This window comes from Seriola aureovittata, chromosome 23, assembly GCF_021018895.1.
Source record: "Seriola aureovittata isolate HTS-2021-v1 ecotype China chromosome 23, ASM2101889v1, whole genome shotgun sequence".
Taxonomy (NCBI): Eukaryota; Metazoa; Chordata; class Actinopteri; order Carangiformes; family Carangidae; genus Seriola; species Seriola aureovittata.
Genome location: NC_079386.1, coordinates 5,714,509 through 5,786,597, shown reverse-complemented (window position 1 = coordinate 5,786,597; position 72,089 = coordinate 5,714,509). Strand labels below are relative to the sequence as shown.

Below are 72,089 nucleotides of genomic sequence, written 5' to 3'. Positions count from 1 at the left end.
GATACTTTGATACTTTCTGCTTATAGCAACCACACAAAAGTTTTAACTTCTCTCCAAGTTTTCAACTGAAGAAGGCAGACTGTGATATGAGTGACAATAATAGCATGAAAGCCTGATTAAAAACATTTGATGTTCATGTTATTTCCACTTCACAGACATGACAAGGGAAAACTATTCAGCTTGACGCAAATGGTAGTCATGGGGATGAGTGGGATAGACTCAATCTCAACATTTTATGTTCCTGATTCAGTTATATGAAAAGCTATCTAGGCAGCAGACAGAGACGACTCCACAGAGCTCAGTGATGGGAACCGAATTAAAGTTTCTGAATATTTCTCACACATTGTCTGTGGTCAACTTCAGCCTGATGAAGTAATAGAAAGAGGAGATAATGGAAAGGGGAGAACCAGGACACAAAGGAAAACATCCACAGTGGTTTTTTCCACTGATAGGTTCATATTGTTATTATAAGTGTCGGACAACATTATGGATATGATGCCTTCACATATAGACCATTTTTGTTAAAGAATAAGATCTTTGTTTTAACCAGAAACAGCTGATTTAATCGCTCTGTTCAAAGCCTCAGAGCATGGGAGTTACCAGTCGACCGCTGCCTCAATCAGTTGGTTTGTTTGTGTCATCGTGTTTTCACTCCAGGAAAGGATCTGAACCATTCTTCCACCACTGAAAGTCACACAATAACAAATCAAGACAAATCAAGACTAAATATCAGCTGGGAATAATGTCATTATCCTGGTTATTAAATATGTTGATCTAAATAATAACATCATTGGAAGAGTGCAAGCAAGCACACTAGTCTAATATAACTTGCACACTAAAGAGGAGAGCAGCTGATTAACTACACAGCCAGGAAGCTGCGATCACTGTCAAAGAAACTACAAACTTATTAATACATGTAGTCAACAAGAAATGGATTTGTGTTTGAAACAATGAACGCTCCCTCCTGGATAAATTGTAATTGAATGGAGAAAGGAGCGGCTTTAAGCCAGTGAGTGTGTAAGGTGATCTACGTTTGATTTAATACTCCCTCTGTCATTTAATCATGTAAAACACACAAACGTGGTGGTGATTTGTTGGCTGTCACTTTGTTCCATTTCTAATGTGAGCCAGACTGTCAGCTAAATGGATCAGGCCACTTGGACGTTCCAGCTCAGTTTTAAGCAATTAATCTTACGCTGTCTTTGTGCTTTTGCCTTGTTGGATTTACAGGACAGAAACCAAATGGTTACAGTTTGTCTCCTTTGGAAAACTTCTAGCTGCTGCCCAGAACAAAACCACTTTTCGTCAGTGTTTTCTCACTTTGACAAACTGTTTTCCACTTAGAAATGCACTGTGGTGAAACCTGGCACTCAACACAGTGTATACTGTTCAGGTTTTTATTCTCACCTGTTCCTCCATTAATTGTCCACACAATCCTTTTCTCATCTGGTTCCTCATCTAAAGAATAAAGAGGAAGAAGTGAGATGAAATACAAATAGCAGTGAAGATTACACCTCCACAATTCAAGCTCACAATTATAAAAGACTGTGGGACTACCTCACGTCATTGTCTCATATTCCTTAGATTTCTTCTTGTACCTGATGATTCCATGTTGACAAGAATACTTTACAGTATGCATGCTGTACTTAGGCCGCTGTACTCCTTAGGACTGGTTACTTGGTTGGTTACTAACGCTGCTACTGCTAGGTAAATCTGAAGCATCTTCACAGTATTGATGCAGATTTTGGCCCTTTACAAATTTTTTGTTTGAGCATGGCGTGACATTTCAATATTATAGAATTGTTAAATGTAAATGTTTTTCTCAATTTCTTCGAGTTTCTGAGCGACACTTTTTACACTTCATTTGCTCCATTTACTTCATTTCATGCTTAATTGTTAGTCCTCTCACACAAGCATTTCCAGTTAGTTCCACTGCAAACCAAGGCGCAAGACAAGTCGCAGTAACTTCAAAAGTGAATGAGAACAAACCAACAATAGGGAGCGACAGACAGACACACAGAGGAGGAAATGCAAACACACATTTGACAAGTAAAACTGTCACAAGCCTTCTGGGATTGAGCCTTTTGGCAAATAAAGGTAGGAGGAAAAGATAAACAAGTCAAGCTGAACGGAGGAATGTTCAAGCAGGTCTACGCAATCACACACACACACACACACACACACACACACACACACACACACACACACACACACACACACGCACGCACACGAACGCATTCATACACAACCATGTGTCTGCTGATGCACCTGCACACATGTTCATAAGGAGAGACGCAACAACAAAGCAGATGGTGCACTAAGGAGACCAAAATACTCCACAAACCCAGGTGATAGCATGATTGATTTATAGATAGATTGGTGGTTGTGTCTCAGCTGTTAGCGCCATCTCATCTCAGTGCATGGACTGCAATGCACAAACACAGCTGGGAGCAGGCGGAGGGGAACAGGTGATCAGAGCGAGAACAGTGCAGAGATAAATATCAACTCACAGTGATAAGAGGTGGAAGGCATGAAAAGCAATGAATTTGAGGGAAGAGGAACCGACAGGAAAAAAAATGAGGGAGCAATTAGAGGTGGGGATATGGAACAGAGGAAAAGAAGGATGTAATAAGGGGTGTTACGGGATGAGTAAGATGAATGCATCCAGTGAAAATGGATGGCTATGTGTGCATGCGTGGATGTTTGAACAGAGCCACGCTGTGTCCTGGTTGAATGTTTGCACATGAAACTGGAAGGCCCTTGTTGCACTGGGAACAGCTTATTTGACTCCTTCAGAAAAATAGTACCTCATGTGTCAGGAGGGCAGCACATATCTGTCTGGTCCCTCCTCAGGCTAACAGAGGAGCAGCAGTGACACAGACCACAGCACACAGGAAACTGGTAATTCCACTTTGGAAAAATCATTAAATTGCAAAAAAGAAAATTGCACTAGCGCTCTCTCTCTCTCTCTCTCTCTCTCTCTCCATCACTTGCCCTCTCCTACTCAAGCACACTGCATGATTATCTCTTTCCTTTCTGATTGGGTCCACTCAGAAAACCTGATGCATCTGCAGCTTTTCTGGAAATGTTTTTTTTTTTTTTTTTTAATCAAGGGCTAGACAAAGTTACTTGTAATCTCAAACACACACTATTTCTTTCTAATAATTCACATCCATTATTTCCAAAAAAGTAGAAAAAGGTGAATATTTTGAAAGGTATGAAAATGCTGAATCCACCTGATGATGTGAGAACAATAATCCAGAGCTAAAAGATTGATTCAGCAATCACACCAAATAAAAGAGAGAACATCAGTGTGCTTCACTGAAGCAAGAACACTTACAGTATTAGCCTGTATTGCATTGTAAGTAGTACATTCTGAAGACACTCAATTACATTAACATGTTACAGGTACATGGTAATTCCTCAGAAGGCTAGAGCCCAAAAACTACTAGAGATAATTCATCTCGCTAGAATAAGCACCTCTATGTGGTGATTTCTCATTTTGATTATTGACCTTAGTAACAAATTACAGCCCTATTCAGATTGTAGAATATTGTCCAACCCCAGCACAGCTTATTTAACCAGTATTATACAGTATTATCGGCACGTGTGCTGTCTAATTGTGTGATCTGAGCCACACACAAGAAGAAATGGCTGACATTACAACGGCTGCAAAGCCACTACACATCTTCTCGGTTGACTAACACCGTGACACAGAAAACAGCAACAGCAAATGACAGTGGAGGGCACTGGTGATGACTACATGCTACCAAAAAGTAGGAGGATGTCAATAAAATAAATCGAGGGAATGAAAAGATGGTGGAAAAAATCGGGATAATGTTTTAACAAGGCAGGATGATATAGTGATCCGTAGGTGTGAGCTAGTTTATGGAGTCACTGTATAGAAATTCACACAGACATAAGGTTTGGCACAGGTTCATGTTCATAGACGGACAGAATCTGATTGTGCAGCATATGTTTATACATGCACTCGTCTACGTTTGTGCTTGTGCATCAAGGTGAGTGTGGCACCACTGTGGACAGAAGAGTGCAGTGGAAAAGGCGAGCAAACACGATGAGAACACATACATCAGAGTCAGAAAACACCATCAACAGCATCCAGCTACAAAGTGTGGGCTACAACAAACCAATCTGATAGCAGCTCAAAGAATCTCTACCAAACAAACTGAGACAAGAGGGAACAGAGAGATTAGAGCTGCTGTCCCAAAGGTGAACCAGTCAGGATGAATGAAAATGAAAAAAGGCACATGAAAGAGCAAGAGCAAGAGTACGGCACACAAACAAACACTGTTTTTTTTTTTTTTTTCCTCAGTGGGCTCACGCATTTATGAGGGTGTGTGAGTGTGTGTGTTTGTGTGCATCTGTATATGGACAGATGAGTATGTGAGTGAATATTTGGCCATAGCAAAATATGTAGTGTCCCAACAGGAAAGCACTGTGTGCCAACACTGTGCTGGTTGAGGAGTCTGGGCAAAGGCATGCAGGGGAAACACTGGCTAGGAGCAAAATAAGAAGGACTAAATGAAAGAAGGAGGAAGGAGAGAGAAATGTTTAGGTGCATAAAAGGAGAGTGTTTGGGTGATGGAGAATGAGAGCAGTGGAAAAAGGATGAGGGAAATAAGTGCAAGAATGATAGGAAGAGTAGAAGAGGAAGAGAGATGGGGGGGGATTTGGCCCTCCTCTGTGGGTCCTGGTATCTCCAGTGAGCAGCACTGGGCCTCAGCAGACCACAGAGACAGACAGGGGGGTAGATGGGAAGGAAAAAACACAGGAGGTAGTGGATGACAAATTTCTTGAGCTGGCTGGCTGGCTGTCAGGCACCTGCCTCTGACTCACCAACCTCCTGCTTCTCTCCTGCTCTCTGTCCAGTGGGGGAGGACTGAGTTTGGGCCGGAAGAGAAGCTGTTAAGGAAGAAAGGAGTTGGGAGAAAGCAATGGGGTTTCCAGGTAATGATGTGTGAGGGCTAAACAGAGACACGGTTTTAGAGAGGAAGAGATTGGGAGGGGGCAGATAGCTCTGATGGGCAACAGGACACAGCTGTACAAGAGATGCCTCCCCTCAACACACTCTCCACCTGATTGTCTGATGCTGACGCTGTGCGTGTGTGTGTGTGTCCAAAGTACTACAGATACTTCACTTCCAATTTCAGTCGATATGCCACTTTTATCACAGTCTGTCTCTCTGTCTGCCTCTCTCCACCTTTCCCTAAATCTCTCAATCTTTTCACAAGAGCTCCTAGGTCTTCTCTCTCTCTCTCTCAAATGTCACTCTATGTTCCCCAAAGTAATATTCACTCACAATAAAAAACAGCATGAACACATCTCCATCTCCAATTCTGTTCTCCTCTCCAACACACTGGGGCTCTGACCTCTTTCCTTTATGCGCTGGGTCAAGACTTTGAACAATTCTTTTTTGTTTTTTTTTTCGTTTTAATGTAGTCGTCCTGAAAGGACAGAAAGAGCAGTGTATTCATTTTCCACCCCAACACTGCAGTGTGTATCCAATTCTCTAGCGCTGGGGTGCACAAATTTCCCGAGAAACAGGTGAGCGCCAGACAAAACTTCACCCAAGTTGAGAACTAACTTGCTGCAAGTTTTGTTTTCCAGCAGTGAGTGTTACAGCAGTCATCTGTCATCCAAATACACACACATAGCGCGCGCGCGCGCGCACACACACACACACACACACACACACACACAGTGACATACTGTATATATATATATATATATATATATATATATATATATATATATATATATATATATATATATGTATATATATATATATATATATATATATATATTATGTATATATGTATATATATATATATATGTATATGTATATATATATATATCACTATATATCGTGTGTGTGTGTGTGTGTGTGTGTGTGTGTGTGTGTGAGACACTATCCGGCGAAACTACAACCTTAAATTAATCCATCTTTAAAGCAGTATTTATAGATATAGACACTTGGCTCAGCGCAACAAGCTGTAATCATAACACTGGCATATTATCATATCACCTCATAAAGTTGTTATGCTGAACTAGCATCCATTGTGTCCAATATTCAAACTCTTATGTCTGTTTTGGTCTCCACAAACTGCTGAGAGAAATATCTGGCTCTTAATCCTGCTACATGCTCCACTGTGATCACCACATATGTGATAACTCTGTAGGTTTATCAGAGAAAAAAAGCTGGCTGCAGCTGCTGTATTTTGATGGAAACCTATTCATAGGTGAGCAGTTATTACTTGTGTGTATTGCTTATAACTGTGGTCATATTCGTACCATTTTATTGATATCTGGACCGGTTTATTTAATGTCTCTCACATGGGCTTTCAACCTGTATGAGACACCATAGTACCCCAGGTATTTCACACATATACAATTCTATTGAAATTGCCATCACCTCTAAACCTTCTCAGCAGACATAGAGGCATCTACATGAAAAGGTAATGAAACGAACATGAACAGCATTTCTTATTTGTGTGTGGCAGTGTGTGTGCATTGAATGGTAAACTTAAACAGTGTAAAAAAAAAAAGCCTATTGGCGCCACAATTTTTTGTGCTGGATCAAATCAATGAACCGGTAGCCCTATTTTCTTTATTTTTTTGCTGCTCGGATTCTGAATGGATGTTAATAGCAATAATAGCATTGACAACAAAAGCCTTTTGGCTCTAGTGCCAAAAACAAACTGTTATCCCAGTGTGCATAGTGAAACAAAGAAAATTAGGCTCTGCAGACAATGATTTTAGATGCACTGATTACACAGTGAAAGGCTGTGACAAATGTGTGCAATAAAAGCTGGATCAATGTGTCTGAACATAAGGTCCCTGCCACAAATTCTTTTATTTTCTCATGTAAATTTTACTCTAATTTTCACTACTACTAATCATTGCTTTATGAAAGAAATATGAGGAAGGAGAGCTTGAGTAAAGTTGAGTTTATACATGTGAATGGGGCACAACCGTCAGAAGAACCAGTCTGTGCAGTTAGATTACACGTAAAAGGAACATCACTGTGTGTTTCTAGTGTCTGTACCTCTGCATGCAGATCTCATGAGGGAAGAAAGCGTTCAGTCAGTTCACTCACCGGTGGAGAGATAATTTCCTGCACACAGCTTTCCAAGACTCATTGTCATGGAGTTCAGAGGATACTTCCATTGTCCCGCTGGGGACCTAGGCCAAGATGAGATGGTAAAAACAACAGTGCATGGTGAAAACATGTCAACAGGAGGGAGAGCGCAGAGATTAAAAAAAAAAACAAGCAGTCTAAAAAGAGATGAGGACATTGTAATTGTCGACATAATGATACAAATGCTCATTACTGGCAGATCATATCACACGTCTTTCTTGTTTATCAGCTTTAAGGTTTGCATGACAAAAAATAAAATGCATTATAATTATAATTTCACAGTAGCTTTTCAATGAACATCTGTTCCATTTTATCAAAAGGTGGCAGGGGGTGTGCATCCTCCCCCTTCAAGTGAAAAATAAATTAGGGCATGGTAACAATGTGCAAAACAAAAGCAACGCACACTGACAGAGAAAAAAGTCAAAGGTGCTGCGACATTTACACAAACGCTTGTTATGATGCGATCATATCACTGACAACTGGCTTGTTTCTTAGTTACCAGGGTTTGAATGACAAAAAATGTAATATGCTGTAATTTAACAGCAGGTATCTGAGGGACATCTGCTCTGCTTTGTCTGGAAGTTGCACCAAGTGGGGATCATTAGTGACAAAAACATGAGTTCACGATACAAGAAAATAAATAAATAAATAAAAGTTTCAATAGAACAGAGGGCAGAGCAGCCAGATAGAAAAAAACATTAAGGCTTAGTCAGATTTCTCACTCTGATACTAAAGTTCAAATGTTTAAAGACATTTCAGGAACAGATGCTTTACTTTGCTGCCACTTTGGCAGGTTCCTCTACCTGTTCATAGTTTTGTTCTTGTTTTTTTAATATATGCTGTTGTTGCAGGGGAATATTGCAAGCAAGGACATCACATGATACCTGCAGTATAGAGATGATATGATGACAATTGTCAAATAATGGAAATATGACCAGGTGCAAGTTTCATTTCTCATTATTTAAAAAGGGCCTACATTTTACACTTTTTCAGTGTTTTATTTGAAGTGTTGATCCATAAGAAGATACAGTATATTTGTGGTTTTAAGAACCAAAAAGCATATCTGTGTAGTTTTACATCTCCTCTCTCAGGCTTCTCTCTGGAGCTCTAGTAACAGCAGGTAAATCAGCCAATCAGAAGAGAGGAGGCGCTGCGTCTCTCTTCTGATTGGCTGATTTACCTGCTGTTCTGACAGACTGTTTTCTGAGTGCTTGAATAAAAATATAGCAGGTTTCAGGTAAACACTCAGGGAAACCAAATCCTGCATGGTTGGATGGTGGATCCAGGTGGACAGGGCTTGGGGCTGGGCAGAGAGCGGTGACTGCTTTGTTGTGACATCACAAAGTTTCTCTGTGGACTGAGCACTTTGATACTTTCACAGTATTAACATAGAACCTAGACCTGCTTTATAATCAAACAACACGTGAACATCTACCTTTATACAATATGGGACCTTTAATATGTTAGTTTCAAAAACGTTTTGGTCCTCAATGTGTGATTTCATCGGCCTTTTCTGCTTCTAGCTGCATCAAGTGAAATCCTAGAAAAGGGTTTAAGGGCCAATCTTTGTCAAGGCTTGTCTTGATATTGCAGTCAAGCAGTTTTAGCATGTTTCTCATGTTTCCAGAAGCAAACTGCTAACACAGAACAAAATGACAGATCTGATGCAGTGATTTTAAAAACAGCGCATCTGTGTGTGCACGTGTGCAGGTGTGTGTGTGTGTGTGTGTGTGTGCACACATGCACATGTGGGTGGGACAGGATCGGGAATACAAGGTATCTTAGCAGAGACAGAGGCAGGAGAGAGGAAAAGAGAGAGACAGATAATGAGAACCAGGGGGAGGTGATGCTGGCATGGGGAGAGGAAGATAGAGACCAGAAATAGACATGCAAAGAGCAAGGTGTTGAGTCAGAAAATGAAAGAAGCGATGGCAGTCATGGAAAGAGGAGGGAGAGAGAGAGAGAGAGGTAGGGAGAAAGTGAGAGGAGGAGTGAAAATGCATGAGAAAGATGGAGTGACAGAGGAAGAAGGAACAGAAGACAATCTGAAATGGAATGTGAAAAAAAAGAGATGTTGAGGAGGAAAGAAAGCAGAAGAGGGAGATAGAATACGGGATAAATTTGTTAGAGAATAAAAGCAAGGAAGAGTTACTAACAGCAATATGTAGAGAGAGAGAAAGACAGAGAGAGAAGGAGAAAGAGATGCAAATAGACATGTGAGGTTGAGTCACACTGGGAACCTAGAACAAGCTGAAAGCATACAGAATTACAGCAGGAACCACAGGGAGCATCACACACACACACACACACACACACACACACACACACACACACACACACACACACACACACACACACACACACACACACACACACACACACACACACACACACACACACACACACACACACACACACACACACACACACACACACACACACACACACACACACACACACACACACACACACACACACTCACACACACACACACACACACACACACACACACACACACACACACACACACACACACACACACACACACACACACACACACACACACACACACACACACACACACACACACACACACACAAAATCCTTTTGAATATGTGATGCAGCGATGCACTTTCCAAGTGTGGAATGAGAAAGCAAGGGCAAAGAGTACTTATAAAAGGCTCAAAGATAAAAAGGAAGGAATACGAAGAGACAAAGATGGAGGTGGAGGTTAAGCAGGTGAAACACAACATGCATAGGGAGATGAGCACTTAGCTTGGCATGCATACTAGATGTATACAAACACACACTTTTAGAAGGAGGTTAATCTTTCCTTACTTATCTCTCTCCGACTCCACATCCACCCCCCGCCCCCCACTTCCCACCTACCCCCGTTCTGAACCCTATTCCCTGTTCACATCAGCAGGAGTTGGTACAAAAGTGACACAGAGAGAGTGAAAATAGAAACAGAGGAGGTAAAGGAGCAGACGCTGATGATGGCCTTGGTGGGATTAGGAGGTAGACCATAGTGTGTGTGTGTTTATGCCGTAGAGGAGCATCAACCAGTCCCGGCAGCCAGCTGGGGCAACATCAAACGGCATAGTTCAGTCTGACACGCCATCACAAACATATTGTCACTAGAAAGCATCAGTAAGCAGCGACAATTAGCACTGCCTTCTCACTCTGTAGCAGGATGTTTCTGCTCTGTCCACAGGAGGGTGAGTGTGTGTGTGTGAATGACAACTGCCAGTTAATACAGTAATGGGTGTGTGACTGTGAGAAAGTGAGAAAAAGAGGGGAGAGATATTTGAACTAAATGAGCCCTGGCTAGCTTGGTGCTTCAATATACCTGTGTGTTTTTGTGTATAGATTCAAGCCCAGTGCACAAGCATATGTGTATTCACTAAATGTGTTTCTATGTGTGTGACTGCAGAGGATCGGTATAGTGTGTCTGCCTGTACAATATCTCTCGGGCCAATTAAAACACCGCAAGGCGTCACCGTCTTCCAGTCGAGTGCATCTGTGTGTGACTTGATTGTCTCTGGGCCCACAGAGACACATCAGGATAAAGCTGGATCAACATATGTGACGATCACACCAGTGAAGAAGAATGTGGAGTGTGAGGAGACAAGGGAGCGAAAGGAGAGAAAGCATTAAAGAGAGGCAGTGAGAATGGAAACATGTGCCCAGTGCAGCCAGAAAGTACAGTATTAGTAGCATTTTTCATTGGCTTTGTAACAAAACAATCACTAGGAGTTTATGAAGGACCCACTGGCTCCTTCATATACAGTCCTACAGGACAATGTAGCAGGACAGAGATCCTAAACACACTGACAAGACATCTGAGGAGTTTCTAGGGCCAAACAGTGAAATATTCTTGCATGGCACTGTCAGACACCTGACCTCAGTCCAGCTGAGCATGTGTTTTACCTGCTAAAGTCACTGAGGGCAAAACAACACTGAAATAAGAAAGAAGCGAAGATGAGACTCAGGCCGGGGAGAGGGAAAATACCAATCCTCTGCTTTTGTTTGTCGGTCATAGGCCATGTTCAGACCTGGTATTAACATCCATCTCAGGTGACCCGAGCCAAAGTGACAGCTCTAAGTTCATGTGTGAACACACCCAAGATGCATTGAGGATGCATTTGAGATCAGATCACTCAGACCACATTTAGAGGTGGTCTAGACCACATGTGGACACATTCTATTAGGAGTCCTGGGCCACACTGAAGGACCGCCTACTCTACTGACGTCCTCTACCACAGTCTAATTAGTCTCACTACAACTTCCTATTGGACTGAAAATACTTTTCAATTGGCCAAAACCTTATCTTATTGCTGTGCACAGTACATGATTTGCTCAGACCCTCCGTGGCGTTTCTATCCCTCTCTCTTACACGCACACACACACGCACGCACCAGACCCGTCTGTCGGACTGACTAAAAACAACAACACATACATATTTATCTGCACATGAAGTGGGGAGGTGTGATCACTCCATGCGCATGTGGAGAGGCAAGTTAACGCCATGTGTGAACTGACGTACGCGGATCTGCCCACTTGTGATTGGATCACCTGAGACGCTTGTTAATGCAGGTCTGAAGAGGGCCTTAGATTTAAGAGAGTCTTTGACTGCAAATGATTTGCAACTAAATATCAAATGTGTTTGTGTTTACATACATTTTGTCCCCTAAAATTGGAGAGCGAAAGGACTACCATGCCTACATGGTTAAGGCGATGGGGATGAAAACATCTTTACATTAAAGCTTATCGAGAGTGTTTCATTTCAAATAACAAATTCCACAGAAAATCAACAAAATAATGTGTCACTGTCTGAATGCTTTGGCTGCTCTGTAACATCTCTTCCTTTGATTTTTCTAATTTAGTAATAAGATGAAGAGCAGATGTCTAACGCCTCTACTGCCACAGCAGCTCCAGAAAATATTCTGCACCAGGAAATAGAATAAAAGGAAGCATGCTTCTTTAGCAGATGATCACTGAACAGAAAATCTTCCTCTCCCACAGAAAGTGAGATGTTAGAGAGACACTGGTGAAAGTTGTGTATATATTTACTCCTTTGTAAGGGTTCAATTGAAGGAAAAGTGTAAAAAACCTTTCCTCTGACTGCAGAAGTGTATACTACGACACTTGGAGTTCAGTCACTCACTGTGTGTCAGGGTGCACCACTTTCTCGTCTGTCTCTCTCACTTAGACTTTTCGTGGACTCCATGTCAACAAGATGATTCGCGCTGGTGCTTTAATCCTCCGCACTTAGCCCACCCCATCCGTTTAAAACATTCACAAATACACACACACACACAGTGCTAGCCTCCCTTGAAGCGTAAAGGGTGGCAGAAAGCAAAGGAGCTCTTAAAACTGATTAGAGGGGGGAAGGCCCACTGCAGATGATGAGATACACTCAATTAAACAGGATAGGGTTCTACTGTGCCCAAGGGAGCCCTGCTAAACCAGTAGGAAGAGAAAACCATGAGAGAGAAAAAAGATTTGTGATGACTGTAGGATATATGTGAGGATACATGTGTATGTGTGTGTGAAATAAGCGTCAGAGTTGACAGATACATCTGGATATTTGGCAGGCTGTGTATAATGTGTGTATGATGTGTGTGTGTGTGTGTGCGTGCTAGATGAGCTACAGCCCCCCAGAGACAGTGGATGCGATCATATGTTTATGACGCATCCTGATAGGTGTGATAAATGCTCCAACACGTCTGTGTCAAAGCGAAGGGTGATAATGTGTAATTTCTTGGAAGGGCCCCTCAGGGACAGACGCTGTGATATTCATAGTAAATGAGAAATAGATGGACAGTATAAAAGAGGAAGAAATATACAGAAGATCATAGGGGGAATTGGGAATACAAGCAGATAAAAACAAACAGACTATTAATCAAACAGACGGACACTTACTCTGAGCTAATGACAGCAAGTTGCAATCCAGAGCCAATATGCACAGCAGAGTGGATGCAAATCAATACTGAATGTGTATGTAATCATTGTTGTAGTATTTCAGACTATTAAAGTTAAAACTGTTTAATGATTTATACTAGTGGATATTTAGGTGCTAAGGGTGAGTGGTCGTTTAAACATCTGCCTCCGGGAAACTATTTACAACCACTGATAAAGATCACCCTATGGCCATGTGTAGGGGGTAGCCGGAGGTAACAGAGGTAGATTAGTGGTAATTTATATGTATGCATTAACTGTCTTCCTTTGAGCGTGCTGAGCTTTAGGTGACATTTGAGGTCGGAGTCAGATGGGAAGGAGGAAGTCAGCAGAGCCAATCAGAAGACGACAAAACGCCCATGCACATTTCTTTGTTTGTACTTGTATAAATACACTGGATCAGGGAAAGTTAGGTTGTCAGACTGTGGACTGACCAACACTTGTTATTGGTTAGGAAAAGGCACATCTGATCCAGAATTCTGTAATTGTTCATTGCTTGCTGAAAAGATTCACTAAACAATTTGAACTAAATTCTTTGGTGTGGACATTCACTGGTCTTTTGAGTATTTTGAACACTGCACTCACCCTGTGGGGGTGAGAGTTTTTTTCTCTAAACAGCAAAAGCTCCTTCATCATGTTATCATGTGTATTGTCTCATGAAGACCCTGAAATCAGCAAAATACTTTAACACAAAACTACCACAAATAAAAGAAAATAAAGTGTCTGAGTATTTTACTGGAGGAGCTGAACTGAGAGGCCTTTTATGGAAATAAGTAGGTTTGGCAAAAAAATGTTACTATAGCCACCAAACATTTTCATCTGTGTTTTTGGATTGTCAAGTCACCATGGCTGCCACTGGAAATTAAATTGAACTAAAATTTATCTATGTTTGGCTCTCAGCAAAAACAAGCACAAAGTATTTCCGGCCCTTTATTGCTCAATGCAGTGAGCAACAAAACAAAGGGCATAATTGGAGCATTAGGTATTTAAAACTGTTAACCATTTTATCTAAGACTCTTTTACTAATGTCTATATTTTGTTCACTTATATATTCTGCATCACCTTCAAATACATATAATCTAAATAACTGACAACTTGCCCTTATTTGTTAGGTGTGCAAGTATGGACTAACCATACTCCATAGACTATTAATAAAGATGGATGTAGCCTCTGTGACGTCACCCACAGGTTTCTGAATAGTGGTTCTGAAGCTCCGCCTAACTCCTGACTAATCTAAAAAGTCAGTTTGTGCCAATCACACGCTCACTCATCCGTCACTCAAAGCGGCACACCGCTAGTTATGCAGAACTTTAAGCCTTAATGAAACGTAAACGAGTGAGTTATATAAAAATTCACCCCCCATATAGTTGTCACGAGGGGGGAAATTAGCTATAGAGACTAAAACAGTTTTTTGTACCAGGCTGTAAACATGTTTATTTCTGCTGTAAAATTGGGCATTTTAACATGGGAGTCTGGGGATTGACTCACTTTTGGAGCCAGCCTCAAGTGGTCGTTCCAGGAACTGCAGTTTTTGGCACTTATATGTTGGCTTCATTTTTTCAGCCCTGGATGTTGCTGCTTAATCCTAACACTTATTAAGGAACCCTCATATTGTGTATATGACATAAACCTATTGTTCACAACCTTCCCAGGAGGAAGGACTGGTAAAAAAAAAGAAGCATAACAAACTAAAGAGCTTTTTTTTTTTTTTTTATCAATTATCAATAACAAACTAAAGACACAGAATTGAGCTGGTGAAATCAACCAGAACTAAACAACAGTGAATACTAAACTAACATTTGATATATACTGAGACCTTTAAACACCTCACTAAGATGCTTATGATGCTTACTATGCTGGACTTGTAAGAAGGCAATTGTTTGCTGACATAAGTCATAGATCTTGATTTGATGATTGAGTCCCTAATTTGAGCTTTTCTGCCGTCGAGTGCTCAAGAGTCCCCGCGCTTCAACAGAGCTAAAATAGACTCTCTTTTGTTTGACATTCTGTTCAGGAAGATGATTCATTCAGTTCAACCAAGCTGATGGAAATGGTTGGCAGGTTTAGTGTCATTTCAGAAAGTTGCATGAAAGCCAAGCATAGACGTAGAATAGTGGAAGTGGCACACTGCAGGTAAATAGATCAGGTTTTCATACACATTTTCCAAAAGATCCCAGGTGTTAAGTTTATTCTTTAGCCCTGGGAGCCAGTCTGTTTAAAATCTATTACAGTTTATGTCCTGTGGAGACCCACCAGCAATAGACCCACAAACTATTTCTGGTGTGGAAGAAAGAGGTCAGCTCCCAGTGAAGCTGACAAGATAGGTCACACATCGTCTTTTCCAAGAACTTGTTGTTCATCCCCAGGCAGAAATCTTGGCTTTTCAATTGCATTTTCTGGTGACTGATAATTATTTGGCCGCCACACTGCACTTCAGAATGATGTTTCCTATTTGTTTTTACTTTTAAAATTTTCTGATGTACTGTACCATGAAACAGTGAACTGGAGACAAAAGAAAAGAAGGTGACCAAACTCACACCTTGACTCAGTGACTTTTGAAAGGTTGAAACACAATTCACTGAGGTATAATCTTCTTTTCTGGTGACTTTTGTGATGCTAAAAATACTAGAGGTCTATATTACAGGCAAGAGAAAAATGAAGACTGTGTGAAAAACGAACAACAAAAAACAGGACGACAGAGACAGACAGGCAGCTGCGTTACAGTGAACCAGACAAATAAGACAGGAGAAGTTGAACCACACAGCAAGGAGGCGTTCAGCCACTCCCCGAGCCTCCACACACACAGAGCAACGACATCTCCAGTAGCCTATTCTGATCAAGGTGGAAATGAGTAGCCAGTGGAGCCTGTCAGAGCAGATGGCTGAGAATCCATTAGCTAATAGTGGAGGAGCCTCCCAGCCAAACTAATGACGCCCTCATTACTACGCCGCACGCGCTCCCGCCCAGCCAATGGACTCTGGCTGGGCCTTTGTCTGAGCTTGGATGCACAAACGCAAACACACACACACCCGCGCACGCACGCTCACATACATGCATGAGCTTGCATCTGCACATATATATACAGACATGATTGCACACACGAAATCCTGTGTGTCCTCTTACACTCACGCTTCCTCTTACAAGGAGTGCATGCTAACACAAACGCACACAAGTAAGTGAATGGTTGCAGGGGAGGACTAATTTTGGTGAGGGAGAGAAAAAGACTAAAATGTGTGGACTGAGACCATCCCATCCATCTCTCCATCCTTCTGCACACGACTGCCACCTCAGAATATGGTATCTGCTTTTCACAGCACGGAGAGATGAGGAACGAAGCAGAGATGAAAAAATGCAATATCACAGCTGCATCAATAATTTAGCCTGTGTGTGCTCTGCATGTGATCATGCACAGCTACTCATTCATCTGTCTGTTATCACCTGTGTTTATAAACACACTCACATGCACATGCTCATGGGCATGCAGACACAACCCACTGCAAAGAGAGGCAAAGAGACAAGAGCAAAAGTTAGAAAGCAGATGGACAGAGATAGTGCTGGTGTCTAAATATTTCCATTTTCAGCAATAGTAAGAAGTGTTTATGTATATTTTAGTGCTACTATGAATATTAAGTAGAGTTGACAGCTCTAAGGACAATCTCTAGGGGCAAATGAACTACAGCTGAACCTGGCATCTACCTACTCAGAAGCTTCTGACGAGGAAAGAACACTGGCACACAGTCACACCACGGCAAAACACCAGTTCTCTGCAGGAATACTGATTTCAACTGCTGACCTAGATCAACTTACCCTGCCATAAAGGGTGTCTCCACAGCAGGGAACAGGTCCTGGGTGATCCCATTGAACAGTGGCAGGTCAGTAGGAGTCTGCTTGGCAATGTTCATGTCCTTCATGGTTCTGAGGACAGAAAGGCGAGGGCAGAGTCAAACATAATTTCACTCCCCGTTGTTTGATCAGTACTTGGTTCATTTGTAAGACCAGGAGAGTGGTTAGTGCAGCTACTGTAAGTTTAAAGGTGCTAGTTCACCTGTATTTGCATTTGGTAGTGTAGACAGACAGGGCACTAAAAGAGATATGACAGCACGGCTTGGATTCACGTTCCAGCTAAAGCAGTCGCCGCAACTGCCTGCTATTCCAATGCAAGTTTGTCCTGGACCACTCAGCCATCAGGGTAACCCCACAGAGAGAAAGTTGACAGCAGCTTGCATGACTAATAATACTTTGAAATGCAGGCTGATAGGCTTTTAAAGAATGGCAACATTTCGGGGTAAAAACTGAGAAATGTGACAACCGGTGTCTGTTATCAGTGAACGGCTTACATTGCCCCCGAAAACCTGAAGAAAAGATTTTATGATCAGGTACAAAATGAGCAGGTCTTTTTAAGTTTACTCTTTCAAGTCTTATCCCCTCTTTGTTACATTTTTGATCAGAGACAGATCCCCTGTGGGGTGTTAGACACACATTTTCCTGGTGTTAAGCCTTCATCTACCGTCACTGTCTCATCAACTCTCTGCACGAGCACGACTGTGTGCATGTGTATACGAGTATGTGCGTGTGTGAAGGTAGGCCACTTTCCTAACAGAGCCTGGAGGACAAGCAGAAGCAGAGAGATGGGACTGTGGTGCTGTTGTAAAGAGTCTCACTGGCAAGAGATGAGAATATACGGTCACGTAAGAGGTGATTAGAGATGCATTCTGCTGGTACCAACTGCCTGCCAGACCTTTCCTCTGCCTGTGAGATAGAGGCATACAATCTGAATGACATGGTTAGCTCAGGCAGTTTGGTGGAGCCAAAATAAAAGCTGGGTAATGGACAACTGCAATGAACCATAATTAACTGTTGTTGACTCTTGTCCAACTGATTTTGAATGTTTTTGGGGCATTTATTGTATTTTTAGGAGACGTTTCCTTTATATTTGGTTAGCTACCGCACAGAGCACCCCGGGCTCATTTGCATGCTATGAAAATACATTATCCCCAGTCTTTCAACTGACACGAGAAGCCAAACCTTTCCAGTGACATGGGATAGATTTTGCGGATGAGGAAGTATGAAGTTGTGGGGCTGTGCTCCAAGCCATCTGGTCCTTGTGTAACTGGAGGGAAGGCTGTGTCCTCAGCAGTAGGTCAAGTGCATTCTCAGTTGCTACTGGGCTCTGCCAAGGCTGTGTCTTGTCACCATTTCCGTTTGTGATTTTAACGCACAGCAGAGCAGCGCAGAGTGTCCAGTTTGTGACCTCGGTGCTGCATCTATAGGCCTCCTCCTGCCGGCCAAAAATGAACAAACTCCTCTTTTCTAAAGGTTTTTTTTCTTTAATAAAATCTAATACATATCCAGTTTAAAGTGGTATGTACTGCTGTATGCCTGCACTCTAAGTCTGCCACTCTCAATAACTCTCACCTTCTCCCATCTACTCACCTTTGTATATTTGCCAGCCACTACAACCATAAATAGTGTTACAAACTCAGTTACAAACTCAAGTACTATTCGACAATGTTTAGCTTCATGGAGTTCAGGTCGTGACTGACTGAATCAAGTTTTCTTACTTACTGTAGCTGTATGCGCTCAGTGCTGAGACCGTTCAGCACTGCAAACCCGTACAAACTCAACTCAGCTGCTGCTGATACCAGCTCTCCTACAGACTTGCTGCCCTCGACATTTCCTGTAAATGCCAAACTGCAGCCAGTGCGCTGAAGAATACCGAAAGAGACCGCTTCAGAGCTTTGAGACTCGCCAGATTTGTTCATGTACCAGAGTCAGAGCAGAGAGTACACAGTACTTGTTAGCCTATTAGCCTGTGGATATTATTCCTGATTCCTGCTCCTCTCCTAAATTTTGGGGAGAACATTGAAGCATTTTCTCTCTTGTAGCCTGAAGGGTGCACAACACCAAATACTGGAAAACTCGAAACACTCAATCCACTTTGAGGACAGTGGCTGGTATAAAAAACACTTTAACAACATGACACTAATCCCTGCCCCTTGCTGATGACGTGGTCCTGCTGGATATGTCGACAGTTACTTTAGTAGTTTTGAGCCCATGTCCTTGTAATTTATATCTGACATATCCCACATGAAATCAACTACGTGCAATCTTGATTTTATTCCTACCAAGTTTCTCAAAGAGGTTTTTAACACAGTTGGACCCAGCTTTTTATCAAGTATCAATATCTCCCTACAATAAGGCATATTTCTTTCTGCTTTTAAACACGCTGTGATCCAACCTCTTTTAAATAAACCTAACATTGACCCCTCTGATTTTAACAATTTTGGGCCAACTTCAAAGCTTCCATTTTTATCCAAAGTTTCAGAAAAAGTTGTTTCAACACAATTTTTAATCTTTTATGTCTCACAATAACCTCTTTGAGAAATTTCAAGCTGGTTTTAGAGCTTGTCATAGCACGGACACAGCCATCCTTAAGGTAACAAATGACCTACTTTTAGCAGCAGATAGACTGGAGAGTGCCATTTTGATTCTTTTAAATTTGAGCGAAGCCTTTGATACAGTGGATCACGCTATTTTAGTTGATCGTCTTAGAAATTGGGTTGGTATCAAGGACACTGCACTGGTTTTATTCTTATCTTTCAGAACAAACCTTTGGAGTCACCATAGGTAATTACTCATCTTCTACCACTAACATTGCCTGTGGTATTCCGCAAGGTTCAGTTTTAGGTCCGATTTTATTTTCTATTTATATGATGCCTCTTGGCCAAATAATTCAATGCCACAATGTTTCCTTTCATTGCTACACAGATTAAACACAGATATACCTCCCCTTGAGACCTGAGGACTCTAGAAACCTAGCTGCTGTCAAAGACTGTCTCAGCGATATTAACTGTTGGATGGCTGAAAACTTTCTTAGACTGAATTAAGGAAATTCAGAAGCAATAGTGTTCAATCTACAAAGTCCCACCCATCTCATCAAAAACAGCCTTGGTGCTCTATCCGCTAATATAAAAAGTACTTCCAGGAACTTAGGAGTGATATTTGATTGCAACCTCACCATTGAGTCACGCATAAAACAACTGGTTCAAAATGCAGCAGCTAGGCTTCTTACTGGTTTTAACAGACGACATCACATCACTCCAATCTTAGCTTCCCTACACTGGCTTCCTGTTAGTGCTCTTGCCATCACAGCCCTCTGGCTTTGGAATGACCTACCTGAGGAGATATGGCATGGAGAATCTGTGACATCCTTTAAATCACTTCTTAAAACTCACTCTGACAGACTTGCTTTTATGTGATGTCGTCTTCTTATTGTCTTTTTATCGTTTTTTATTTTTTATTACACTTCTAATCGCATTAGTTCCCTAACATCCTCAATTTCTTAATATTGCTTTTATTTCCTTTTATTGTTTTAATAGCTTTTTATTTTTTTCCTCATTATCTTTATTTTATTCCTTATTGTTCTATCTCTTTATAAAATGTTTTTATCTGTTTCTGTTGTTTTTACTTCCTTTATAACTTCTTTGCTTATTTTATTGCACTGTTACTTACTGCTTTTACCCTTTTATGCCATTATTTGTATTATTTTCTTTTTATCTCATTCTGTTGCTTTATGTTGTTTAGTGCCTATACCCCCTTTTATTATTTTTATCCTCTTTAAATGCTTACATCATCTTACATCTTACTTTGGTCCTCCTTGTCTCAATTTATGTTGTTGGGTTCTGGTGTTGTTTGGGTTTTTATGGGTTTATATGTCGCTGCTGTTATTTTGGTTCTTCTGCCATTGTTCTCTGTGCTTCTATGTCAAAGAACTTTGTAAACTCCTTCTTTATAAAGGTGCTATATAAATAAAGGAATTATTATTATTATTATTATTATGTCAGGCTTTGACCATCAGTGCGCTGTGTAACAGTTTGCAGCTGAGAGTCGGCACCTTTAAGTCCAATCACACCACATTTTACCTATAAATGTTGGATTGTTTTTACTGGCTGGAAGATAGGGTTTGCATGAAAAGAAGTTTACAAATCATGGGGATTTTGTGAAGATTAGATGAAGCACGAGATCAGTCATACACATGTTGTACCAGACTGCTGTGGTGAAGGAGACCTGAACCTGAATGTGCAACTCTCAGTTTATCGGTTTATCTCTCACCTCTGGCAACATAATTTGGGTTGTGACCAAAAGAATAAGATCATGGATAGAAGCAGCTGTAATTTGTTTCCGATACAGGATGTCTGGGCGTACCCTTCAGGCTGAAACATTACATATGTCATTTCTTGAATACAGACAGTTGATTGTGCTGTTGTTGCATTCCTCAATGACCTAGCCAAAATTCTGAGTGTGATCCCTGCTGTCAGCTTCAGTTTGAAGCCTTTAAGTGAGGTGTGATAAACATTATGAGGCAAAAACAGGATAGCTTTGTCTTTTAGAAGTTTCCTTCAATTTGTTTTTACATTTGCACTTCCCTTCGCTCTTTCACAACTGCCACGGCAGCCAAAGTTGACAAGTCTCCTGTTGTACTGCCCTGTTGACCCATTCAGCACAGCTATGGGACACAAGCTTATCGCTTTGCAAAGGTTTTGTGGGACTAAAGGCAATGTGAGACCGTGCACCAACGCAATCAAAGGGAAAGGGTCAAAAGTTCAAAACATTTTACTTTACGCAATTTAGAGGGAATTTATCCAGGAATTGACATGGTGAAAGCTGGTGCAGTGACTCTTTGTAGTTCACATTCTGATGTAAATATCTCTGCGTCGTTGTCGGCCTGTCATTCCTTTGAATGGAGCACACCCTTAACACATGGCACAGAAGGGTTGCTAAAGACCGTAGTTGCAACACAACTCAGGGTCATCCAGCAAAGGTTCTCTACATGCAAGCACACACTCCTGATAGAATACTTTGTTATGTGAACATGGTTTTTCTACTGTTGAAATCCTAAACTTTCGAGCTTTCAAGAATCGTAAAATCCTGTGAGCAATACAAACTGTTGTGCAGTGTTTGGAAGTATGATAAGCCTTAAAGTGCATTTATCTGTTATTCCAACTGTGCCATGCATTGTATATGTTTTAGCCATTAACAATAGGGTGACAAGACTTGATACTGAGGGCTGTAGAACGTGGAGAAACTTTGTACAAGGCCGTTGCTTCTACATCTGGTAAAAAGTGTCCTAATTGTATATTATAGGAACATTATGTTATTGTTGGCAATACTATTAATTGTGGTGGAAATTTCTAGTAAGCTTTAGTGTCTATTGGCAAAACTCCCCAGAAAATCCTTTAAACCATTATTTCTGTCTAAGGTCGGGTAGGTGAGGAGTTTTAGTTTAACAGGCTGTGTGTTTGTGGAAGGGGGGGCACAGAAATGCCTTTTGGGGGTTTTGAGAACCTTTAGAATATAAAAGTTGGGGAACAGCAATGCTTGAGTCCCAGTTTTTAATTAATGGATAAAGGCTTCATGCCAAACACATTAGCAGATTTGTCAGCTCACTGATTATAAATAAAAAGAACCCCAAAAAAATCATCACATGAGGTAAATATTTCTGTGTTTGACCTCTGGAGTGCTGCCTTTTCCCCCTAGCTTCTGGAAAACATAGACATTACAGCACTTCAATTAAACTGGTACAGAAAGCCTGGAATAGAACAAAGGAGTTTGTACTGGTGACCAAAACCTGCCCAGCCTGTTAATGGCTGGCATCCATCAGTGTGTTTTCACATCATGAACAAATATGATGACAGTATTAAATAACAACTGTCTGCTTTATTTTCACTGCATACGTTAATTCTTGTGAACAACCGTTACTACCCCTACACATACTGATAGAGGCTGTAATGTGCCTGTAAACCCCAACTACATGTAGACCAGAGAGACTGACCTGTTCATTAGGAGCAGCGTGAAAAGAACACAGCTTCTTGCTGGCATGGCAGAGCAAAGAGGTGAGGGCACGCAGGCCAACATCACAGTTGTCCTGTTCAGACAGCTACCACACCGCCAGGGAGGAGAGGGTGAACACCTTCTTAGCCAGGAGCTACAGAGTCGAGACAGATTGGGGAGAAAGTGGGAGAGTGATGAAGACATACACAGACAGACAGAGGCAGAGAAGTAAAGAGAAACATACAAACAGAGACAGAAAAAGAAGACAAGACAAGAGAGACAAAGAAGAAGTATAGAAAGAGAGGGAGGAAATTATTCAAGGTTGTCAGCTTTTGGATAAATAGGATTAAAATTTGCAGTGCAAACCAGAGATGAGCCAGGGTGACTGAGAAGGGCAGTGTGCCAGTAAAGCATGTCATGAAACATAAATCCATCACTTCCCATTCCCTGCCTCAGTGGACTTCAAAGACAGGTCTCAAATCATGAATCCACTCAACCATACAGCCAGCTTGCATTGCAGCATGAAGAGTATAATGTGCACGTGAAGTGTGAGTCTGCCCGTGTGTGGACATGCACTCAGAATGTCCCAGCCTGTTGTAGCTGTGTAAACCCTATTCTTGGCATCATGACTGTCTATATGCTTATGTTTATATAGCAATTACATGCTCTATTTAAAATATAATATTCCTCCTGCTTGAAATCTATATATCAGAAAATACACTGGGTTTACATGGATCCTTATTTTCCACAAATTCTTGGAATAACAGTGTTGCAAATATTTTATTCATTGTATTACACACCTATGAAACATTCAGTAGTGGAATACTAAAAACGAATGGTCATGTTAATACTTCGGCTTATTTTTTACACACAACTTCCTACTTCCTGATACACATTATACTATTACTACATACGGTATTTTGTTCATGTAAACAGATTATTTGTCTGTGCACCTGAGGATGAGGGAAGAGAGAGATAGTGAGCAGTTTGTGAAGAAGACACGTATTTCAATCAGTATGCAGGACTCCTGGGCCACTGAGTTAGTTTGTTCTCATCACAACCTGCTTCACACAGCTCATGAGACACGGCAATGTGCACAGACGCACAGTACACGCACAAAGGAACACACACACACAACACAGCTGTCATACTAGGCAGTGCAGTGGGAGGCAAATCCACCTCCATTCTGTTGCTTTTCAAGGAGCCGTCAGAGAGCTTCCAAACCAGGCCAAAGCATGCTGAAGTAGGCCAGTCCTCGGACCAAGGTCTCCTGCAGTACCATGTATGTTTTCTTTCCCCTGTAGGGGCTAAAACCTAATCTTGTCAGCACCTCGCAACTAGTCAAAGATGTGGACGTGTATTAAAGTCAGTTCCAGTGAATCGTAGATTGAGGTTTAAGTGAGAAGTTTGGATAAAAAAACATTAATACAATTTAAATTTAGAATATAAAATTAGGTTTAGCTTTAGGTAAAAATTCGGCATGCAGTTGTGAGGATTAACTTTTGGGGCAACTGGAGAAGGCTTGGTAGCCTTGTTGGATGAGCCCATAAAATAATCAAGCTCATATATACAACAGTATTCAGCTAACATTGGGTACTGAGTGGACGTGTTGTTTCAGTCTTAATCTGCTGTTGTTTGCACTGCTGCTTGGTTAACACTTCTAATTCTCTATCTGGCACATAATTACGGCTCCCAATAGGATCCAACATGGCAAGACTGGTGCCACACTAGCATTCAGCCTAGTATGTTTGTGTGTCTATGTCTGTGTGTGCATGTGAGTGTCTGTGAGTTATAGAGAGACTGCTGTTTTACTAAAGTTTTGCAGAAGTTGGTGAAGTGTGTGTGTGTGTGTGTGGGCGGCACTGTAGGATTTAGCTGAAGTCTCCAAGGAGCAAAATAGGTGTTCTTGCTCAGGTGCAAGACAGAATTAGGATCTTGTTAAACACACGCTGGTTAGGAAGCACATACACCACCATCACCTCTTCTCATCACCCTGTAGCAAGCAAATCCAGTCAGCAAACGACTGCACACTATCTATTACTTTAAAACACACACACACACACACACACACACACACACACACACACACACACACACACACACACACACACACACAAACACACACACACACACACACACACACACGAAGCAGCAAGAGCTCCTTGGTGAATCAGCAGTAATCCTGCTCCAGGGAATCATGTAGCTAATCATCACACGTACATACATACACACATACACGCATACATGCATACATGCACACGCACACACACACACACACACACACACAGAAATTAATCCTCACATACAGTACCTTGGCCTTGCACCAAACCACACATTGACCCTGATCTCAGACCAGCTTTCACTGCTCAAAGAAGCTATTAATCCGTAGGGAAACAGATGGATCAACACCCACTGCTGATCTATGCTCAGCTGAGGCACCAGCCATTCCAAATCATGGAGCGGCACATTTCCTGTTCAGAATCACTTTAATGACAGAGGTTTCAGTTGGGACAAACACAGAGCAGAAATGTGTCTGTTAAAACCCTGTTAGAAATCTTTTTTTTTTTTTTAAGTATCTAAATCTATAAAACAGTCTCTGAGTCTGTAACTTTGACATGAAAAGGCAAGCAGGATATTTCTAATTGAATCCATCAGATTGATTTGATGATATTGCATCTCTATCAGTGTGGAAGAACTCAGTCTCATCTGCTGATTGCCTGAGCTCTTCACATAAAAGAAGCGGGGATGTTTCATTAAGGCAGTGATAATTCAACAAGATATACTTTAGAAATCAGGCCGTATTCAGAACTGTGTACAGGATAAAAATAGCATCCGGACAGAGTTCATTAAACGAATACATCCACTATACAGACAAGGCCTTGTTACCAAGAGAAGAGACAGATGCAGTTGAAGTGAAGCTCCCTCACACAGTAGTTACATGGCATATCACAATCTCTCTATGTTTCCAAATAAATGATAAGTCTTTCTCACTGGCCAACAACCAGCAGACCAATCCTGGCTAAACACATCTACACTCTCCCAGCACTGTTCCAGCAGAATGAACGAGGAGCCAAATCAGGGTTTTGTTGCACAGAATCACCATGGTGTTTGTCCAACAACTTATAATGGAACATTTTTTTTTCACTAAGTATTTAGTATATGAACACACCACAGGCCAGTGGGAGACCCATCAAATGAATCTGCACTTTCAAGTGCGTTAACGAGCAATGATCAGGTAACCTCAACAAAAAGGTTGCATATGGTGAATGGTACTGAAATACGCACTCTAAACAAGCTTCAAGTCTCTGCCTGATTTTCCAGTTGCAAACTGCAACATGATGGATGGATGGAGGATGGATGGATGGATGGATGGATGGATGTCCACCAAATATAAAAACAAAAACAAAAAAAACTAACAAAAGCAAAAAAGGTAAAGGACAGAATAAAAGTAGGCATAAATAATTGAATAGAAAAAAATCAACTGCACAGCAGTAAGTGTAACCAGTCAGAGGTTGTGCCAAATGCAAAGGTAATGTGCAGAGAAATGGAGCTGTCTCTTTGAAAGCATATGTGGAATGGATAGCTATAGAACGGTGCAGATGCCTGTTGTGCCCGCGGCTCAGCAGGTGAGCATTTGTTAACCAGTAAGTCAGTTTGTTTGTTATTGTTACTGCTTTGGAAAATGTAGTAAAATCCAAAAAATAAATTATTGGTTGGCTAAACAAAAAATCGCCAGTTTGGTATTATATAGAAAAGAAGAAGCCATTTTCTGTGGCATGTATTTAGGTTTCCTAAAATAAGATTAACCTCCTAAGACCCGAGCTCTATTCTTTGCTATATAGGCTGATTGGGACCTGAGAAAAATGATGTCCACATATGAGGACATTAGTTTTAAATTTCGATTACTGAGTGGCAGTATAATATCCTCATATGTGGTCACCAGGCCCTTGTTGAGAAAAAGTTAGTATTGTGGTCTAGAGAACCCAAAATGTGAGGTCCACATATGTGGACGCCAGGTCCTAGGAGGTTAAACAAGTTAGAGTAAACAAACAAATAAAATGTATATATTAACTTCCCGACTACACACTGGCCAGCACAGTCAGCGAGAATGAGCGTGACTACTTTTGCTCTTTTAGGTACATAATTAAGGTTTACATCATTAGCAAGGACATCATTTTAACTCATAATCATCAATCATCATCTATTCATTCATTTTCCTCGTCATCGATATCACCATTCTCACCTGTGCCAGAGTAAACTCATTCTGACGAGCTCTCCAATAAGAACAGATATTGTACACTGCAATTACTACTGTAACCAGTGCAACAACTCATTTACGTATTAATAGCACAGTGTACACACACAAAGCCGAGGTGCGATTACACTGACAATGCTAATGCTAGGTTTTGTCTGCTCAAAAGTAAATGACTAATTATACATGAATCTAATCACAGTGCAAATCTGCCCTGGCTCTTCAGAAAAGGAGTGTTACAGAAAGTGTGAGGTACGCAACGCTAACACGCAACACTGCAACAGCGCAACACAACACAAAGACTCTGTTAGACAGCTGTAATACTACCTGATACCATCTATTTACCTGACAAACTGAAGGCTTACAAACTATATTGACACAAACAAGTGGGGTTAATTAACTGACAGATTGAAGAGCTGAAGTATGTGCTGGTTGTTGTACCGATTGACTGAGTGTCTGACTGACACCTGTCAGTAAATATAGCAATGTATTTAAGATCGCCCCCCTTCATTCCAATAAAAGTTGCCTACTTAACTCAGATGCATTTCGTCTCTGTCTGTGGTTTCACCTCCTGGTCCCATAGACTTCAATGACCTCATTTACATGTATATACACATAACTATTCTAGGCTCTACTACTAAAAATATAGCAAGAATGACCAGCCTCCCAAATTTAGTGCAAGGTGCATTTTCACCCATTACCATTCTGTGAATATACTGAGGAGTTGAATGCATGGAGATAAACAGTTGGTGGAATTTAATCTACCTTTGGGTGCCATGAAACCATTGGAGAACAAGAGGGTGCAATGAGATGATACAATTAAAATGTGTTTGTTTCATGTCTTAATTTCAGGAGGGTTACAGTCTGCTCAACGCTCCACACGGATTTTACGTTTTTGTCTGTGTCTATTTTTCATCTCTTCGGTGAAGCAGATGCTTCAGTGGATGTATTAGTCACATGATTCATGTACGTCATGATTAATTAGCTACATCTGTTTCCACTGCATTTGGCAAAAGCAGCAACAAAGCTAGTTAATTTTTTTTTTTTTTTTTTTTTTTTAAATTTTCTGCATTTCCACTCTGCACAAATTGAAAATGTAAAAACAGGTGGATAGAAACGCACCTAAAGTCTACAGTAAATATCTTTTTGATTGCTTGTTACTTGCCTTGTGAGTTCAGTAAACGCACAGTTTGTTTATTCCTCGGTAAATGTTCATGTTATAAAAAAAAAGCTCTTATTTTATGTTCTGGAAATCCTCAACTTTGCCTGATCTACAGTATTATTTTGCTGTATGAGGGCACCTTGTGATCTGCTATCGCTTATTTAACCCACAAATTATCTTTGGAATATAACGTGTATTTTCACAGGTGACTGCTGTTCTCTGTTAGATGACTTAAAATAAGCTAACTGCCAAAACACAGCCACAGTTTTGACTCAAAGAGCGTCTGGATGTCATTGGTGATTGGTTGAGGCATAATCAAATCTGATAACTGCGAACGTTAACAAGAGGGAAATGTCAAAGTGAATAAATGAAGTGGCAATGCAGTGGCTTTTCAGTGGAACACATCAGCCGGGAATCCTCCACTCCATCCTGTTGAAAGAACAAACAGCTGAAAAAGGAAATGGGCAAGTTGAGTGCATGTTTTTTTGGCCTCCTTCCAACTCACAAACTCATCTCTTGCTGCTGTCAGACAGGCCTGCACTGTAATGAGCCCTGGTGGAGAGTGAGAAATTCTGATAATATGGGGAACAAATGTGAAGCAGAGAGAGTGTTTAAGTGTTTCTTTCACTGCGACAAACTGTTGAATGCGTAAAAGCTATTCATCTGCATCCTCTCGTTCCATCACACCATTGATTTCGCCTCTCAAATTTCATTAAACAGCAGTGGTGGAAATCATCAAACAAACCTCTAAATAAACATTCACAACCACTTTTTAGATGTCTCCTTTACCGCTTCTCTTTTTTCTTCATACGTATTTGTTATTTCCTTTCTCTTTTTTTTTTTTTTCAAACAGCAATCACAGACACATGCCGCCTCTCCCAATGTTCACAGATTCACATACAGGATGAAATGGACATAAAGGATATAAATGGTTACCAAGTGGCATTGAAATTTCTGGTAGACCCTCTAATGGAACATCTGCTGTCAAATAACACATTGGGCGTAAGTTGGAGGGAGAGAGTCTCTCTGTTCGGGTAGAATAAGCCTCTGGTCAGTAGAGAACACAAGGTCATCACATTTATACTGCACGCACTGAGAGGAGCTTCCACTGGGGTCACACCAAACAGTGAAATTAATGGAGATGGGTTTTCTGTTTTCCCACATATTCTAGGGAAGGTTTCAAAAATGGATTTTGACCAGAACATATGTAGCAGTGTGGCAGGAGCTTGTTTGCGTTGATCACATGAAGGGTCAAAGTCCTTCTTAATCTTAAATAATCTATTTTTGTTGCAATGAAGATGGTGTACAAATTCAAAGTGAACTACAGTGAGCCGAAGGCATGTTGAGGAGGAGTTAATTCTCTGTATTTTTGTAACCTTTGTAATATTCTCTTATGTTTTTGACAGATTGCCTCTGGGATGTCCATCTTATTTTTAAGAGAGCCCAAACTGGTCAGGTTATGTGTGTTACGTAATGTGTAAATTCTGCTCATAATTTGTGTTTTGTGTCAGCTTTACAAAAATTGAGTCCAGCAGAGATACAGGAGGACATGAAGCAGCCTGAATTAGATGCTACAAAACTCCGAAGCTGTAAATACCTGTAGGAATGTGACTTATGAAAATTAAATTTAATGCGATAATTGTTCAAAGGAGGCGTAACATGTTTTCAATGTAAAGATGAATGGTATGGAAGTGCCATACCTCCTACTGTATGAGGGTTCTGCAATCTCTTGCTCTTTATTTTGTGTCGGTTGCGGAGAAGCTTCACGACATCTGTAAACACAGCCAGTGCTTTGGCCACACCTGCAGTGTAGTGCAGGAGGAGGGTTACTGGTCCCCCATTAAAAGAAGTGATCCCTGAGTGTGGACGTTGCACAATACCTCAACAGTCTTGGTAGCAGCATGGTTTAGCGTAGATGGCACACAGTTTTCTGCTCAGTTTTCTTGGACCCAGGTTCTGACGTGAGTGGTTGACCAGGAAACTAGAAACCAAGGCTGTGGAGCTGGAAGTTACATCTCCTCATTCCTCCTTCCATATCCCTTCACTTGGTCAGTCTCTGAGTTGAGTGCTGCGGTGTTGTTTATTTCGGGCTTCACCACTTGCAATTCACTCTTGAATAAATGGAAAACTTCTGCGAGAGCATTTGTCAGTTCTGACTTTTATCACTGCTGAAATGCCTGCTTTCAGTCAGAGAAGGATTTCTGACTTCAAACCTGGAATATCCATCCAGCAGTGCGGTGGGGGTGAGGTGTTTTTTGGCCTCGGCTCTTTGCAGTATTCTGATCCGAGGAGGGGTCGAGGCGAGTGTTAGAAGGTCCGCTGTATTTACACTTCAAATTTGTTCTTTTGTTTTGTTTGTTCTCTTTGATTTAAAACTCAACTTAAGGGGCGTCGTGTGGTGTAGTGGTCTAAGCAGGCGCCCCATGTGTAGAGGCTACAGTCCTCGCTGCAGTTGGCCCCGGTTCGAGACCCGCATCGGACGGCCATTGCTGCATGTCATTCCCCCTCTCTCTCTGCCTCCCCATTTCCTGTCTCTCTCCACTATCCTGTCCAATAAAGGCACAAAAGCCCAAAAAAATATACTTTAAAACTCAACTTAAAGGAGCTTAGCTGAAGCCAATGTTAAACACATCTTACTCCACTGCGGACAAGCCACACCCCCGTCAGCTTCTGAAAGATTCACTATTTGACATTTATCTCCTTTACTGGAAAGTTCGCAGTGCAGAGGCAGATGCAGGACCTTCCACAACATACATATTTGTAAACTTTATCTTGCTCCTGCAGTGCATACCTTTTCCCAATATACTGCACATCTTTTCCCATTCAAAGCCACTGACATCATTACAACCTTCCTTGGCCTGCTTATTAACGACATCCTAAACATGAACCTCCACAGTGCTTCAACTCCACATGCAGGATTTGAGAAGGCTGCCCCAGATGCCCCCCCGACTAGCACCAACACACGAGGACGAAACACAGTTACAGCTGAGGCACAGAAGTATTTTAGAATCGTTTGTTGCTAATTCCCAGCCAACATTTCTAATAATTAGAACATTTTTAGTTGTTATTTAATTTCTCACAGAATGTGCTACTAGGTTCCATAATTTTAAGATTCATTTTTTCTTACACTCTACAGTGCTTCATTTCTGTCAGTGTCAACATTTTGTGGAGATGGAGAAAGGTAATATAGAGTTCAGCAGGGTTGAGGATTTGTAATTTGGACAAAATCGTCACGGACAGAGGGAGAAAAGAACAAGGATAAAAAAAATACTGTATATAAATATTGGATTAGAAACGAGATAATCTGTTGGAATTGCATTAAATGGCAGCTTATGTTGTATGACCAGAGGCAGTATAAGACAACAGCATGTCACTGTGTCAGTCTCAGTCAGTACTGTCAAAATGTCAAGTGCAGAATTTGAGATTAAAGAAGTAAAAGCCGAAAAAACATGTACCTGTCCAGGCCAGTCTCTATCCTGCTGCTTTCTTCAGACTAAGTAGCACATGGTCTTCTCAACACGTCACAGCCAAACCTACAAGCACACAAAATAAAAAATGGGCTCATATTCAAAACAACTGTCTTTATTCTGTTCATTAGCAGAAGTGTCATCATGATTAGACTCCATCATCACAACACCACCCTTATCAGCTTCATTAGGTCTGCGTGCATTTTAGCCTTTTGTCCTGTTTATTACTGTGATAAAGCACAGCTGATCTTAACTTACTGGTTCCTGTCTCTTTCTCTAAAAAATGTATGCAGGGTCTTCATCTTGCGGTGTATTATCAAGGTGCTTTGTTGATAAGAAGGAGGTGGGTGGATGTGGGTTAAACACGGGTCACATCTGGCCTGAAGGATCTTTTTTAAATACGTCTGTGCTGCTGCATCAAAACTCCTTTTCTGAGACACTTCATTAAATCTTAATAAATAGCATCCATGAGGTGAATATTATGTACTTATGTACCCTCTGAGTCTTCCTGCTGATCTAGTATCACAGACCAGTTCATCCTGAACATCTGATTCATCAAGATGTAAAATGGTGAAATGGGGCTAGATCAGCAGTCCCGCTCCTCTGACACACTCAATAAATGTAGCCTTCAGGTGGAAAATCAGATAAATCCTGGCATATAAGATTTTTAAAACCCTGTAAGAAAAAGAGTCGTTTAGCACAGGGTTCAGTATGAAAAGATGGTTTTTCTTAAATTGGGTAATAAATATCATTAGGATAGCATTACTTCATTTGTTTCTAATCCACATAAACCTGTTCACCTTCTTGATACATTATGTTTTGTTGCTTGTACATTATTTTAACAGTGTTCTTCAACCTTTGTCTTTTAAAAATGTTTCTGAATTTAAGAAAGACTGAAGACTTCAGAGGAGTCAGGCCACGGTGGCTTTCCAAGCAAAGGTAATGTTATCAAAGTCTTATCTCATGAGCAAGTGCTCCCTGACGTTCTGTCTTTGGATAAATGTTCTGGAAGGATGAAGAAGAAAGGCAGGAAAAGAATGATAGAAAGAGATTGAGGTCGGGCAGTGGAAATAAAGACAGAAAGAAAAGGAAACCAAATTATTAAAGGATGACAGGAAGAAAATTGAGGTAAGAAAAGCAAAACCAGATGGCTGTCACAGAGATAAGACTGGAGTTCAGTCTGTGCTGGTGTTTCATAAAACAAGCACACACAAAGTTTCTGACCATTGTCCAGTTCATACAGTAGAGTACGTAGGGGCTAACAACATGTTCAGCCTTTTTGTTTGTAATATGTGTAAGTGTTTTGTGTAAAGTTGGGTCCAGTGATATTTTATGATGAATTACCTCAATCACAATCCACATACATACTAATGAAATACACTGTCCCTATGTGACATATCCAATCTTAGAGCAGTATGTCCACCAGGGCTTTGTGCTCATCAAGGGGTAAACTTCAATCTGTCAGCTTCACTTTCAGGCACAATCTAATCAGTTATTAACAACCACTATTTACATGTACTTTCTTAAATAACAACACTTCAGTGCAAAGTCACAATATTCTGCATGTCACAGTCTGCAGATTCATAATATAACATTAACCTTTAACAAAATAATATGGATTTCACCCATAGGTAGAGCAGAGGGTCCCTTTCAGCTGTGCTTCAGCATCTATATGAAGAGCACCTATCATCTTCCTCCTGCAGGCGACACAAACGACTAATCCAGCTGTACATGTACAACTGCTTTTCCATGCAGCTGAGAGAAGAAGGGAAATAGGAACAAAACAAGGAACAAAGATGGTTGTACGCTGGTGTCTATCCTAAACTGCATGTTATCTAAGTATAGTGCAGTATATGTGAGTAGCACATGTAGTATGGATGAATGCTGAGACTGTAATCCAATTTAGTATGGCTTAAACTAAAATATCAAAGTGTCGTAGCTGTGTGTGTATACTCTTTGTTTCTACTCGGGATGAGAATTTCACAAAGCCAATTAAAAATAGTATAAATAAATAGTAAAACTACAGGGAGAAATAGGGATCGAGCAGGAGACAAAGAGAGACCAGAGAGACTGAGACTCAGACACATTCATCAGGCACCGAGGTAGCAGGCATGGCAAGATAACCTCAAGCCAGCTGCCATAGCTTCAGGCAGGGGCACTCACCACCCCATGAGCACAAGCGCCTCCTTTCTGGTTGGGAGACAGGGCTCCTCTGTAAATATCTATTGTTTTTGACATTGACTGCCATGACACTGAGTGTCAATGTCTAGTTGGTTCAAAATTCTCCTTTCAATTCTCAATTCTTAGACAGAAAAAGAACAAACATAAAAAAAAAATGGCATTGCTTCAGGACAACAGTGTTGCCCTGCATCACATTTACATCCTACATCTGTATGCCACTCAGTGATGTTCAGAACCAGACTGACTTCCCATGAATGTGGAAAGCATGACTGACCTATGAATCACCATTACTGCATGTTAATTAAAAAAGCACAAGAGATAACAGGACATAACAAAAATGATAGTGAGTACAGTAAAGGGCAGCTACAGTACGACCCCAGACAGGCAATTCAGTTGAAAAAAAAAATGAAGCCTGTTACCAGTTAGGAAAAAATATTTTTAAACAAGAGTGCTGTTTTGCTCTCTGTTAACAAAGAAGAAAAAGATTTAATATACTAACTGAATACCCTGCAGGATCAGACTTATGTACTCACAATGAATATTTCAGATGAAATACAGAATACGTGTATGCATACACACACAGACACTGACATGATCACACACACTCACGTGTTCTTACACTCTGCACGACAGACACCTTTCTATATAGAGCTTTCAGAGTAATATCCATTATATAAACATTACTGTGTGGCCCAGAGCAGAACTCATAGCCTCAGAGCACAGAATAGCTTCCTGAGCTTATTTGTGAGGGAACAAATAAAGCCTGCCAGCAAACACACACACACACGTGCCTTGCTACCAAGGCCTGTCAAAATAAATACATATGTGCTCCTCTGAACATACAAACACATATGGTACACCAGGGAGATGAGAAACACCTCTCTCTGCGCACTCCAAGAGCGCATCCTAACAAAGAGGTCTGTGAGATGCTGTGGGGAGGGAATATATAGGAGGAGATGGAGGGGAGCTCCCTAATACACAAAACACACACACACACACACACACACACACACACACACACACACACACACACACCCACACACACACACAAAAGGAGGAAGGGTTCATAGTGATGCAGCATCAGTCCTCTCCCCCCTGCTTGGCGTGCCTGGAAACCATGGCAGCAGTCGCCATGCCAACGGTGGTGGCAGCTTTCTGTGGGGATCAGACTCACTGGGTGACACCTGACGAATGCATGCACGCACGCAAGCACACACACACACACAGATATAATCATACACACAAGCAAAGACCACTGAAAGGGAAAGGGAACAAAGGAAAGTGTGCAGGTGAGCTTTACACAGGTGGGTAAAAAAACATGCTGAGATGCACACAAGGGCATGTACGTGAGGGCACGAACAGGCAGCAGGACATACATACACACTCACACATACATACGCAGTGTAATGCTTTCAGCAGGTGTACAAAAAGGCAACCTTTCTTTTATCCCGCTCCACCTGTTCTGAGTCAGTGTGCTCCACTCTGTCTATCTAATTAGAGAGCCTGCCTGAGTCTGGCTGTCTGCATGGGGGCGCACACGCACACACGCACGCACGCACACACGCGCACACAAACACACTCACATTCACAAACACATCTTCATCTGTCTGTCAACACAAATCACACAACATCTAGTGCACACAAGAGCACTTTCTATCAGTTTCTATTGCACGCACACAGACAAAGACTCACAAGAAACAAACACACACATCCACTACCCACATATTAATAACCAGGTCTCCAATGTCAATTTGAGCTCTCAAGGACTGTGGGTGCTGAGCAAGGCAGAGGCCACACAGAGAGAGCGAGCCAGAGAGGGAAAGAGTGAGAGAGGGACAGAGACAGTGAGAGAGAGAGAGAGAGAGAGAGAAGAGTAATGGGGTAATGCATTCAGGTTCTTATTCATGCTGATTCTCCCGCTGGGTGCACAGACTCATTTACCTAAACAATACATTTCAGACAGGGCAAAGAGGACACAGAGGTAGGGCTGGGTTAGTGTGTGTGTGTGTGTCTGTGTGTGTGTGTGTGTGTGTGTTCGATGGTGAGCGATAGCCTGCTATTGCCCTGTGTGTGCTCTAAAGCGTGTGTGATTTTCGCGTGAATGAGAAAAGGCTTTACGCACAGTATGTATGTGTGATAGACTAAAGAAAGAGAGAGGGGTCACTGGCTCAGAGGAGCGTTCATAACTGAGCTTTGCCATGGTATTGAACACCTACTGTCTCCATCTGATAGAGAGAAAAGGCATAAAAAGACAGTTGAGGAAAGGCAGAAGAGAAAAAAAAAAGAGAGCAAGGGATTGAAAAAGAAAGAGGCTCTTGAGTGAGATGGAGGTTGAGAAATGCGATACTTGACCCCCAGTGTGTGCTTAGTATGAAGGGACGAGGCTGAAATCTCCCTCTTTTTATCCTTAGCTTCCTGAAGGCTGCCTGTGTTCATTCAGTCAGCCACATACTTGACATGAACAAACTTACATTAACAGCTCACATATACTACACCTACATCTCTTACATACATGGAAAATAAATAACTGCATGAAAATGTAGGAATTTATTCACTCGCTGTAGTTTTCTCTATACATCTCATCAGTAATAGTGGCACTGTTCTCGTAAAGTTATTTGCTGAGCCCTGGGCACAAGGAAGTCAGAGGGAGCAACAAACATGAGGGGTCAAATGATCGTAGACGTTGTAAACAAACCCTAAAGTCAGCTAAACATAAAGGCGTTTGAAGAGTGGGTGATATGGCATATGCAATGTAATATTGATATAAACTGTGACACAAATAAACATGTCTTATTGTCCATTGCACCGGTGTTTTCTAGCTTGTGGTCTTCATTGTTCCTGCGTCTGTTGGTGTCTTGCTACATTTCTTGGTTACTGGTGTACAGCCACCAACTGTCTATATATCTAGTATATCCTCAAACAAACAAAATGGGGATCCACTTGACAAAACACTGTTCTATAGCGCCACTGGTGGTCAAAATCTCCACAGGCTACCTTTAATTTTCCAGAAAATCAGTTGAGAAACTATTTAAGGATGAAATAACCAAAGGCAAATGCCGGTTTTTGACTAATCCAACAAATGAAATACCTGACAAATCAAAGTAATAAACTGCAGTGACAAAAAATGTGTAAAAATTAAATATGCCATATAGCAGTTGCCTTTATAATTTACAGTATTCTCTCTCAGCAACGCCAAGACCAAAGTTTCTGCTGGAAAAGGGTGGATCGCTCCCTTTGGTTTGGGAGCGAGTTGCTGCCTCAAGTGGATGAGTTTAAGTATCCCCGTGTAGTGTTCACAAGTGTCAGTAAAATAGAGTGTGAGATCGACAGGCAGATTGGTGCAGAGTCAGCAGTAATGTGGACGTGGTGCCAGTCCGTTGTGGTGAAGAGATTTACCAGACAATCTACATCCCAACCCTCACCTATGGTCATGAGCTTCGGGTAGTGACTGAAGGAAAGAGATTGCGAATACAAGCTGCTGAATTGGGTTTCCTCGGTAAGGTGAGGCTGGGCTCATCCTCAAAGATAGGGTAAGGAGCTTGGACGTCCGGAGTGACCGCGACCCGACTTCAGATAAGCGGGAGGAAATGGATGGATGGATGTAGTATTCTCTGGGTGTGGCCCAATACCACTAGAATATTAAGGGGAGAGCTACCGAGGAAACCCAATTCAGCAGAATATCAGACAATTAACACATTAACAGGATATTGTGTTACATTATTTACTGGCAAAGCGCCCAAGCCTATTTGGAAGAGAAAACAAAGGCCAAATCTAATCATTACCCAAACTGTCCTAACATTCATAACTTACCTACCTACTGTAGTTGCGCACGCACGCACGCACGCACGCACGCACGCACGCACGCACGACTCTTGTGCAAGAAAAAATGAATAGGGATATTTTGGGAGGACCCATATTCTTTCTCTTTTTTTAGTTAGCTCTATAAACAGCTGCTACTTGTGATTCTTGCCTTGCTGGACTTTGTTGTAGCTATTTCATCATGTTTCTAGATTTCACAATTAGTTTGGTAAGTACAAAAAAATCCTGACCAATAGAAATGACGCTCAAAACTACAAAACAAGATCAATGTATTAAAGACTGATTTTCCTATAACACTTGAGCTGAAATGGGCGCAACATTATGCTTATACGCTGACTCACAGCATGGCATACATGAGGTGTATGCCTGAAAACTTTATCATTAACCCAGCCTGACACTAACACACACACACACACTCAGAGTTGTAGTAATGAGATGCTGACTCAGTGCAGTGACTCACTACATCTACTGTACGCGCAGTGATAGTGATGAGCCACATTATGAGCACGCAATCTATCTACCCGCATTAACACCAAAAAAGCAGAACAAGTCATTACGATGTATGATAGTCTACTTATTACATAGGTTGACAGATTTTTTTTTTCCTTAATGAGTGTGCGTATAATGAAACACACATGCACACTGGAACACAAAGGCTGCTATAATTATAGCTACAGCAACAACTGCGAGAGGCTAAAACCACAAACTTATTGACCCAGAACCCTCAGCCAACATGTGGTCGGCTTCAATTGTCCCCTTTTAAACTCACACTCTCTCACACTCTCTGTCTCTCTCTCTCTCTCTCACACACACACACACACACACACACACACACACACACACACACACACACACACACACAACACACACACACACACCAACACACACACACACACACACACACACACACACACACACACACACACACACACACGTAGGGTAATACACTTATCGATCTGGATACTTAAGCACACCAGGCCAAGGTTTAGCCTGTTGGCCCATAATACTGGCTTCATGGCTGAGTTTAGCCAAGAGGCAAAACAATGGGGAAATGGAGATTACACACACTCATGCAGATATCCAATGATAAACAAACATTACCACCATGCTGTTTAGCGTACTGTGTTAGTGTGTGCATTTTCCGCCACACAGAAAAGCTTTGAGTGTTTCACATGTGCACTGCAGCATTATCTGCTGGCTGCCTTGTGTAGATGAGCATGATTGTAATGCACCGAGTCAATCGTTTAGTGTCTGCAGCGTTTCTTTGGCTTTATGTCCCTCTTGTTGGTTTTTTTGTAGTCTTTTATATTTTTAAAGAGTAATGATATTTTTTTGAAGTTTCCAGCCCTGTGTGTATTTGTTACTTTTGAAAATTTGTTATGCGTGTGTGAGTTTTTATTTGTGTGTGTGTGGCGCCTGCCCGAGGGCATGTTTGCACAGCACGGTATGCTGATCCACCGCAGGGTTTTTGTGGTGTGAGGAACGGGTGAGAGACGAGAAAAGGGAGTCGACAAGATGCCCTCCCTGCACTCGCACATCAACAGAATCACATCCTGATACACACAAACGTACACACGAAGGTATGAGGGGCGAATGAGCTAGTGCAAATACTGTTCAACATATTTTGCTATTCTAGCACGGGGGAAAAAATGCTGCTGTGCAGAACATTCGCTTGAGCAAAATACACAATCCCACAATTGTTTAAAAGTCTCCATTTTCCAAAGATGCCAGTCTGGCATGAGTTAAAAATCAGAGAAATATGCAGCAGATAATTGGGAACATATCCGCACAGCACACTGTTTATATGAGCCAGTGTTTTTGTGCATTATGTCTCCAAGGGCTCTGAGCATATTTGACAGCATCGAGAACATATGAGAAAGTATGTTCCACTGGAAGTATGTGTCCTGCTTCCACAGAGTCGATATTTGTGTGTGGATATGTAGCATGTGGATAATATGTTGTGGAGATTAGGCAGATAGGTCTGTGCACAAGTGTGTGTTTTTGTATATGTTCTGGGATGAGTAAGATGCTGTTATCACCACATGCAGGTGTGTGTGTGTGTTGTGTGTGTGTGTGTGTGTGTGTGTGTGTGTGTTTGTGTGTGTGTGTCTGTCTGTCTCCCTGTGCTCTAAAAATCTTATACAACCTAAGGCCTGTTTTCCAATTAGACCAAGGTTTGTGCCAGTAGATTATTCACACAAAATGACTCTCTCTCTCCCCCTCACACACATGCACACGCACACACTCCTCTTTCAAATCACTCTAATTCATAGGTAGGATGCCCTTGCAATCATTTGTTGTTATAGAATAAGGTCGAACAAATAAAAAGAGCTTCACGGATGATTTATGAGGCTTCTAATATGCTGTTTTTGATTAAACCACCACTGACCTACGAAACAGGAGATGATTTTGAATCATTAGAGTAGTTTGGATCATTTCACCCTGATATATTCTGACAGGTTTTAGTCTATTTCAGATGTTTAATTTGCTCATCAAAGTTGGGAAAGTAGCTTTCTGCTTTGTATGGTGACAGGTTTGTTTCCATCTGTCTGAGTCTAAATATTATGAAGGCGAACAAGATGCTTATCTGTAGGGCTTTTTTTTCTCTTTATTCAATCAGCTTTGTCTATTTCCTCTTGTTTTGCTCCAAAGTTGGCAGAAGTCTTGTTTTGGGAGGCTCTTTGTTTCTTCTGTCACCACAGTTGTTGTTGTTGAATCTGTGTTGGCATGATTTTCAAGAGCAAAAGACAATGTACTTCCAACTCGCTGACAATTTGGGTCTATTTTTTATTTTTTTTAATCATCATGTCTGGTGAGTTTAGCCACGGGGTGATAAATTGCTGAACAAACATGTGGCATGACCACAGGCATATCCACCAGCAGTCATTCATTTTCATTTTCTCATTGTTTCTATTTACTTTTCAGATATTTTTCACCCATGATTAATTTCTCAGAAGAATTCATTTGAAACGTTTGATTTGTTTGTTGGTTTTTGCTCATTCTCCCTCTTTCCTCTACTCTTAGCTCCACAATGCCTCTGCCTCTTTCTCCCTCCCCACGTTACTCCATGATGTTTACTGTGGGCCAGTGGTTGACTGTAACCTTCCCCCCTCTGCCCAATCAGTGGCACTGGCTTGGGCTGCTAATTGAATTGGGCTGGAGGTCTAATTCTAATGTGCAGCAGATGGCCAGGGCATTCCTGCATTCAAGCAGCCGCGGGCCGCCACTCTGCTCCACACTGCTCTGCCCAGGGTAATGTAAACCACCACAGAGAGAGAGAGAGAGAGAGAGAGAGAGAGAGACAGAGAGAGGGACACACAGGGAGAGACAGACCCTTAACTCAGTCACCTTGAGGTTCCACACAAATGTACTAACTCTCACTTTTTCCTCTGTTGCTTTCACAGAGTTGCTGTAATTGAGCTATTGAGCCTCAGAGCAGTATATGCATATATTCCGTGTACTATAGCCTCCTATAAAACAGGTATACATAGAGACAACCGTACGACTGCCACTGTGTGTCACATAAACAGGCACTTATACATACACAGCAAAAAAATAAATAAAAAATCTGCCCTCACTCTCTTTGTTATGCATCAGTGGATTAAACCATCACTGGATGGCAGTATTGAGCTGCACTGAGCATTAGGATCTGGTGATGCTGGTGAACAAGGTTCCACTGAAGATATAATAAAGACACAAATCAATGGCCATAATTTGGAGAGAGACTCAGCTTGGGTTAGAGTTATAATTTCCCTGGTTTCTGGAGCTACATTGGAGAGTAAACACTGTAAGCACTAAATCACAACAGAGCGCCAAGGAAGGAGGAACAGAGGGAGTTAGATGGATAGACAGATAGAGGAAGAAATAGAGCGATATAAAGCAGAGAGGTGGAAAGTGAAGAAAGAGAGGGGAATAAAATCAGAGCTGCTAATGTAATAACAGCACAACACAGAGATGGGGAACATTGCTTCTCACAATGGCTACTATCACCAGCTATCCAGTGCACCAGGAAGGAGGCTTCAGGGAACATGTGTGTAACGGTGTGTGTGTGTGTGTGCATGCACGAGCAAACACAGCACACTTTATGCTTGCGCGGGGCTGCGCTTACTGTTTTGAGATGACTCCCCAGAGTGCAGCCTGAGTGCTGTGAGGAAGATTATGAGTAAGATAGAAAGCACACATGAATTTGGGCTTTGTTGTGCGGCAAGATAATAAAAGATGGAACTCTTTGTCAGAGCGGGTAAGTGTATGTTTTGGGAATAAATGACTGACAACACAAAACAGCCATTTGGGCTGTGGGCGTGACAGTAGCTCTTTGTACAAAGATCTTAGATTTGTAAGCAAGTGTGTTTATACATTTTTGCCCAAATGTATGAGCACAAGTTGTTATTTAGATGCATCTCCATGGATGTTCTGTGTGTTTGCGCGTTGGTCTGGGAGAAGTCAGAGATAAATGGCTGAGACTGTGGGTGGTAATTGCAGGTGATTTGGTTTGTGCACAGGACTGCCTTTCTCTTATTATAGACAAGCTGAGGCAATGCAATTTCAATGCAGCTAATTACAGACAGCCAAGGTTTGAAGCTAAAACCAGTGCACAAATAATTGGAACAGCGACTCACTGCAGTATATTCTCTTGCAATGTGAAGGTGGGAGCTACATGTCTCCCACATTCTCTGTTTCCCAATTCTTCCTGATCTCCGCCCACAGACGCAGCATTTACAGTACGCCATTGGTGTATAACCAAGGGACCCATGACGTAACTTTATCAATAACACCTGCGGTCACATTAAGTTTACTCTCTCTCTGCTGTGCCACCACACTGGCTCCTTGTTCTGCAGAAGAACGGACCAAAAACAAAGGACCACAAGAAATAGGAGGCGGCTGATTTCCTTCTGTTTCTAAATTTCATTGATTATCTGGAATTCTTTCACGACCTCAAACACATTGGACCCGACCAGAGACACACAGCTGATGAAAAATATACCTGTAAATTTCCATCAACTGAAACCCATTATAAGAATGAGTGTAAGTTGGTGCTTAAAAATTGCATTTTAATGTTGGATGCTTAATTTTGAACTTCATTTTGTGTTTGATCCTGGTCTTTGGTCTGGAGTTTGGTCATTGTTAAAATTGTTAAAATTTAGATAGTTCTTTCATTCTCTGTCTTTTGCTACTAACACGGCGCATGCATCAGCACTGGGATCTCAGTGTTAGTAGCCAGTTAGAATAGAAAGAATTTCTTAGAGATATAGTTGGAAACTTAAGTTTCCCACGTCACACTCATAATCCTTTATGGTTACGTGTCCGCTGCCTCTGGTGTGTTGTTCCTTTAACTCAGATGTTTTAACTTTGGAACTGATCTGGTGTGACTTAAGCCTTGTGCAACTGTTGACTTTTGACTATTGTACAAGTCAATGACAGTTTTCCGACTACATATTTTTGAATATTTAGAAGACCTATACTCTGCACTTTGAAGTCACCTTAACGTTTGCGAAACTGAAAGAATTCCATATCACTGTGAATGACATAGTAAGGATGTAGGATATGCCATGCTAGTGACAGGTCTACGAGGGATGACAATGTCAGTTGGTCCATTCGGCCCCTCACTTTGGACCAGACTTAGCCCAGGTTGCGCCTCCCAAGTATTTACATTTGTGTGAGAGAGGCGAGCATTCATTTAGCTGAAAAATAATTACCCAAGCAAGAGTTGCAAATTGGAAAACATTTTAAAAATCTTTTCTATTGTGTACCAGACAGGACAGTTTTTCATCCAGATGGTAAGAAGAGTCTGAGGATTTTGGAAATGTCTTCAGAACAGCAGTAAGTGTTGTTAAATGATCTTTTGGGTGTTTCAAACAAAGCTGGATATCTAGAAGTGGATGCTTAGCTCTGTGACTTGAATGTGAATACATGAGAAGCACAAACTGTGACTAGCCCAGACTGCCTTAACGACTATCGGATGGATTGCTGTGAAATTTGGCAAAAACATTAATATATCCCAGAGGTTGAATTATAATAACTTTAGTGATCCAGTTAATGTCCATCTAACACTAGGATCAAGTTAGAGGACCGGTGTGTAGGATTTAGTGGCATCTAGTGGTGAGCAGATATGTAGATATGAAAGGCTCATTCTAAGCTAATGAAAACAGGATGCTTAGTTTCAGATGATTACACGCTAATGAAAACATTATTATGTCTATTTGCTAATAGATCCCCCTAAGTCCTACACACTGATCCTTTAAATACCTGCACAAGTGATAACACCCCCATCAACTACAGCTGTACTTGGTGTTTAGTGCTAATAAGCAAAACGTTAGCGTGTTAGCACATAAACACTGTGAGCATATTAGAATGCTGACACTGCAGCAAATCGTCACAACTGAGATGCTGTTTGGAATTTTTGTTTGATAAACAACTTCAGCATTAAGTGATTAATCTGAAGTCGTTAGAAACAACTTTCTTAATCATTTCATCAACTAATGTCTTCTCTACAAAATGTTATAAGACTGATTCCTGTCTGTGAAATATTTTAGGGCAACTGTGGAGATAGGCTATGCTTTACTCTTCAGGTGCATGTATTATAGCATAGTGTGCACCAGGGAATCACCTGTATTATGTTGGCTACGTTATTGTGGGTTACACACCATATCTTGATAGCATTGTATTGTGAGCTAACCAGTGATTTCCGCCCTTGCTTACCTGCTTGTTCTATTTTATACCTTCACATACACACACACTGTGAAGTCTATAGTCCCCAGCACAAAAAATAGCAGTGATGTCTCTATCCCTCCTAGTAATCACCACCAGTTACTACAGACGCATACACAGTTATATCTTCAGTGTGTGTGTCTGTCGGCATTCAGCGATAATGTCTCAGTGTGTGTCTTACTCATATTGTCCATAGTATCATCATTAATCATTTCTCCTCCGCCCAGACATAGCCATCAGTTATTGAGAGGTGCAATAATTTGGAATTGATTTAGTCCCCCCCACATGGAGCCTGGCTCAGAATATAAAATGGTCCTTTGGCAAGACAGGAGAATGAAAGCTAATGATAAAGGGCTGTCAGCATCAGAAGCTGTACAATTCTGCAAATAGCTGTGAGAGGTGGTTCTCTCTTTCTCTCACTATTTCCCTTATTGTCTATTTCTGTCCCTCTCTTTTTGTCGACAGAACAACCAGGAGGGAAGAATGTAGGGAAATTGTTCCTGTTGTGTACGTTTACTTGTTTGTGAGTCAGTTTGGGAGAGAAGGACGAGGAGGAGGAGAGACGGGAAAACCTGACGGACGGAATCTCTCCCATCCTACGCAAAAACCCCTTGTGTTAACAAGGATACAGATTTAGGAGAGCGAGCGTGAGAGAGGCAGTTACAGAAACCTTGAGAGATTGTTAGAGAGAGACAATGAGAGAGAGAGCGAGAGAGAGACAATGAGGGAGAGTGAGAGACAGAGAGAGAGAGAGATAGAGCGAGAGAGAGAGAGAGCAGACTGCTAAGCCTCCATAAAAAGTTGAAGAGAGTTGAGACACCCTCTTAAAGCTCTGTTCTTTCTTTTTTAATTACCCTTTCTCTCTGTGACTTCTCCAGTTGATTTAACTCTATATCAGTTGGCAATAAGACAAAAATAAATAAATAAATAAATAAAAATCAATAATACATTTATTGTGTTATAGCAAGTATACTGCTGATTAAGGACCTTATTGTAATAAGTGCATTATAATAAGGTCCATACAATATTAATATTTTGCATTTGATTGATTTGTTTAGAGCAAAGTAAGGATGTCTCCCTGCCAAAAAGTATCTAAATGAGCAGTGCGATAGCAGCAGTGGAGCATTTCAGAAGCTATTGATGCCTGTCAATTCTGGCATACCGTTATCAATTCCAATTATTCTGTTATCGCTTCCAAATGTGAACTCATTCTTGATATTGAACCCTTCCCTCTCAACCTCTCTCTCCTCTCATCCACTACTGCCTAATCTCTGCCACCCTCTGCCCCCCTCTCTGTTCTTCGATTACCTAAACAAAACACAAGTGTGGTGAAGCCTGGTCTCGCTCGTCAACCTTTCCATGCAAAATAAGTATTTTTAGATTGTTGTGGAACCAAAAAACCTCAACATCTATTTGGAGATTGGCTGGCTGATGCTGTTTATGTAAACTCGACTTCTCCTGTCTTATCTGTGAGCAGATTCAAACTGGGATAAGAGAAGATTCTGCAATGGTAAGTGGCATATTGACAGAATGGTAGTAGCCTAGTACCTGCCTGTTGAGACCGAGACCTTTATTTACCTCCACAGAAGAGACACACAGGCTATTATTACAGACAGGGCTTTACTCCTAATTCCTGTAAATCTCATCATGTTTATGTAAGAAGCCTCCCTGATGTTGGTGCTGCCCCCATTTGCTATGTTAATTTATTGTTGCAGTGTTTTGCTGTTAATGCAAATTCAATACTTCCTCCATCTGTTTCAAATTACAATCCTTTCAGCAGCTCAGAGAACATTATCCTTTCCTTTTACTGGTGGGCTTTTATTGTGAAACATCTGCAGGAAATGCTGAGTCGGATTTACAGCATCTTAAGTATGAGAATGTATGAAATTCATCTGTGAGAGAGATGAGTATTTCTGTTATAGAGGGAAACAGAGAGCTATACAGTGGCATGACTGTATTTTCGTATTGATGAAGTCATGCTATGCAATTTAGCCATTATCTAACTGAAAGGCTTTTATTGAAGAAATTATGGTACCAGACCTGTCAATTTATGATCATTTTCCTCTCTATCTCTCCATCTCTTACTTTCCTTTCTAGCGTAGCTTTCCCTTTATGCTCATCTAACTCTCATCAGCAGCTTTTGTGTGTGTATGTGTGTGTGGCGGCGGTCTGGCGGAGGCTGGAAAGCAGGTGGGCGAGAGGAGTTGAAGTGACACCTGGTAACAGGCTGACAGCCCCAAGGAGAGATGTGGCACTTTCATCCCTGACATGTCTCAACCTCCTCTCCTCACCATCATGAACTTTTAGACACAGACACACACACACAGGCAGAAACACACACACAGGCAGAAACACACACACACACACACACACACACACACACACACACACACACACACACACACACACACACACACACACACAGACAAACACAGTATATTATAATGCTCACACACAAATTCAACAAAAAATAGCATGCATATAGAGTACATGCAGAAGCAGGTGGCAGAATACTGCACAGTTTCCATGAGGGGAACAGACAACACCACTTGCAAAGGATTTTGTATTTCCCCAAGATTTATCATTATACCTGAGCCTCTGATTGGGCAGGTGTCTTGTAATCCCCATGTTTCTGTACACTCACTATTTTCATAACAGTAATTCACTGTGGTGGTTGTGTGTGGTGGTTCAGCTGATTGCTACTATTGTGAATACAAGGCCTGTATTTTCATTTTGCATAGTTCATTATTCTACTTCTGCTATTGCACACTTACCCACAAAATAAATGAAAGTAACATAAATAAATAAATATATAAAATTACTGTAATTAAAACACAGCTGTCTGTATATAATTTTTGCAACACTTTCTACAAGTTAACCTCTCCCACAACATCAAAAAAAAATCCACTCTGTATTTCTTAGTTTAGTTCAACATTATAATTAACATTCAAAAGATAGGTAGGTGTATAGACCAACAACAGCAGCAGCCTCAGGCTGGCTCTAAGAGGAGGAGAAGCACTTGTGGAGAAATCTAAATGGAAATATAGTGAAACAAACACTTCAACCCAGCTTGGTTAGACAACCAAGTCCAGCTGCCCTCAATTCAACTCTTCTTGGATAACCATGACAGTGAGAATCTTCACAGACAGCCAAGAATCTTGGGCTTGTCTGTAAACTGCCTACAGGAACAAAAAGTTCACTGAACAAAATGTGAGAGCATATAGTACGAATATCTTTACATTCAAGTAATAAATTGCCTTCAGAACCCAACCCAGGCACTACAGATGCCCTGTTGCTGACAAGTGGTGGAGTCAGCCATTGTAAGGCCCACAGATTTTAAAGGTCCCTGCTTATCAGAATTCTTAAAAGCTCAAGCTTTTCCCCTCTAATCCTCTCTTTCACTTTCCCTTGTGCTCTCTTTCACTTCATCCCCTGTACCTAAGAGCCGCTGAGCTACGCTAATACGGCAATGGCACCAACATAAACACTTCAATAACCAATATGTATCTAGATGGACTAGCACCCCAAGGCGCTACACTCCATCAGCCTGAGAAATGGATGCTCCTGCTGTTTACTCCTGCTCAGGTATTGCTGTTGTTTTTTCACTCCACGTTGCTCTTATTGGATTCATTTTCTGTATGGATGCTGTGCATAACTGAATGTGATGGTGCAAAACCTGCAGCTTTCACACAGACATGCACAACTCACAGCACTCAGCACCAATTACCCACGACCCAGTCAGCCAGGGGAACACATGAAAGTTATGGTTCAATTAGGAAAGAGGGTAAAAATAATCTAATCCATAAATTAGCTAAAGTCAATTAGGACAACTCACCAATTAAGGACAAATCTGTTACTTGAGGGCACAGCTATAATGAGGTTGCGGGAGGAGCCACACTGAGACTGTGTCCTTGCTTGTTTGTGTCGCTCTCAACAAACACAGGGCTTTGACCATGTTTTTGATATGGAATTAGACAGCTAATTGAATTTTGTGGGGACCAAGCCCATATCTGGCCACATGAGGAAGCAGGAGAGAGAACGAGGGAGAAAGAGAGGGAAAAAGGAGGGAGTGAGAATGAGAGAATGTGTTTTTTGTGTGACTATTTATAGAAGCTGTGTCAGTCTGAATACAGTAGATGTAGGAGCCTGTGTGTTTTGTGGTTCAGAGTGACTGATTTTCATCTAGCAAAACCCGTGTTTCCTTTTTTTTTAGAAGGGCAGGAGTATTTATAGATGACTCATTTTCATTTAGAAGAAAAAACTTGAAAGAGATGATTACCCTAAACAGCATTAAAAATCAGCACATTGACAAATACTTTCAATTAATCCCTGAGAGAGGAGCTTAACACAAAACCAATCACCTGATTCTCCACACATTCTTATAGCCACTGACCCCCCTCTATCATGAAACTTGAGCTTTAAAGCCGATTGACCTTTGATGCCCATGACCCTCCAACCAGCGATGCCTTCCAGGCTCTTTTCTCACCTCACTTAAAAGCCAAAGTATAACATGAACCGACAGAGAACATCTCTGGTGCAAACGGTCACCACAGAGAAAAGGCAAAGGGAGCGACTGAGATTCTTCTTTTCTTTTCCAGCAGTAACATTTTGTGATGATATGAAGCAGCACTGGAGACAGGATGCCATTGATCTTAGCAGCTATTGAGTGCTGCAGTTTGCGCACATAAGAGACCGAAAACCTTTTAGAAACAGGTGTGATGATGACAGCATGTAGCAGTGTCTCTTTTATGAGTTCTCTCTTCTCTCTCCATCTCCACTCCCTCTGCACAATGTGACTTGTCAGTGAACTGTGGTGAAATTTGGGGGAGTGAGTGGAGATTACTGGGAGGTCTGAATCAGACACCTTTGACACTTCCCTAGGCCAAGGTTATTCATACATTAAATATGAACTCATGTAACCTCTGTGAGTGCTGGGCTGCATGACGGGGAAGTGGAGAGGGGCAGGGGGCAGCACTGACGTTGACACAGGTTGACAAGCAGACAGGGCTGCTCCATGAGCTGCCTCTGCTGCCCCAGGACAGCAGGCCAGGAAGCAAAGGGAGGGAGCTGAGAAAGTAGCCAACACATTCTCCCCGCTTTCACTTCTAGTCTGGAGGAAATTAAGCCTTGTCTCCATTTCCCCCATTGCTTGCTGCCTGAGTTCTAAACCTCCTCCACAAGGGTCTTTAGAGATGTTGGGGAATAAGCTGATGAGCTGCTGCCAGAGGCTATGGAAGGCTATGAGGCTATAGCCGCCATAGCCACTTAACCCTTTCTGTTCTCCCGCCAGCAGAGCTAAAAGCCTTTACCTGAGGTGATTACCACATGGACCTCCGCACCTGGCAGTCATTCATCATTCTCAGCAGCACTGCAGCCTTTGATACCCTGATATGGCTCTAATGGCGTATGCAAGAGGTACAGGACTCACATACACTTATATGCAAACAAAATTCAGGGTTGTGGGGTAAAAACAATTTGAAAGGATATCCATTTTGCCCTTTGACCCCTGGAACCATAACAAGATTCTCATGTGGCTGACCCAGGAGAACGGCACTGTACTGACAGATGGCAAGGTCAAATGAATAACTTAGCCATGGAGAATTCAAACACTAATGCTGGTGACCTTTTGAATGGGGTGAGGAGAGGGATGTAGACAAATGGGGAAAGAAGAGGGAGAAAATGTATGAGAGGAAAGGTGAGTAAATCTGTCAGCCGGTGGGAAAACACAAGCTTCAAATAATCGCAGGCAAAAACCTAAAAATAGGAAAAGAAAGGCAGCTTCACAGTCCGCATCTGCACAGAGGTGAGTGTCAAAGTGAATGGAAGCAGGACAAAGAAAACAAAGCCAACAGAGTGTCAGTCTAAAGGAAGCGCTTGAACCTGTTATGTGGAGAGCTTCTTCCTGGCAGCTGCAGAGATCCCACAGATGCTGTCAGCAAACTTGTTGAGGTCCAGAGGTATCTCCTCCAGGGTGCCTTCGGCCCCGGTTTGTTCAAAGGAGCACTGAAACATGAGATAATGTACAAAATAAACTGTTAACGGAATCTAAGTGGTGCTGAGCCATTTCATTGTGATGATCATTTCACACACATGAATGGTAATACGCTAACACCATTTAGCACAAATGAGATTTCATTAGAGTATGGTCTTATTTCTAAACTCAGGCTTTTAACTTCTGTTCATTACAGATTTGAGTGAGTTCAGCTGTGTTGGATTCTGGATCTCCTTAAATTTGCTTTTTTTCTTAGTCATTTGGTTCTTGGAAGCAATCACAGCTGTCTAGCTCACTACTTGATCACAAGGTGTCAGTTCACCTGTGGAAAATATAGGTAATAATAAGCTATTAATGATGTTACTTGATTTGCCAGGTAACATTAGCCAATCCCAACTGATGGCACCCATTAAACATCTAACAAAAACACAGACAGGTTCTGCATACTGAACAGTTTGGTCGTTCTGTATGCGAATGTCACATCTTCATCATCGAAATTTAACGAAAAGACTAATAGCTGGAAGTGACATTGTGTAAATTGGATACATAAAGGGAATAAACGAGCTGATGAAAGATTTGTGTGAAAACTTGCAGGTAACGCGTGATGCTTAAAACACTTTGACCTGCTTTTTGTTCATTAGACACTACTCAACTATGAACACACTTTATTTGCACATTTCACAGGTTTGACAACATTTAAATAAAGAAGAGTAGCAGACAGGTGATAGACTGCTTGCCAGGTTGGATCTAAAGTGTAAATGTTGCAGCAGCCACTTTTAATGAACTGACAGCAGCAACACTATAAATGCAGACTATTGGTAGTGATGTATGTGGAACTAAAATGGCACATCTGGCTCTTGTTTGGACAGCGACATTCCAGGATTCACTTGAGTCAGCAGTGTGGCAGGAATGGGTCAAACGTGGGTGAACACAGGTTTGTTTCGTTGCATCAAACACGGGGTCTGTGTGGAAGTGGTATTAATGACCACAGCATGACACATAGGAAACAATAATATACTAAAAAGTGCATGTTTACAGATCACGAACTGCGCAAAAACCATGGTATACTAAACCGGGCCATTTGTGGACAGCTTACATTTGAATAGAGAGATATTTGGGCACGGCAGATGTATCAGTGTGCTCTGAGCTCTGGAAGGGAGCATCATTAGCACACTGACTGACATAACTGACAGCTGGCACTGAGAGGAGAGGGATGGAGGGTGAAATAGAGGGGGAGGAGACAGAGCAGAATCTGTGCCAACTATCACCCTCTGGCTGTTCTCCACCGTTTTAATCACAGCAACAGTGCTCTCACTCGGCAACCCCTTGGAGACCCAGGTACCTTAGCCACAGTTGACATTAACCACAAGGCGAATACACCCATGCTTAATACAGACAAGACTCCTTGCCATCTTCCTCAGTGTGTTTCTTTCTCTTTCATTACCCTCATAACAATGAGGGGACACACTGAGGAATATGTATTTTCTATCCCTCTTTTTCTCATTTTTCTACTCTTGTGGTATAGCTTAAGATCCATTCCTCTGTTTATTTTCATCTATTCCCTGAGTGCAGTACGCTGAGGAAGGCTCTTTCAGAAAGTTACATCACTGACGATAAGACCCATCGCCGTCAACCGCTCAAATTGTCAAAACAAGTCATGTTGAGTGCAGGGATGTGCACGATCAGTCGACTAAACGATTAAACCTTGCTATCCTCGATAGTCGGCACCAGAGATACTAGTCTGTTAAACTAAGTATCTACATTTTAATAATGTACAATGCTGGATTACTGTTGCATCTAAGATAAAACTTACCATGGGCAGATGACACGCCCTGATAATGCCCGGATGTTGTAAGCAACCAAAGTGGGACAGATGACACCTCGTTAAATAAGGTTGTGCGTACACTGTCAGAATAAACTGGCATGTAACCACTGGACTGGAGCAATGAGCAGCCACATTCAGCACAGGCATGTGGACGTTAACCTGCAAAGTAAGAGGGCTTCTGGTGCTAGCTCTGCTAACCAACATGACGTTTGTTGTTTCAATTTTGTGTTCTCTTAAGTTCAGAGCTGTCACGCTGTCTAAATTTAAATTTCTGTTTAATGAACAGGGAAATTAATAGTTAGGAACATTCCTAGCTGAGTGTGACCCAGACGTATTGGAGGAGTCGGGACAGAGATGCTGGTACTGAAAAAGTGGGAGATTTTTCTTTAGGGTCAGGGTGTATGCATTCCACTGTGCAGCCACTTTCCCAGAGTGAGGACAGAGTGCCGCAAAGGTCTGGACGGTCCTCTGGGAATAGAGCTCCAGACACTGATGAGGGGAAACGAGACTGAGAGGAAGACCTTGGATAGAAGTCAGCCGAACAAACTTCAGGAAGATCAGACTGAACTAACCACAGTAATAAGCTTATTCTATAGGACTTGGTCACTTGCCAGATCATCATTATCCCTTAACAGCATCACCAGCAGATATGGTGCAGCTCAATGCAGCAGAATCCAATCCAGCATTTAGAGTAAGGACATTAAAGAGAGGAGATTTGTACAGCATGTAAAAGGAGACTATCTTCTTGAGTTTGAAAACAAACCTGTCAGTGTTGTTCTTGAAGAAATGTACAGCCTCCCACTCCTCATTCTGCAATCAGACTAAGACCAGGCCCTAATTACTGTGTAACGTTTATATTAGAACTGCTGGTGTTTATTTTGGGGGCTAACTGTGCATTTTGTGATATTAGCACCAAATTTTGTGCATCCTGAGGGAGGGCCATAAAATGTTTTAGCTGTCACTGTAAAATGCATTTTAGGCAGTCTGTGGGTCTAAAGCTAAAAATACTTCTAATGATGTCCCCTAAGAGTCTGCAAACTTTGTATCCATTATAAACACAAAGTGTAATTCTTTGTTCTTTCTACAGAGACCACGATCAAAGTACAAGTTTAGTTAAGATTGCACTGCACTGAGCAAATTAATTCTTTTGCCATTAAGGTTTTATTTGCATAAAACAAAACCTAACTCGACCCAGGTAATATATTACAGCTAAACTGTGACTGTCACACTGTAGCAGGAAACCAGAACCTGCAGCTATTTAATAAACTGTGTGCGGCCGAACTGACCTTGAGTTCTCTCTGGTGTTTGTGGAGTTTTTTTTTTTTTTTTTAAACTCATCCTGTTTGGCTCCTCATGCTCTCCATCTACAGCGTAGCAAACAGACCTACTGCCCAGACGTTCTTCTGTGCACACACACGCACGTACACACACACGTGTACATACAAAAGCTCAATAACATGCTTTTTGCAGTACACTTGCTCCTGCAAGGCCAGCATTCACAACACAAATGTATTTCCTTCATAACCCATGGCTAATACATTTATGTAGCCATTGTTAAGCCACAAACTTGCTGCTATGCTACACTGCACAATAAATGGAAGCTCAGCAGGCAAGTGAGCAGATCAACAAAGAAGTATTATGGAATAAAACTCAAAACAAACACCTGCGTCCTCTGTTTGTATTGTCCATAACATAACAGCACAAGGAGGGGTCCACAAATGCAGCGAGCAGAGGGTACACAGAGAAGAAGAAGCAAACCATTATATACTCTGCTATGTTTACTTAACACGCTGACAATCAAATGGACATCTTCATCTTCATTTAGTGATACTAGTAAATACTCTGCAGCCATTTAGAAGCCATCTTATCTAAAGCAGCCATTCCTCCACACTTCATAAAGGTGAGGCTGCTGTGTATCATCTGAAAAGAAGGCAAATGTTTGATTGTTATGAGAATTCTGCACACTGCTAAAAATCGGAAAGTTATTTTCATGGCAGTAGTTCTAGAGCACACAGAGCTGAAGTGAAGCTAACCCGACAAGCAGGATGAGGAGAAAGAAAAAAACAAAAAAAAAACAATTGGACTGTCTGTACACTGAGGGTGACATCTGTTCAGTCACACTAATTATACCTGGAGTCTGAGCTTAAACTGTGAAAACTAAAGCTAGAAAGGAGTGAAAAACAAAGCAAAGGAAAAAGGAATAAAAAATTGTTTCCCCTGCTCTCATCTTGTCTGATTCACACTTGTTGGTCACACAGTCTCCTTCAGTAGAGTAACTAGAGTGTGAATAAGGTCAGGTCATGCCAGGACAACAACTCTTTAGGACTATGAGGTTGATGGTGAAACCTTCTCCAGCATCTGCACCGTTTCTGAGGAGGAACAGTTCGACCTTGAAGAAGGCCGGGCTCTAGACGACGGTGCTCGTCTCTCCCGCTATCTGCCGTGCGGCTGCTCAGCATGTTGTCAAACTAAACATGCACATGCAACACATGTAAGCAGGTGCACACACATGCAAACACATCAACAAGCACAGATGTGGTGCAAAAAATAACTAATAGAGTTAGATTCACAATACTAGTCAGCAAGAATAACACCTACTCTTGTGTTATGGAAACCTCAAAGTACAAATACAAATTAACACAGAAGAGAGAGATGGTGCAAAAGTGACTAATATCATAACTCATCTTAATGAAGTCACACGCCTACTTCATGCACAGACACAGACACAGACACACACACACACACACACACACACACACAGACACACACACACGTAATCCACCTGACACTTTACATGCGCTTATTTAAAACCTCTGTGACAACGTGCTCACTGAGAGTTGCGGCGTAATTAGACAGTGGAGGAGCCTGAACAATGTGAGTGGAGATGGTTATCTATGTGATGTGTAGTTTAAACGGTAGCCATGTGTGCGTGTGTGCGTATGTGTGTGTGTGTGTGTGTGTGTGCGTGCGTGTGCGTGTGTGAGAGAAGGCAAAAGGGATGAAATTAAACATGGAGGAGAAGTGCAGTGAAGAGAAATGGGAGAGTGCAGCAGGAAGGGTGGAGGGACGGGGAGATTAAAGGAGAAGAGGTCGGCTGAAAATAAGAGAGGATATGTGGGAAAAGTAAAAAAGAGTGAAAAAGTGAGAGGAGAGGGACAGTAGGAGCTGGCCCGGGGCCCAGGCATCCTCTTTGGCCCTTCGCTCGGGCCAGGAGCCCCACACACACCAAGGGCTCCCACGGCCCTGCTTACTTGTGCCACAGCTTTGATTTATGAGATATTTGATCTTCACAGCTTTGCCTCTCCTCCCATCTACTCATAGTGTGGACCCACAGTCACTGCATACACACTGCTTAGTGGCAATGTCCCAGCTCTCAGGCCCTCTCTCTCTCTCTCACACACACACACACACACACACACACACACACACACACACACACACACCACACACACACACACACACACACACACACACACACACACACACACACACACACACACACACACACACAGGCACACACACACACACACACACACACACACACACACACACACACACACTGGCACACATCTGCAGCTCATATCTGCTTTCACTTAGGCCCTTTACTGCACTTTGCTGTTCTTACTCTTATTGGAAGCTGGCCTATACTGAAGAGAGTGCAGTCCTAATGAGTAACCAATAACTTGCAGTAGCTATTAGAGATGTTAAAGTAATTCATATATGATTAGCTGCATTATCTTAATTGAAGGAGCTGTGTTTGTGTGTGTGTGTGTGTGAGAGAGAGAGAGAGAAAGACTAGAAGAGTGGCAGCGGGTGAAAACGATGAATATAGTGAGGAAATTTTAAAAAAAAAAGAGACATAGCTAATGATTCTAGAGAATGACAGGGTGAACATTTTGTGAGACTGTATTTCTATTAAACTGTCAAAGAATTCTCCCTTTTACTGTGTGTGTGTGTGTGTGTGTGTGTGTGTGTGTGTGTGTCCTTCACAGAGGCACAGTGATGTAGTTGACCCAAATGACTGGGATATTATTGAGAGAGCGAGAGAGGGAGACCTTTGTTGAATACTGATGAAGCTCAGCACAAAGATGCCTCCTGGCCTCATTAACCTGCCGAAGGCTGGCTTTGTTTTCCTCTGCAATGCTCCAAACGCTCCCTACATCCTGTCCGAAGGGGTTTCCGGAGTCACGCCATGGATGGCGAGGTGGCAGCCTTTAAGAAGCTCAGCACTGGCAGCATTAGCAGGAGCAGCAATGGGAGAATGAAATGGGTGGGAAAGGAGGTGATCCTCATGTAAGTCGAACAGTTTGTGTCTTGTCTTGTGCTAAATTTTGTCATAAGGAAAAGGAAGACTTAGAAGGAGGAAATTTAGCAGAGAAGTAAAAGGTGTTGCGTGGGAAAAACTTTCATAAGGAGGTTTTAAATGTGTTGAAAAGTGACAGATGGAGAAAGGGGAAAAGTCAGTTCTTTTGTGATGAAGGAGAAGACAAAATATATACAACACAAAAACAAAACATGGATCACACTGTCTCCCTTCGCACTTGCAACGACTACAGAGGAAGGAGAGGAGGTGGCGACAAGGAGAGAGAGTGAGGAAGTAGAGCAAAAGGATGAGAAGAAGGTAAAGCAAAAGTAGGACAAGAGGTTTGTGCTCTTTCATATGCCTTGGCACAGCATGACATTGTTTTGTTAGTCGACGCGTGTGGCAGTGTGATGCCTGTGTGCGTGCATGTTTGTACGAGTATGTGTGTGTGTTAGGAGATTTCAATTTCATCTTTAATGGAAACAGCAAATAGGGGAACAAATAAAATGCGAAAGAGGAGAGGAGCAAATCCTCCCAGCAGCGGCCCAGTCAGAATGGATGATGAGGCTGACATGAAGTAAACATTCAGCTGTTCACAAAACAAGGTGGCTATGAGGATAGGGGAGGAAGAGACAGGGCAAACTAAGGTGAGAAGGGAGGAGGAAGGGAGCTTGGAGGAGGTGAGGGAAGGAAAGGCAATGATGGGAGTATCCAAAAACACGGAGAGAAAACAGGAGCAAAAAGGAAAAAGCGGGATGGGGTTGAGGAATGATGACAGGACAGGCGATCAGTCATGGTGTGTCTTCCAGTGAGAGTTGTCATTTATGCCGTGGAAGGGAGCATCAGTGTAGTCAGAAATCATCAGGAGCAGGAACAGATTAGATACAGGCTATTGGTTCTGATGAGGCCTCGTATAGATCACTAATAGCTCAGTAGGGACAGAGGAAAAGAGAGAAGCAGAAACAGTCAGAGCGGCAGTCAGGTGCCGGCTTTCAGAACTAACGGCACATTTCCACTGAAGTGAATTCCCTGTATGTATGAGGACATTTCAGAGTATGATAAAAAGAAGTTGTTGGAAAGTTCAGTTCTATAAAATAAATGTCTGTAAAAAAGTTATCTGTGTATAATATGAAACACTAGCTGAATGAGTTGAGTGTGAAAGTATTTCACCATGTGTGTGACACTTGTTTGTTCTGCCTCTCCATGTTAATCCACTTGGCAGTGTAATGAAGACATTGTAAAATGGAGGGACAGTGGGAGAAGATAAAGAAAGAAGGGAGTGGAGGAGCAGAAGAGCTGCAGAGAGATGCCTCAGCCTGCTGCTCTGCCATACAAGGACATGACCACCCACTGGGCCAGTCAAGGCCGAGGCCTTGCATCATGTTAGACATGCAGATAGACACCCAGCTGAGTCATCTGGTTTTTGGGGGATGGGACCGAGGGACAGATACAAACATGCAAGTGCACACACAAGCACACCACATAGAGATGCCCACAACATAAAGTTCAGTGCAAACACACACTCTATATATATATATATATATATATATATATATATATATATATATATATATATATATATATATATATATATATATATACACACACACACACACAGAGTATACTCAGAGATGTTCAACAAAGGAAAAAAAATGTTTTTTGCCTTGGTGAGGTGATTGGCCACCATGAGCCTCCAGAACAACTTTGATTTTTCTTAGCATGGATTCTCCAAGTCTGTAACTTGAAAAAAACATTTTTTCATTTGCTGAACATCGGTTCATAATCTTTTATCTTGATATCTGGTGAATGTGAAGGCTATAGCACATCATTCATTCATTTACATACTCTTAACGACTTGCGGCAGTCTGCGTGTTAATTTCATTGGGTTTGTCTTTTAGTTTGTCACCTGTCTGTATAGTATCTGTAAAAGTGTTGTAATTTCTGATTCCTTGATATATGCATGGGCATAGTTTTGTGTCTGCATGCACAGTATGTCACTTTTTATGTCTGTATTTGTATTAATTTGTCAAGGGCAGTGCACATTAATCAACATTAATGTGCACTGACGATGTTAGCCAAGATTGACTAATATTCATCCTGTAGTCCTTTGCCAGAATGTTAAATTAGGCCTACCTGCAGAGATGAGATGAGTCTCACAAATTAATTCCATTTCCACACATTACATTTACATTATACACCGCAACACTGTGACATTAAACGGATTAAAGAAAAATCAAACAAAGAAGCTGAAAAACCTTCATTAAAAGTACCCAGTCCTGTGTGTGCGCGTTTGTGTGTGTGTGTGTCTTAAAAGGAATGAGAGAGAGAGAGAGAGAGAGAGAGAGAGAGAGAGAGAGAGAGAGAGAGAGAGAGAGAGATAGAGAGAGATAGAGGGAGAGAGAGAGAAAGCAGGATTGAGATAGTGTGTGACCTGTGATCTGGATCTTCTTTTTGAAGAGGAGAGGATAAAGCTGTATTTGAACTTCTTGTGTTGCTTAGCTTGAGGTAGCTGTCAATCAACACCTTCCTGAGCCACACTGGCCACTCCCCATGCAGCACCTCACACGTGTCCCGCTCCTGTGGGTGAAACATGCTGCAGGATTGAAATCTTAGAGAACCCCGAGTACAAATACATTATTTTACATGAGAGGGGACAAAAAGTCCTTCAAAAGCTTGTTTCTGATTAAGATGAAGGTGAAAGGATGTTTATTCAACAAATTCTTTGTACTGGGTCATACCTCTATTTTTATCAAAGAGCAAATGAGTAATTTCCCTTCCTGCATCCCTGCACAAGTATTATGATCAGCAGCACAAAGTATGACAGGCATTTTAATTTGCACTCTGTAACTAATATAAACTAGTGAAGGAAGCCACCTTCTCGCACTAACTGTGAATGTTAAGAAGACGTTACAGTGATGTTAACAGAAAATATAGCAAACATTTAGTATGAGCTTGCACTTTGTAATCCATATAGATAAGTCTCTATGCACTGTTAGCTGTATATGCTATGTGCATGTTTTTATTAATCTCTGTACCACTGGGACCTCATATTTGTCCGGGACAGCAAACTGTTCATGGATGAGAGGAATCTGAGCTTCTGTCTTGGCCAAATCTCCCTGGAGAGTCTCCAAGAGCTTCAGGCTCTCACCAAGCTCAACCAGTGTCTGAAGGGGTGGCTCACATTTGTACTGAACTCACTCGGAGTGGGCTGCCTGTCTGGATCAGACAGCTGAGCTTTTAAGATATAACATGACCCAGAGACATTGACACAATCCATTTTTGTCTTTAGTTTGATCATTTTATATGTCTAAAAGAAGGTTGGCTTTTAATTTGAAAATATGTTTTCAATTTAAAAAGAACAGGATACCAATTAGCTGCTCACTGTGCGACCTTCTCGTTATAAATTACAGCTTATCAAATCCCTCATTACCATCATAAACGAAAAATGAATTTATACAATATCATAGGAAATTATCTTACAGTGTATAGTACAACAACACAGCTGATAGAAATCATCAAGAGCAAACCCTCATTATTTTCATTCATTCCAGTTCAGAATGTCAAGTAAACATCTGCAAATACACCTCAACCTGAAAAAGCTCCACCTCACAATAAAATCCTTAATGATAACAGTTGTCATCTGAGCAACTGTACACCCTGGTTAACCATTACATGATGTTACATTCTGAGTACAAGTGTAATTTCCCTTCACTCCTCACCTGTTGCCATTGTCTTGTGGGTTTTTTCGAAGCCCACAAGTCGTGTTGGCAGCTGAGGGAACTTAGTGTGCCACTCACTGTGGTGCTGCACCAAGGGAGCAATGAGCAGTGAACTGTCCAGCATGACAAACTGGATGTTCAATACTGTCTCTTCCTGAACACCATTGGCCTTTTCTCTGTACCTGTCAGAGGAAAGAGAAAACAGAAAAGCACAAGAGGGAAATCAGTGTCCACTGTGCCAAAATTACATTTTAATTACAAAGTTAAACAAAAGAACTTAAATTTATTTTATTTATTATTAGGTAGGTACACCTAGCTAAAAGTAGAACGGTCTAATACAAAAGTCCTGCAATAAATTCAACCTTCATGAGGGTTATGATGTTCAGGTTTGTTGAAACTGTTTTAGCGAGGTGTTGATTCAGCTGTATGATCATTTTGGAGGCTGCAGTTTGCCATGCTGTTGTTAGTCATGATGGGAATTATGGATCTTGTTGCTCAGTTCCTTTCAAAAGAAAAACTCATCATTCTTTTTTCTTCTTGGTTGGTGCACAACAGCTGGGCCAGCCCCATAAAACTGACTGACTGACTGACGGATAAAGTTACACCACTGGTTTGCCAGTTTGTCCCAAGTTCCCAAATTTATCACATTCTAAACAGAATATCCCTGTAAAACATTGACCAATTGTTTGATAGGGATGAGGGTTTTCTAGGATAATGACAAGGTAAGATCCGGATCAAATTCAAACTTAAACATCCCATCGATATAATTTCATTTCACACTTATTTGTATTGCCAGACCTAATGTCAATGATCTGCATTGTAAACATTACACAAGGTGATGCCACATCTGTCTGCTTTGTCAGTGAATGTACTGCACAATTTGCACAATATGTAAACAAGTTTAATGAATTGTTGTGCAGAACAGATTTTTAGTGCAAATCAAATAGATAAACAATTATCTGAAAAACATTTCACACAAGAATATTTTTAAGAATAAATATCAAAATAGTAAAACTAAAAAATTTACATAATAATACTGGCATACAGACAACTTCAACAATATTTCATGTATCATAAAAATAGACAAAATAAAATAGAGAAAAATATACAGATACTATTGGTATAAACCCTGCGATGGACTAATGAACTGTCCTGGGGTGAGTACATCTGAGCGGCTTTGACAAAAACAGGACATGAGCTCCTGGTCTAGGAGCCACATTGGCTCAGACAAAGCTTTCTTACTTGTAAATATAATAACACAACATAAATTTGTAAACAAGACTGAGAGGCAGAGAAAAACAATCTATTTTAACTCACAGAAAAATGTATAACTTGTAAAGTATAAACTCAACATTTTAAAGCATCCAACACCTTGTGCAGATACTAGAGACTTTGTTATCCAACACCCACTGATACTGCTTTTTCTTTGTGTAAAGCAACTTGATTTAAATCTCAGGCTTGCTAAATCTGTCAGCCAGTAAAACTACTACTAAACACATCATCTATGACAAATTTGTATTCTGGAAAGTAAGTCCCTTCCCTTTTGAGGGCTTCAAGCGATTTCTCCTCTCCGAGATGGTTTGTCCACCTCCATAATGGCATCTGCTATGAGATTCCTTGTTGACAGTGCACCAACTCCCTGTTCAAAGAAATGTTTCCTTGTGCACTGCCTGTTGACCTGGTTGCTGGCTGGGTTCGCTGCTGCTGCGAGTGATTCTTCCTGCTGTAGTTGCTATTCTCTGGAAAGCCTCATCTGCAGATCCGGCATCCCAAAATGCCACCTTTTTGAATCTTGTGCCCCGAGAAACAGGATCACCAACAATGTGGTCATATTCCCTTCTGTGGAATCTGCCTGCCGTACCTTTCCGCACTGATCTCCGCACTAATTTTTTGAAAGGGCACCGGGATAGTGCGCACCTTCTGATGCATTTGTGATGGCTGGGGTTGAGATAATGGTATCTTTGGACTGTAGAAAACTCTTCAACATGTCATATGTAGAGTTCCATGTTGTGATTCAGGCGTGTTTGGGCTGTAGCTCTGCCACCCCCATTTGGATTTGAGTGGCCTTCAGTTTTGCACCCAGTGTGCTCCAGTTAAAGTATCCCATTGCCTCTTTCACTTTACCCGGAATGAGTTTTGGGCCTTTGAGGACATCTCTGGCAATCAGATTGATGGTGTGCGCCAGGCATGGAAGATGAGTCCATTTGTGATTTGGGTAGCCTCTGTAATGTTAGCAGCATTGTCAGTTGTGCGGCAAACCACTTTATTTTCCACTTTCCAATCTTGTGAAGGTTTTCGGCAGGTTTTCTGTTGTGTCAGTCACTAAATTCAAAACAAATAGGCAGGAGGACATGTTAAAATCTTCAATGAACTTACATGGTACTATCATAAATGAGGTTAAGCAAACTGCTGACACTTCAGACACCTTTTCCTTCAGTGATGCTGCTCCCCTCTGATAAATGTTTGAAACCCTCTTCCTTGATGGAGGAGTGTAAAGGGTTGAGAGCATTGCTGTATTGCTTGAATCCTTTGTCTTCCACAATTTTGAATGACTGGAAGTCAGTGGCAATCACTTTAGCAAGCTCTTCATCCGTCTCAGTGGGGTTATGACAGGTGCTGAATAATTGTGGAGATATGTCTGTCTTGTTTTGGGTCTTGTGCCAGTGGCACTATGAGAGCTGGTGCCAGGCCAGGCGATAATGTAGGACTTGTGCTAGTTTCAGTGGTAGATGCATGGGTGTAAGTAAGAGTGGATGACGTTGTCGCCTCTGCAACTTCCCTCGTTGGATGCTTTGTTTTTAAGTGGAGGTGAAGGCTGTTTGTTGACCCCACTTTAAATGATAGTTTTGATTTTCAAATATTGCACTCCGCTTTATTATTGCATTTATTACCTCCTCTAAGGAGGTTATGTTTTCACTCATGTCTGTTTGTTTGTCAGCAGGATTAAACAAAAAGTATTCAAGTGATTTGCACGGAACTTAGTGGAGGGACAGAACATTTTTTATAAATTTTTTTCACTTTCCTTAACATTGCGAGATAGGGCTTTTTTGGTCAATTTCTCAGAAAATAATGTTTGGATCTTGATGCAAAAGAGCTGACATATATTTATGGTGTTGACATCTGTGAGTTTGTACAGCTTACTGCAAATCCAGATAATAAACTGGATCTGACAGACATGTGTAGGATTGTCTGGCCTTGGTGGAGGTATGCACTCCACTGAGTGCTATTCTATTTGCTGAAGTGCATCCAGATGCTGCTGCATTTTCAATTTTTTCTTTTTTTCCCCCAAAACACATCTACCTCTTGTTACTGGCCCGTTCTCACTGTTCATATAAAGTGTATTTAGGGCAAGCAGTGGAATTTGGGCTGAAAGATAACAAGAACGGCTCGGTTCCTTTCATTCATACCAAAGAGCCGTTGAAAAGAATCGGAATGTATCACTAATTTATACAAGTGAGGGTAGACTAAACAGGAACTCCTCTCTGTACTAAACAATATAGTTCAACAGCACCACACACTACATCCTCCAAAATGATCATACAGTTGAATCCAGATCTATCTAAAACAAAAACTACACATTGTAACCTTCATGTAGGTAGGATTTATTGCAGGACTGTTCTATTACACTGCATGTGTACGTATGTGTGGATAGCCTGCTTTCTCAACAGAAATAGAGACCAGTGAAGTCCTGAAGTGAAATCTAATTTAGTCTTGAGTTTAGATGAAACTTTTTCAGTACCAGAAACATTCTGGTGCAATGAAAAGCAAATGTAGTTACTTGCTCAGAAAGAAACGGCAGTTTGTGCAGTTGTTCTTTCTCGAAACACAATCACCTAGTGTGAGAGAATTTGTTGATGCAAATATAAAAAAACTAAATTTTAAAGGAACCAAACAATAAACACACCTACCTGTGCTATCCTACAATTATGTATAATAGCATCAATACCACAAAACACAACAAGGAGCAATACAATGCAAACCTCATTTATGCAATGGAAGAAATCAGATTAGTTTTATCGATGGAGGAGTATTATCGACAAGGGTGTGAAACGCAAAGTGCTGAGACAGGCTCCTGAGTGTACACACAAAGAACAGTGTTGACACTACAGCGATTTACATACTAATGTCTTTGACAAATCCATAAGGGCAATAATGCACACTTGCATTGTGGATGTACAGTATGTGTATGTGTGTGTATGTCTGTGCGAGTGTGGTGCCCAGCTTAATGTTTGAAGAGATTGTGTAACTGGACTTCAGTATATAGATTCCACTGAGGTCACAAGGACAATGCTGTTTGCTTCAGCCACCCTGTCACTTCTCTACCCTATTCATCATTTCTTCTTTACTTTTCATCACCAGCTCTCACTTTCTCTCCTCTCTGAATCATCAAGGCTACTGCATATTTCAAAGTGTTGTTCAAAACATCACACAGTGTTTGAAAGCTCTTTTCGGATAACTCAACAAGCAAGTCATACAAATATTTTTGTAATGTCCTGAAAAGGAAATCCTGACACTGACACTGTGCCAGTTCACCGCAGCTGAGACTAGCCAGGTCTCCTCAAATGTGAATATAGAGAGAGCTCTAAGAGTTCACGAAAACTATTCTCTTCATTCTTCTTCATTCATGACTGCTCAACTGATTTTCATCAACAGCTCTGTATACAAATGCTCTGAGTGTTCTTTTTTTATTTGAATTTGTATCACTCCCCACCTTTTTAAATCTAAACTCGCACTGCGGGTGTTCAACACTCAACAGGAAACACTGAATGGACGATGGTGGAACTGACATTTCAGAGTTTGCTGGCTGATTTTCATTCTGACAAATTGCATGCTGTGAAATTACTTTTACTATCTCACATTTTATTTTTTTGCACAAAGCAGCTTGTATATTATCAATAATAAACATTAAAACTCAGTAGGTGATCTGTGATGTACTATTTATGTGCTGTTTTTGTAGAACTGTATGTTTATAGCAATTTGAGTCATCATTTTGCACCCTCAAATAACTCACCCCCACCAGTGTTTATAGCACACACATAAGTTGCAAAGCTGCCATTATCACTTTAATTAGGTAAATATATCTTCAATGAGAACAAAAGGTCAACCCAGGTCGTGGACTACACTGAATAGACAGCAGTATAACAGCATCCTTTGATTTCTGAACCACTGTGCTCTACTCTCATACTTTCATTTTTTCTTTAATTTCTGAACCCACAAGCTGTGTCCCATTTCCGGGTCTGGATGCTCTAAAGTGGCCCACGATTGTATGCCCTTCAGAGGACCTGAAACCTCGCTGAGCCTGCTCGTCCTCCCTAAATCTATCTGAGAAAGGTTAAATATGCGCAATAAATTGAGACAAGTTCCATGAGTTTACGGTGAGAGCTGTATGATGCATGATGGAGATCTGGCTAATAATGTATCATGCATATCGTTAATATTTTTCTATCTGTTTAGTTCATGCGATTTATCTGCCAGTGATCGTTGACCATTCAAACACATACACCTAATGTGTTTGGAAGGGTATGACATGAACACCTGCTAATGTGAGGATAAGCCAAACATAACTGACCAGCCTGCAACAAAATATTGGATGCTGAAGACTCTAAAGGTAACATGGGTTGTCTGAAATTCTGCACAAGCAAGTTTTTTTTTCTTGGCTTGAGACAGACCTTGTCAACCTGATATATCTAGTAAAGAAATGCATGCTTTGGAGGATGCAACCCAATCCCAGATTTAGGTACAGACTGACTCCTCTGCCTTCCCTCTTTCCTCTTCAGTATTTTTGTTGGCTGGCAACAACAAATGGTGCATAACTGCCACATGTTAATCTGATCTTTTGCACCTCTGATGACTGTCTTTTCACCTCACCTTTAGGTAGATTGGGCGCATTTCATGTTAAGCTTAACAAAAGCATTTATTCATCACGCCTCTTCAACTAATAGAATTTAAGACAATCCCAGCTAGCATTTTATGCAATCCCCATTCTCAACCTCTAGTGTCCTTTTCTGCTTGACATTATAATGACAAGATTGTTGCACGAAAAATAAGAGGAAGAGGGAAGAACGGGGGAATGTCAAATGTTTAATGCACTTGGGATTTACTTCACACTGCCTCTGTATACCTGCACCAATAGGAGAGACTGGTGGGTGCCTTCTATTGGTACAGAACTACTGTTCTTCCCCCTGCCCAGGTATTACTACACTTTCACCTGTAGATGTTCAGCACTTGCTGTCATACCTGTGGCCACAGATGTGTGCCTTCAAGGTAATGGCTACCCTTTGTAATTGTGGTTAAGACTAAAATAATTTGAATTGTGTGGGAAGACAGTGGAGCACCTGAAGGGCAACCATGCACCCTTGAGAGTGCTAACCAGCCCACAAGTTGCTCCATTTATAAAAACATGTTTATTTTGATATAAGAGTTATTGTAGGTACATCAATGTCAAAGAATAAACTAGAGCCCGACCAATATATTGGTATCGGCACATATATTCTCAGATAAGCGCTGATATGAATACTGATAAGAAGCAATAATGAAGTGGAAATGCTCGGGTCAAGTCAATTCAAGTTTTATATATATATATATATATATATATATATATATTTATTTGTTCTTGTGTTTTTTTAATTTATAGTTATTTATTTTTATAGTTATTTTATTTAATTCCCAGTGAAGTTTACTGTTTGAATGCACTGATGTCATTTTAGACAATTAAGTTTATTGTTAAGGTATAAAATATCCTGCTTTCATTACATATCTTTTTTTTTATCTTACATGTGTAAGATAAAAAAAAAGATATAAATATATATATATATATATATATATATATATATATATCGGCCGATATATCGATATTGGAATTTTTCTTACTCCCTAATATTGGCATTGGCCCCAAAAATCCAATATCAGCCAGGCTCTAGAATAAATTTACAAAATATTTAAATTTAAGTGCATATGATAATCAAATCTTGCAGTGGAACACCATTGTACATGTGGTAGATGCCACTTCTCTCTGCCCAGCTTCAATATTTCCTCTCAGTTTCATTAAGGCAGAGCGGCATGAGCCAAGAGCCCCTGCTGTCTCTCAAAAATACAGCGCATAAAGCACACAGCATGGTCATATACGAATCCTCCCTCTCACACACAGACACACTCAGACACATCTGCTGCCCTGGTTAAGATGAATATGCGGATGGACAGATGAGAAATGAGAGGAGCGATGAAGACAAAAGTGGCTTGAAGAAGTGGGGTAATGCTCAGGTTTGAAGATGAGGGGGATAAAGTGCTGAGGATCAATGGAAGGAAAACCGACTGGCTGGGGTTACAGAGGTCACCGAGTGAATGTTTTGGAGGGAAAAGATTGGAGAACTGACTGGAGAGACTGAAGATGAGATTGCCTCGATCCAGCCTCATGAATTTTTCTGACTATATTTTCACACTTTTGTACTTCAACCTCATTTTAACTTTGTTTGAATTTTGTGTCTGGTGTATTTTCTTGCTTTCTGTAATTCACCAGAAATGTTTTGAAACAGCCATGATTCAACCTCTGTTCCTGTACATTCACAGTAGAAAGTAATTGTTGGACTGCTGTCCCCAGCAGAGGTCGAAGGAATACCAATATTCTAATCACTGTAACCTTTAACTTTTACTTTGTTTTATATAAAGTACTTTTTACTCGGTATGTGTAGGAACATTTTGCTCAGTGGCCATTGTAAGAAACAAAATGGAAAATGTGAAACGACAGACAAGCAGAGGTAAGAGTACACTGGGGAGTGATGAAACCGGAGAAAGAAGGGAAAGGGATCACAGTGAATGATTGATCAAATATGTTTTCTAAGTAGGGTCTAAATAAGTTATTCTGACTGCAGTTGGTTATTATTAAATTTTTCTCCTTGTTTCCGTTCTTTGTCTTCTTGCTACTTTCCCATTAAAAAAAAAAATCAAATTCTTGACAAAATACATGCAGGAAACGGTCGTGTAAAGGCACTGGTATTACAAAGCAAACACACATTTCACTTTTTGGATTCTATTCAAAGGTTTATAAAAGTCATGAAAGAATGTTAAGGTCCCCAAGTGATTCAAGGAAAAATGGTATTGACAGTTATGAGTTAGGTTTTCTTTTTCTTCCAGATCACCATATGAAAACTAATAAAGCAAGGGTCTTTTTTATGATTGAGGGTTTGTTTCCAACACCAGACTAAAATACAGTTTCGGGTCTGGAGGGAACTGTCTTAATGTGTTGATCAGACTTGTATGAAATATATCTGCAAACTTCCAGGGCTTCGCAGCAATGTTACATATTGATTTACATGACCTTGTTGATCAAAACACAGTAAATAAGGATTAGGAGCTTGGATCCAAGAAGTAAAATTAGTTTTTCCATTTGTGCTTCAGGTCTGCTTTCATTCAGCACCCAGTCAGAAGAGCGTAGATCTACACAGCGTCTCTCCCTGGTGAGAAATGCAGATTCCTCTCTAACTCTGACAGTGCTGGTGTGGATTAATCTGTGGACACAGACAAACAGACACACCTATACCTCTACTCATTTTCTCTATCACACACAAGCCTTTGTCCTAATGACATTAATATTAACCTCAACTGGATCAATGTTTTCAGCTTTGAGGCAGGACTAACTCTGTGCCCTTTCTTCTGTGCAAGAAAAAAACAAAGTAAAATCCAAACTCCAGCTACTTTCTCCGACAACATCATTGATTTTTGTGACATCAAGATTCATCAGGTTCCCTCTTCTCTAAGCTGATATTGTTTGATCAAGGCTAGGCTGTCCAGAGCACTGAACACCAGGCTGAGTTAATATGTTCTGATCTGTGTTATAACTTGTCTCTTTAATGCAGGTTACAGTCACACAACATGCATATAAACATGACTCACATGTCAGTCCTGATTTACACCCAACGGCAGCCTAGACAGGAGTGCTCTCTGTGATCCATAATGCCACCTCGCTTCGTCAAGCACTGCTATGTGGTTGAGTACTTCACTTACAAGATATTTTTTCCATATAAAGCAGAGAATTGTGTGCGAATTATGTGTCTGTGTGCGTTCTGAGCTGTTTGACAAGGACAAATGACTAGTCTCCTGTCCTATCATGCTGTATACAAGGTGCTGCCCTGTCTGCATGGGATTCTCAATGTGACTCAGACCTTGGAACTGCAACAAAGCTGGAGCATCACACAGGGAAGATAGATGACTTTGTTCAGCCTAAAAAGATGAAATTCTTCCCCGCATATATGTGTATACACATACATACAGTGTTTGCGTCCGAGAAAGAATAATGCTGGTAGAACTCCCCCGTCCGAAGTAAATGTCAGAGCAAGATAAATAAAGATCTCTCCACATGCCTTTATTGCCTATTGTTATTTTGCATTCCTTATGCAAAACTCTCCTGCTGCGGGGACTATGTATATGATAATGTATCAGCACGTCTGGAATCATATCTACTCTTCAAAATACAGTACTACACATGTTGTGTGAGCTTGTCTATGAGTGTGTGCCCTCTGTCACATCTGTCTACACAATCATCTTATAAACCTGGAACCAAATGGTTTAATATTTTCCTGGACTCAAACTTTTCAAAATGGTCCAAACGTCTGGGAAGATGCTCACTTCCCTTTTCATCTCATCTCGGCATCTCCTGGATATAATGAAACGTCTCTTTAAATTGTGGGCTTTCTTGCTGGAAAATAATATGTAATTATCAGTGAAATGAGACTCATTCAGCATTTGTATATGTTCGTTTCAAATGCAAGGCCATGTGTCAAAGCTAATTAAGCTTTACAACAATTTTAGGACACCTAGTAGAGTTAGCGGTATTTGGGTATTTATCTCAACTGTTCCAGAGTCATAGAAATCATGGCTTGTTATAGGTGTTTGTTTAATTAACCTTGGTCTATTGACAGATTTGTCCTTGTTAAACCAAGTTCACACATTTTGCTTTTTTTCCCCAAAATGTTATAATGATTTCATCAAAGTTAATATAGTGAAGCAACAAGCTGGATGGAAACTGCTGCTTTGGAAAATGACTTTGTCCAAATTACAGAAAGCTAAGAGAACAATATTTCATGATTGGTAGACAAATCACTGCTGACAACAATGACATTTAATTTAAATGTAATAATTTAAAACAGAAATAACAGGGGCACGAAGTTAAAAAGATTGATTGTGACACATAGTGTGTTTTTGGAGAAAGTGTGCTTAGTAGCAGCTACTTCAGCGGCACACTATGTAAAAAACACATGTAGTTTGCACATGAATACAATGTGAACAGACGTATGGTCCCCTAACCTAGCTGGACAAAGAGTGGTGAGTTATCTATGCTGTGGTCTGATGGTCTAACTAATGCTGTGCTACCAGGATCCAGAGGACATGCAGTCCACTTCCTCTGTGTGGCTCACCCATTGCTCCTGGAGCTTAAACACAGTAAGGGAAAGGAGAGACAGCCAACTCATTAGATACAGCTACAGACTTAGTTGGCTAAACCTCTTACAGTCCTCCTGGAGTGGCAGAGAAAAGACACGCAATCCTTAATGACACTAGGAAAATGTATTATCGGCATTATCCTGATTTTTCTGGACTGCATCCCAAACAGCTGGTATAACCCTGGCTCTTGGCGTACATCTGTGGCACTGCTCCACTATGTCATTCCTCAAAACAGTCACATTGTTCAATGGAGTGTTATCATTATATCCAGAAAATACACACACAGGCACGCGCGCACACACACACACACAGCTGAGGGTTTGCTGCAAAGTTTTTGCAGACAGCAGAGCAAGCAGGAATTTCAGAGTTAGAGCAACACTACTGGGTGTGCTGTTTGGAAATAGTTCTGCTGGTGAGCCTTCTGCTGGTCGTCAAGTTCCAAGTCCCCAGGAGCAGACAAGATGCAACCAACTAACGAAACCGTTGTGCATCGCTTGCAACCACAGGGCAACCAATGTGCAATATGCATTGCTTCAGACAACTTCCAGAGATGAAGAGCCACCTCAGTGAATGCTGAGCTGTAACTACTGTAAAAAATAATGTTCATCTACAATACTTCTGATAACAAGGCATCAAGCAAGTAAGGGAAATAGAAAATAAAATAAAGCCGCAGATGAAGAATAAATTTCCCTGCTGTAATGTTTAATTTACTGGAATGAAAAACTGACTTAAAAATCGGTCGTACTTCACTATATTGTGCTTTTGTTCCTGTTTGGTAACCACCAATCAACTTAAGCACATAAGTACTGTCAAAATAACAACCAGACCAGGATAAACAATGACAGAGAGTGAACTATACAGCCCTTGAAAAAGTACAAAAACATTTACACGAACCAGGTTTCAATAAATTGTTAAAAAGATTACAAATAATATACTATTTACTTTATTAGTTACTATCTGTTGTAGTGAGCAGACCGTTGTACGTCAGTAAGTAACTGAACATAATCTTGTTATCCATCGAACAGCAACAATGAACTGATCAGCTGAACCTGCTGTAAGAGTGTGTGTACTATATGGGGATGGGAGCTGAGGAGAGGATAGGGAAGCACAAAGATTTCCGCAGAGTTTGACAGCACTGCATCTTTTCTTACACCCTCCAAATGCCTCCTTCTTATTCTTCTCTTTTTCCCAGACTCTCACTCCTTTCCTCCCTGCGTCTCGTTGTAGTTGTGCAGATAACAGCTGAGCTTGTTACATAGGGATATCATGACTCTAA

General features: G+C 41.2%; 1 long non-coding RNA gene across 2 annotated transcripts; it reads left to right on the top strand.

Annotated features, from left to right (window-relative positions):
* Positions 1–56,486: 56,486 nt before the first annotated feature.
* Positions 56,487–65,309, top strand: LOC130164089 (uncharacterized). Of its 2 annotated transcripts, XR_008826550.1 has the most exons (3): positions 56,487–56,650; positions 56,914–57,001; positions 57,883–65,309. It is a non-coding gene; the product is annotated as an uncharacterized LOC130164089 (long non-coding RNA). The 2 variants fall into 2 exon arrangements; XR_008826549.1 differs by having other exon boundaries at positions 56,487–57,001.
* The last annotated feature ends 6,780 nt before the right edge of the window (positions 65,310–72,089 follow it).